Source organism: Rhinolophus sinicus, chromosome 16 (genome assembly GCF_057876585.1).
Source record: "Rhinolophus sinicus isolate RSI-liver-muscle chromosome 16, RSI-T2T, whole genome shotgun sequence".
Classification (NCBI taxonomy): Eukaryota; Metazoa; Chordata; class Mammalia; order Chiroptera; family Rhinolophidae; genus Rhinolophus; species Rhinolophus sinicus.
In genome coordinates this window covers 91,352,545-91,424,353 of record NC_142516.1, presented here as the reverse complement: position 1 = coordinate 91,424,353, position 71,809 = coordinate 91,352,545, and the positions used below count along the sequence as shown (strand labels likewise).

General features: G+C 44.6%; 1 protein-coding gene and 2 long non-coding RNA genes across 4 annotated transcripts; 2 read left to right on the top strand and 1 right to left on the bottom strand.

Annotated features, from left to right (window-relative positions):
- Positions 1–30,823: 30,823 nt before the first annotated feature.
- LOC141571316 (uncharacterized) lies at positions 30,824–36,711 on the top strand. The gene is made up of 3 exons (XR_012496082.2): positions 30,824–31,025; positions 33,939–34,062; positions 35,154–36,711. It is a non-coding gene; the product is annotated as an uncharacterized LOC141571316 (long non-coding RNA).
- A 2,024-nt stretch (positions 36,712–38,735) lies between these two features.
- LOC109449800 (uncharacterized) lies at positions 38,736–43,830 on the top strand. Its single transcript, XR_002137755.3, has 3 exons — positions 38,736–39,020; positions 39,626–39,714; positions 43,574–43,830. It is a non-coding gene; the product is annotated as an uncharacterized LOC109449800 (long non-coding RNA).
- A 21,713-nt stretch (positions 43,831–65,543) lies between these two features.
- On the bottom strand, positions 65,544–71,206 carry HMGB1 (high mobility group box 1). 2 transcript variants are annotated; one of them, XM_074330074.2, is made up of 5 exons: positions 70,915–71,206; positions 68,246–68,409; positions 67,896–68,041; positions 67,193–67,367; positions 65,544–66,173 (listed from the first exon to the last, which is right to left on the bottom strand). In XM_074330074.2, exons 2-5 carry the CDS (start codon positions 68,393–68,395, stop codon positions 65,997–65,999), a joined length of 648 nt encoding a protein of 215 aa, XP_074186175.1. In that variant the 5' UTR covers positions 68,396–68,409; positions 70,915–71,206; the 3' UTR covers positions 65,544–65,996. The 2 variants fall into 2 exon arrangements, with proteins under 2 accessions (XP_074186175.1, XP_019592052.1); XM_019736493.3 differs by lacking the exon at positions 70,915–71,206 and adding an exon at positions 70,393–70,548.
- Positions 71,207–71,809: the final 603 nt, after the last annotated feature.

Sequence of the window (71,809 nt, the reverse complement as noted above, 5' to 3'; positions counted from 1 at the left end):
GAAGACGTGTCGGGAGTGGCCACTCTGCTATGGAATCTGTAAAGCCGTGACAGCAGGAGAAAAGATTCATGGAAACGCTCAGGTTCATAAAACGGTCTGTGTGCTGGCAAGACCGTATTCCTTTCTTATTAATGTGCATGAGGTCAGCCCAGCGGCCCGCTCCTTGCTCGCCTGGCATTTTCTGCACCACATGTCTCCTCCATGGTAATTAGCACTCGCTCCTCTGGTATCTTTCTTTGCTCCTTCTTCCCCCAGAACTTGAGCTGATTCTGCATGACCTTCAGCAGTCTCTTATCCACTTCCTGTTCCAACCAGCCCTCGCTCTTTGCCTTCTGCTCTGGGTTCTGCTTTCTGCTTAGCACGTTTCTTTTGCAGGAGCCTTGGCATTACATGTGTAAGCCTTCTGATGGCTTTAGATGTTTCAAACACTTCAGCTTCCTGTCTCGCTCATTCAGCCCAGTCTCTTTCATGTCCTACGCTCATTAAGTCCCTCCGACAGGCACTTTGCTGACTGTTATGGAGGGATTCAAAGCTATCAAAGAAGAGGTCCCTGCCCTCGCTGATTTTGTAATCTAGGAGAGGGAGAATAATGTCTACACTTATTGGCAGCTATCTGTCAGACAGTTTCTTTCCGTAACCTTAGGCCTCACAATAATCTTTGAAATAGACACTAATGTTATTCTCATTTCACATGTGTGATAACTGAGGCTCAGAGCGTGTAAGTAACTTGCCAAGGTCACACAGCTGGTAAATGGTGACGGTAATTATGATTGGGGGTTCTAGCCCAAGTGATTCCAAAACCTGAGCCCTTACCACTGTGGGACATGGTCAGGAGCCAAATAATAGTATAAGGGGAGAGTGCTGATGCCAGCAATGAGGCAGAATTTAAGAACTGCCTGATTTTAGGAGATGGAGATGAGAACCAAAGGTGCTGCATGAGAACCTCTCTTTGGGAAGTAGTGAGCTCCCTGCCCCTGAGGGTACTCAGGCAGAAATTAGAGTGATCCGTGGTGCTCTGGGCTAGTGCCTGTGCCTGGAAGAGGCCTCGGTAAGTCCTTCCGCCCTTGGTTGGTGATATTTGGCAAGTGGCCTGGGAGCTGAGCAAGGAAGAAAGGCTTGTTGTCGGTGTGAATTGAGCAGAGAAGGTGTTCAGGGTGGATAGAACCCAGGGACCAAATCTCCAGAGTTACACACACAGGGAATGCCTTTCATTTTGATTGGAGTCCTCACATGCCACAGATTTTGCCCACTACTTGGGTCAAGAATATATATATATATATATATATATATATATATATATATATATATAAACGTAGTTGTTATTTGATGGTTAAAGAAGCAATAAATATGATAAAAAGCCAGTGGTTCCCAAACTGCACTCCTGGATACATTCCGTAGCTGGACTCGGGGGTTCTATAGGTAAAATTAAATAACTGCAGTTATTTCCAATTTTCAGGGGTGGTAGAATCCTACGGGTGTCCCAAAGACACCTCAACCTCTATATATTCAGTTAAAATTTATCTCTTAAATTTTTCTTAAACCTTTTGCATTTGCTCCCACTTGTCTGCCAGTGAACACTGATATAATAAAATAAATGAGCATAGCTAAGAAAAATTAGCAGAAAAGCACAGAAATAACCAATTAGGTTCGGTATGATGGCCTGATATTTTCTCACAAACAGTTGGTGGTAATTTTAGATTGTATCCATATATTACAGAGCCATACTTTCCGCCCATAATGCTATGAGATCATTAAATGGAAATAAATATGTCAGTATTTCATGTGTTCTGCAAAGACTACCGTGGCTAGAGGCGCTCTCCATCACCTTCCTCACACACAGCAAGAGTGAGTGACAATGCAGTCATTATTTTACTGCAACGCAGATAAAAGTGTAGAAATTGTAAATGGCGGATTGTACCATTGTTAGGCTGGTGGAGGGTATTCTGAAGTGTGGGTGGAAAATGGTTCCATCCTCTGTCAGTGGGATCGACTTACCAAGCAACCACGTGGCTAATGATACCAGCATTGCTGGGCAGCCAAGAAAGCCCCAGCTCCTCCATATATTACACATGGCCCTACCTCCCCACCTCTATCTCCTACCTTACCTTGCTAATATTTTAATCCCCATCAAGAAAAAACTGTGCACCTCTTGCCTCCCTGTTACCTTTACCGGATCATGCTGCCACCTTCTTCTGCCTTGAAGGCTGACATTGAGCAGGTATCACCAGCCATCTATGATCATACATCTTCCCTCCCAAAGTCAGATGCCCTTCCCAAAGTTCCCGTGATCCCCAGTGCTTACCGCCGGATTACCCTATTGACTTATAGTATCTGTTTCATATTTGTTTCTTCTAATGAATGGGAGCTCCTTGAGGGCAAGCACTGTGTTTTCTACTCTCTTTGAATGGCCAGCCCCTAGAACAGTGCTTGGCCAGGCACAGAGAGAATTACATGGTGAAAATCTAAAGCAAGCTTCCGCCTAAGAATCTCTAGCCTTTTGAGAGGAAATACCAGACTCATGGGCACCCCCAAACCTATACCTGGTGTCTTACACTATGGACATCTTTTTACCATTTAAAGCATCCCCCGTAGTCTCTAAAACAGAGGCCTGGGGGGAGAGAGAACTCACATTGCCTTCACTCACTCAGCCTTGATTATCTCAGTCTCCAAATATGAATGCACCTGAGACCCCCCACCCCACCCAAGCTCTCTCTCCCAAGACTGTAGTCACCTAAGGTTCTCCATCACCCCCCTAGACACACACACGTCAGGTATCTCTTCCCTGCCACATCCCTGCTTCCATGCAACCCCACCAGGTTTTCCCCACGGCCTGAAGTTCCCCATCAGTGGCTTAGCCCAATTTAGCAGCAAATTGGTACCATCTTACCATCCCCACGGTGACTATTGCTTGATGCCCTACCAGATTTCTGGTAGCCCCAACCTCCTGTGGCCTCAGAGAAGGAACTGACCCTTTGAGAAGCAGTTGGCTCCATTGGGCCTTTGAAGGGCCACCATGCCTCTTAATGTAGCATCCAGAGAGGAGAAACATGGCTTCCGGCACAGCAAATCTTCTCTGTACCCCCTTCTGATGTTTACTGGGTATAGGCAGACCTTGGAGATATTGTGGGTTCAGTTGCAGACCATCACAATAAAGTGACTATTACAATAAACTGAGTCACACAAATGTTTTGGTTTCCCACTGCACATAAAAGTTATGTTTACACTATACTGTAGTCTAGTAAGTATGCAACAGCATTATGTCTATAAAAGCAATGTACATACCTCAATTAAAGATACTTTATTGCTAAAAAATGCTAACCATCACCTGAGCCTGTTGGAAAATGGCACTTAAAGACTTGCTCGGGGCAGGGTTGCCACAAACCTCCAATTTGTAAAAAAATGCAGTATCTGTAAAGTGCAATAAAGTGAGGTGTGCCTGTATTTCCGAGAGCATGGCACTCACCAACCATCCTACAAAAGGCAGTTTACTGTCAGGAGTAAGAACATGAGCTCCACAGACAAGCTGGGGTTCAAATCCCAGGTGTGCCACTTAGCAGTTGTGTGACTGGGGCCAGTTACTGTGTATCCCTTTCTGTGTCTCAGCTCGCCGTCTGTAAAGGGGGATGACAGGATGGCAAGGGCACCTCCGTCATAGGACTGCTCTGAGGACTAAGCAACTTAATGAAAGCACCATGCCTGGGAAGCCAGGAGGGTCACACATGTTCTAGCTGTCATTTTTGTGCATTATCTTATCGACTCCTCACAGACACCTCATTTTAAAGATGAGGAAATTGAGGCTTGAGATGTGAAGCAGACAAGGGCCGGGGGTCTCCAATATCCACGTCCTCAACAACAAAGAATGGCCTCAGCCGAGCAGCAAGCATGGCCAGTCACAGCCATAACTGGCTGTGTGGGCCCTGACTCTGAATGCATTGTAGCTGCATTTGTGTTTGGCGAGGCTTAATGATACTCTCAGGAATCCAATACCAGAAGCTGTTTGCTCTCAGGAAGAGCCTTCCCGAGGGTTACACTGGGCAAGATGCTCCGCATCCCCATGTAGCTAGCACTTGTCTTTGGCATAGGAAACGTGCTCCAAGCTAATTCAGAATGAGGAAATGTCTCACACTAAACACCAGTTCTTTTTATTATTTATTTATTTTTTTAACATTTTTTTTTTGTTAGTTTCAGGTGCACAAAACAATGTAATAGTTAGATATTTATCATTTATATCCCTCACACCGTGACAACCCTCCTCCCCCCATCCACCACCCCCTGACATGACACAGACATTACATTTCCACTGTCTATTCCTAATGCTGTACTGTGCTTCTTGTAACCATATATATATACGTATGTATGTATGTGTATAGATATATATATGTATATGTATATATATGTATAATTGTAGTTGACATTCATTATTGTTCAGCTTCAGCTTCAGGTGTACAGAAAAACCAAAGCAAAAACAAAAGCAAACAAATACCCTCAGCGATGAACCCCTGACCGAGCCAGTCCAGTAACAGGAAAGGAGCCGGTGGCAGACCAGGTTGACTTGAGGTTTCCAGCAGGCACCTGCATTACGCCCTGGGACTTTCATGGGCTGTGCTCACACACAGACAGCGGCTGCACAGGGGGCACGGGGCCCTTCAGCTGCCGAAGGTCACCTGGCAGGAAGCACTTGGTACCCTGGTGGTTTCTTGGGCTGTGTGACATAACTGCCAGGTTACACTTCTGTAGTCCCAGCCCCCAGGGACCGGCCGCGCGTAACAGCCCCTGGTTGCTATGATTTAGAAAGGCTAAGCAGTAGCTATTCTACTACAAGGGAACGCTTGGGGAGAAAAAGCTGCCTATAGTTCGGGTTTTGTGGTGACACACAGCATGATAAACAGGAGCGTTTGCCATGGGACGATTCATGACAAGCAGGAGGCTTGATGTTTGGCTTTGAACAATTAGAAGTACATCAGGCTTGTCAAGCATAGCCAGCCAGTGACAAATTACCAGTCGTCTTTCTGTTGTTGTCCCTTTACACCTCTTGTTTTGAAGACAGTGAGCAAACAACTTCCAAACCGCCAGCGGGGAGTCCCCAGCAGCCCACAGAGCCTGAGGTACACCTACCTCTGTCCAGGCTGCTCTTCGTGATCGCAGGTAACTCAGGTAGGATTCGACCTAAAGTGTCCTTTTCCCTTCCTACACGCTGTGGTGTGGATTTGAGGGCTGAGTTCTGACTGTTCGGTGTTCAGGGATGGCTACTTCATTAACGTCCCCTAGATGCCACTGCTGTGTGTATCACCAGTCACAGACATAAGAAGCTGTGGGGGCCATGACTTTGAACGTGTCGTAGCTGCATTTGTTTGGCGAGGCTTAATGATACACTCAAGAATCCAACATTAGAAGCTGTTTGCTTTCAGGAAGAGAACATTACACCAGAAAGACATGTTTAAAGAAAATAATGATGTGGCAGCCATCCAAGCAGACCTGTGCGTTTGTAGCAGAATCGTTACACCTGCGTGACTGGGGCTTCTCTGAGATTTCCGTCTTTGGTGTGAGACAAACACACACACACTCACCTGCAGTAAGCATATATGCTTTGCAGCTTCAAGTCTCAGGGATCAATAATGCAAAACACTTGAATCATCTCAGACTCAATAGAGCCCAGTTCTTCCAACATGAATTCCCTTACCTTTTAAAAGTCATGACAGTAGATTTTAGTTGAGCTGGGTTCTTTGTAACTAAACTGATTAAAATACGTTCATCTGAATTGGACGAAAAATTCTCTTTCACACTGAGGAAACAGCTTCCCTCCAAGTTTACCCAAACCCAAGAAAGATACAATTTGATTGTTTTGGGTTTCATTTATTTTCCTTCAATGCATGGGCCAGAATGGTTCCTGTTCTTTAAGCCAGTCAGTGGAGCAATATCTGGTCAGACCACCTTTCCAACACTTCTTTCTCCTCACGCACTTCTGCCATACAAATGCCGTATGCAATATGTCATAACCTGTGGGTTTTGTGCCTGGCAGGTGGCTAAGCCAGAAGCGGCTTTGACTACTCACCCGACAGCAGCTGTCCCACCCCTCCCTCTCTTCTCCATCAGGCTATGTGGGGTCACAGCACACAGACTACCTTGGACTGCTTCCTAATGGAGGGGACAAGGCAGACTCCTGCCCTTACCCTGCCTTAGTCACAGTCCCCACGAGTGATGGTATAGAATTCTATTAGAAAAGATTACATAAACTCTCATCCCAAAAGTAACCCACAGGAAATCAGAATTTTTAAGACTATCCCATGATTTTTGTTGTTGTATTCAAAGGAAGTGTGGCGGAAAGCAGGACCATCCACCCAGGCACACGAGCCAGAAACCCAGAAGTCACCCAGGTCCTTGCCTCTCGGCTTTATCCCTACCACCAGCCAGTCCGGGGTCCTGCTGAGTGGACCTCTCACCAGCCCTAGCATCCACTCAGGGGCTCCATCCTCTCTCCGGGCCCCTGGGCTGGTGGTCTCTGGGCCTGCAGTCCTGCCCATCCCCCTCCCTCCCGCCACAGCTACAATAATGACAGCTCCAAATAGGAATTCAGCCAGCGCTCTCTCCTCGAGGGGCGCCCCGCCACCTACAAAGCAGAGCCCCAACTCCTTAGCTTCGCACCCAAAGACCTGCGCCCCCCAGTTCCGCCGCCCCTCTGGGCTCAGCACCGCGTGCGCCACTGTGACGCACAGGCCTCCCTGTCACGTGATTAGATGCGTGCCTGTCAGGCTGGGCCCCTTGGCTGTGAGGTCCCTGACGGCACGCGCTGTCTCTCTCAGATCTGAGTCTCTAGCACCTAACATGGGAAAGGCTCACTTACTCAATGGATGTATAACATCAAAAGTAATTTTTAGTCCCTGCCTCATTCCAGAAAGGGATTGAGGTGGTAAATGAGTCCCGTCCACAGGTATAGTCTCTATCCCGCTCAGACCGTCCCTATACTAAGATGAGGACGCGAGCTTCTGAGCGTATCCGGTCAGCAATGAGAACTGTGACCATCTTGAGGGCTCTTCACTAAGTAGTACCGATCAGGACCATATGACACTGTGTGTCAAGCACTTTCTATTAAATCCTCACCAGTCTCTGAGGCAGAGTTTTCTCTTTGTACAGGTGAAGAAACTGAGGCAAGGGAAGGTTGAGAAATGTGGCCAGAGTTACACAACCAGTCAATAGAAAGAAAAGCTGCCAGTCCTGGAGACCTTCGACCTCCCATCCCACGCTGACCCCGCTCGTCATGCCCCTCTCTGTTTAAAGCCTGGCTTCTGACATTGTACACACTGCAAGGATTTTAGAGCAGTTTGCTTATGTCGTGGTCGGCAAAAGCTGTGCGTGACACTTATGGAACTTATAGCCTGAACTCTGATCACACCTGCTCTTCCCCCCGAACCCGCACGTTCAGGCTCACACTCAGGAGACTAAGCCTTGGAAACTGCCTAGGAGAACCTTGACAGCAAATAGTGGTGGAGAACGGGCAGCATGGCTGTTTGCATCTATCGTCTAGAGGTTACCATGGGGACAACTGTTAAGATCTACAAGCCCCAGGGAGAGAGGGCTCCCTGCAAACCCCTTTAACACCTCATCTCCTTTCCAGGAATGGAATCTGTCTCAGAGCCTCTCATGACAGATGTGGCCCACCTGGGTTCCGGTCTCTGGGGATGAGGCTGGGAAGAGAAGGAGCTAGGAGGAGATCAGTCTGAAAGACAGTGGCCTGAATCCCAGGTGAACCAAGTGGGACTAACTCCTAGATGGGAATTGCCTCAGGTGGACTTGTTACTACATTGGCTGGCAGATGGCCACCTTCTCCCTGTGTCCTCCCAGGGTGGTCCTTCTGTACATGTGCATGTCTGTGGCCTCATCTCTTCTTATAAGGATGTCAGTCAGAAGGGATTATGAGCCCTACAAACTTCGTTTTAACTTAATCACCTCTTTAAAGACCCTCTCTTCAAATGCAGTCACATTCTGAGCTACTGGGGGCTAGGACTTCAACATAGGAATTTGAGGGAGCCACAAGTCAGCCCATAACAAACCTTGTTTTCCATTTATATCACAGCACTTACTAGATAGTTAATTAAGACATAGCCTAATTTCTTTAACACATTTTTTGCGGGGAAACGAGTAAACTCGTCATATCGCTTTTTATACCAAAGCGCGGGAGACGAGAATAACACATATTTTGCACCTCTTTTTAAACTAAAACACTGAAAGTTTCATAGAAAAATATCAAATAGATCGAAAGATATGAATATTTTACGGAAAGTCTAATTTTGGCGAGAAAATGTCAAAAAGCCCTGCGTTACGACGCGATTTGGCGGGAAAATGCCCGCTTACAAAGTTTTAAGGTATTCTGGTTATGAGTATTGCGTGATTAACAGAAGAGAGATTTTCTTGAATTAGCAATTCTACTAAACCATACCTGAGCCTGTACCAAAAGCTATACCTGAGCCTCTGAAAAACCCACACGCAGACAGGAGATTAAACAGGCAGAGGGAAATGTGATCTTTGGGGAGGTGGTGGGGGAGGGACAGGCTTGGAGACATAAAGTAAGGCCTGGAAGTTACTCATTCCAGTAACATGCAATCGGAACCTGAGAGAGACACTATCACAAAGGAGCTTTCTCTTTATCCTCGGGTCCTGTCTCTCCAGCACCCTGCTTGGGTGGACCCAAATGAGGTTTGTCTAGTCTGGTCTGTGAGGCCTATTAGTCCCCACTGACGCCCCAACCTCCAAAGGAAAATCATGACTTTACTATTGAAACAAATGGTCAGGTTTCCAGAAACAGCCCCTTCTTTGCTGTGGGGTCAAACTGGCAGCTGCTGCCTGTGAGCCCCGCTTTCTGTTGATTCCAAGGGCAGGAAATTCAAGCCAGAGTGAGGCAGTGGGGAGATCAAGTGTGGTGTGAAGCAGGATGCTTATCGGACAAACACCTGCTGAGTGAGCCCCAAGTGGGAGCCTTTGAAAAGCCCCAAGTGGCTAGTTCACACACTGAATGTAAGTGTCTTTGTTCAGATCATCTAATAAAGCTCAATTTAGAATTTGCATGGGTTTCTAAATTCCGAAGCATTCTTACTGTGTGTTTTGGGAAGGAGCAAGTAAGATGTGTATATTCAGTCTTGCATCCTAGAGTGGAGGTCTAGAATGTGTTGGGTTTTTTATTATTATTGTTATTATTACAGAAATCATAGCCCTTGATGATAAAATAGGACCTGGATATCATCTTGACTTTGCCAGGCCTCAGCTGGGCAACTTTGGGTGAGACCCTTGGACTTGTATGTGGAATTGGGGAGGTTGGGAACAGAACAAAGACCACTATTTTACCCTGGGCGTCAGTGAAAAGGCTTGTAAACTAAGCATGTGGGTGAGAGATAAACATTATCCTTGGGGCTGTTAGATAGGCACCCCTCCCTCATACTATCCCCAAAAGAATCACAGACACTTATCCAAAGATTTATTTAAAAGAAAAGGTAGGGCCGGCCCGGTGGCTCAGGCGGTTAGAGCTCCATGCTCCTAACTCCAAAGGCTGCCGGTTCGATTCCCACATGGGCCAGTAGGCTCTCAACCACAAGGTTGCCAGTTCAATTCCTCGAGTCCCACAAGGGATGGTGGGCTCCGCCCCCTGCAACTAAGATTGAACACGACACCTTGAGCTGAGCTGCTGCTGAGCTTCCAGATGGCTCAGTTGGTTGGAACGCGTCCTCTCAACCACAAGGTTGCCGGTTCGATTCCCGCAAGGGATGGTGGGCTGTGCCCCCTGCAACTAGCAACAGCAACTGGACCTGAAGCTGAGCTGCGCCCTCCATAACTAAGACTGAAAGGACAACAACTTGAAGCTGAACGGCACCATCCACAAATAAGTCCTGGAAGTACACACTGTTCCCCAATAAAGTCCTGTTCCCCTTCCCCAATAAAATCTTAAAAAAAAAAAAAAAAGAAAGAAAGAAAGAAAGAAAGAAAGAAAAGGTAAATTACTTCATTTTGAAATAGGGATATAGAGTCGGAGGACCCATGTGTGTCGCCACCTTGGGAAAGTCATCCTGTCCTCTGTCGGCTTCTCTTTCTTCAAAGGCTGCTGGTTCTTTGATTTCTATCTAAGCCTCACAGAATAAATTATGAGGCAGAAGGGTCTATGTGGTATCTGAGCTAGACTGAAGATCAAGTGGGCAACTAGAGAATTATGATTATTACAGATGATTATTTTATTAATAATTATTATTATGTGGACCATTTATTAAATATCTATGTACCAAGCACTGTTCTAGAACATATATGTATGTATGTGTGTATGTATATATATATATGTTTATTTATATATATATAAAAATTTAATTCTCCCCATCCTAAGAAGTAGATAATAATATTCTCCATTTCACATCAAGAAAATGAGGATCGGGAAAATTCCTTGCCCAGGAACACACAATTCTTAAGCAGTAAAGCTGAAGTTGGACCTAGATTTGTCTGATTTCAAAGCCCATACTTTCTCCATCACCTCTCACTCTTCTGAAAGAAAGCCCTAAAATATATTTTGGACTACATTTGAGTGTTGCTATTTGGCGAGTTATACCTCTTTCGATTGTAAACGCTTTAATGTGAAAAGATTGAGTCTTTTTCTGGCTTTTGCTTAGCAGAATACACAAATTTATATGTTAAAAATGTTACTGAAACGTTTGTATCTGACTTAAGTGTATTACGCCAATATCGAGCTTCTGGTTTTGACAATGTACAGTTGTAATATAAGATTTTATCACTGTGCGGGGCTGAGTGAAGGGCACTTGAGAATTCTGTACTACTTTTACAACTTCTTATAAGCCTTAAACTAGGTCAAAATAAAACTATTTTTTAAATGTTATTTGATATGATAAGCGATACTAGAGCGGTACAAAACAAACAGAATTAGGCAAGTCAAGTCCTACATTCTAAAGCTGCTCTTCAATAACTAGCTGTGTGGCTTTGTACATGTCACTTTGCCTGGCAAAGTCGAGATGATCTCTAGGCCCCATTTTAGCATCAAGAGTTATGATTCCTTTAATTTCCAAAACAACAACAACAAAAACCACCACACGTTAGACCTCCACTCTACGATGCAAGATTGAATATACACATCTCAGTTGCTTCTTCCCAAAACACACTAAAACTACAGTAAAGAGATTTTTTAAAAAGACATACCTCATGAGGACAGGCAGGACAGAAATGAAAACAACAGCACAAAATTATAGAAGCGATGAAGCAGACCTTGAGTCGGCTGTAGGTAAAGCTAAGGATGGACTTATTTTACAGTACAGAATCTTCAAAAAGCTCAGGAACTGACAGAACCAGGTACCTCTGGAAATGAATGTACAAAGTGGATGGCTAAAATAAGGATTGGGTGAAACCCCCCAGAGACACAGATCTCTAGATTCCTTCCCCCACTGTACACCACTGGGAGATTGCTTTCTGTGCATCTAGAGATTTCACTCTCTTAAGAGTGCACAATAGAAGTGTCTGGACTGGGAAGTTGAAAGTACCAAGTGAAAACCAGAAAGATTAGGTGACTACACGCACAATGAACGCTGACTATTTAGACACCCAGCCCTCTTCCCCAACTTGGCTCCCGGAACACTGGCAGGCAGCTCTTAAGCTTCTAGGCAAGAGACTGAAATTCTGCTCTGGAGAATCTGACCAGCCCAAGAGAAATGGCCCAAAGAATCGAAGTTAGGGGATGCTCAAGAAACAGTTCACCCAGCCAGTTCGTTCTACGGGGAAGCTCATTGTCAACAAGCCTGACCCTGAGCTTGGAGCTTCCAGTTAGATTTTTGGTCCTCAACTCTTTATCATGAAGATAGATACAAAACAAGCAAAAGGAAAAAGCAACTTGGAGTCTATGTAGGGAGAAGACAATGTTCCCCCAAATTTAATATCCTCAGAGAGACAACAGAAGATCCATGTAAAAAGAACAGAATGCTATTTAAACAAAGAAGAAGAAAGAAAAAAGAAACATGTGGAGAACAACAACAACAAAATCAGCCCTTGGAAATTAAAAACATGAAAACACAGATGACAAATTAAATAGAGAGGCTGGAAAATAACATTAATAACAAATATCCCAAAAACTAGAGCAAAAAGACAAAGAGATAGATAATGAAAGACAAAAGAAACGTAGAGGATGAGTCCAGGAAGTCTTACATTTAAGGAATAGAAGAAGTCTCCAAGAGAGAATAGATAAGTAGAAAGAAAATCATCAACAAAACTATTCAAGAAGCTTTCCCATAACAGAAAGATATGTTTCACAAATGAACGGGGCCAACAAGTACCCAACACAAATAGACCAGGGAACTGGGAAATGTCTAAACACTGGAGACCACTGGAACCAAGAAAAGATCCTATGAGTTTCCATACAGATAAAAATCGGTCAGTTACAAGGATCAGGAAACATACTGACTTCAGATTTTTAAAAGCAAAAGGACAATGCACAGAGGTTCTAGTTCTGGGTAAGACGGCAACACACCCTCCACCAGGACTTCCCATGGATTGTCATTATAACAGCTGGACAGAGAGATAGAGCAGCTGTTTCAGGACTCTGCAAAATAAATCGTAGCAGGCAGACTGAGGAAGACCAGAATCCAAAGTACCACCAAACCAGCAGTGGGAGTATCATTTTTCCTCTGAAATACCCAGCTTGACTCAAGGAAACATGACAGTGATGGCAGCAATAGTCTGAGGTGCCTGAAAAATGGAATATTGTTCAGCAATAACATGGAGCAAATTCTTGATTCATGCAGTAGAATGGATGACTCTTACACGCATTTTGCTACGTGAAATAAGCCAGATCCAAGTATGGTTCCATTTATTTAACATTTTTGGGAAAGGCCACACTATAGGGACAGAAAACAGATCAGTGATTGCTAGGGAATGGGGTGCAGGAAGGGGCTGACTATAAAGGGGCAGCATAAGGGGATGTTTACAATAGAATCATTCTGTATCATGACTGTGGTGATGGATACACAACTCTATGCATTTGTCAAAACCCATAAACCTATACACCACAAAGAATGAAATTTTCTGTAATAAATTAGAAGAAGCAAACAAACAAACAAACCAGGATGTGGGGGAACCCAAAAAGGAATATAAACTGTAACAAATAAATGTATTACAAATGAATAAGATAACCACACCAAAAGAGGTGAAGAAAAGAACATTGGAACTTTGAAAACACTATTTTAACAAGATACCATAAGAATTAAAACAAAAGAAATTCTACACAGATATTATACCCTAGTTATTAAATTTGTTTCTCAGAGGGGTATGGATTAGCAATTCTCAAGTCACTTTCTGTGCATACGATGGTTGAACAAAACAGTAAACACAGTGTACATGAGAGCCAGGCTTCTGACTGTCAGGACGAGAAGTTACAAACAGGGAAAGGGAGAAGGCAAGCATGAACACTGTAGTGTTGGGTTGGAATCAGAAGTATCAGTATGAAGCCATATTTTTCAAATATGTGTGCAGATTGACAGATAAAGAAATACATGTATGTGTATCTACATGGATCATTATACATACATATATTTCCTAGCTCTGTCTGCTGAGAAGGCCTAGAAGAAATGACACCCCAATCACAGAGAGCACATCTAGTGCCCAAATGTTGGTCTCTAAATACCGTGATCCATAAAAGGGAACCAGGGCTCTTTGGAGAAGTGGTTGAGCCGGCTGGGAAAAGGGAAACATAAGGTGAGACTGCAGGATCTTGTGGTGTCAGAAGGTAAGAAAGTGCTCAAAAGAGGGTGGAGGCACAGGATTGAAAGAACACAGGATCCAACCTGACAGAGCTCCCAATGGCCAAAGCTGGGACAATCTGAAGTACAGCATACATGGCAATATAATTAGATTAGAGCCCATGGGATAAAATAAATACCCATGAGTCCATTCTGATATGAGTAAATAATTAAATACATAAATAAGGGAAGGGCAGCTCTTCCTTACAGAAAAAATCCAACTGAAAAATGTAGAAGAAATTAGGAAAAGTACCAAATCACCATTAACCACCACAGTAATAATTACTGCAGGCAAGATTCACCAATAGATGCTACAATTAGTGGGCAAAAGTTGGAGGAGAAACAAGATATTTGCATAATCTAAATCTCTCCCCCAAGATATTTATTAACTGAAAAAAGGGAAAACAGTAACCTTACAGCAGAGAACACTCAAGTGATCAAGGTCAACATCACCAGTAATAAGAATTACTGACATCGTGAATCTCTTGATATGATACACTGAGAAGGGCACATGCTTTCTGTGGTATCCTTGTTAAAACTCCGTGAGGACTCAACAGGCAAACCCAAGTGGAGGGACATCTGCAAAATAACCGACTGGTATTTTTCAGTAGTGACAAAATCATGGTCAGCAAGGGACGACCGAGGAACTGTCCCAGATTGGAAGAGACTAAGGAGAAATTATAACCCAACACAACTGTGATCTGGGGCAGAAAAAAGGACATTAGAGGAAAATCCGGTAAACTCCAAAGAAATCTGCAGTTTAGTTCATGGTATTGTACCAAAGTTAATTTCTTCGTTTCAAGCATTGTCCTGTGGTTCTATAGGATGTAAACACAAGGGGAAGCTAGGCAAAGAATAGGTGGAAATCCTCCGTACAACTTTCACTTCTCTGTAAGTCTAAAATTATTTCAAAATAAAAACGTTTCCAAAGTACATACTATGCTAAAATAAACCATCTGACATCCCGCGCTGACCCATCATGGCTAACTTCTAAGGCTTGTGCAGGAACAACGTGACTTGCAAATGTAAATCGCACCCGAGTTCCATCTTAATGCACATCGCTGAGCTGGTGCCTGGGCCAGCTGTCTGGCTGGTTCTCCTTGCTCATTTTTCTACATCAGCCAATAGGTTTGGCTCGAATTCCAAGGCTGTGGACTTTGCTGGACTAGAAAAAGGAAGAGGAAAGGGAAGCCAATAGCCACAGGGACGGGAGCTGTTTTCCTACGCTCTTCTAAGCCACTTTCCCCTCCGGCCCTGTGGAGCTCCAAACTTTAAGCGCATCCAAGAGATTACAGGATGATATAGTTGATGTTGGAACCACACCACTGCCTTCAGAGTTTTAAAACTGATCCCCTGTTTATAAATCTGAGCTTCCATGTCACATTTGTGAGGAAACAACTGAGCAGCTGCCAGGCAGTGGCAAGACCGTTCAAGTTCAGAAGCTCCTCCCGCAGAAGCAGGTTGGGTCCTGAACGGCTGTTCTTAGGAACCCTGTTTGTCATCCAGTTGCCTAGGAGGGGTTCACACTTGCAGCTGCAGACTGGCTTCCACCACACAGGAGTGTTTTAAAAGCAAGCATGCGCTCCTCCCCTAAGTGGTAGGGGCTCACTCAGGTACACTTCCCCCTCCACTGAAAATGCATCCAGGGAGATCGTATCTGCAGATATTGTAGGCCTCTGTTGGCAGCTTCACATTCACCGCCCCACACTGCACTTTGAAGTCAGGCAAATTCAAAGGGGCCTTGTGCAGAGAAAATATCCATGGCTTGGGGCAAACATTTCATCACTGTAGCCTCTAAGTCTTCAAAGAAAGTGCTGGCATGCTCCTGAAGGAGGCTAGTAGAGCCTTCGCGGTCTGACGTGGGGCCTCCTGGCCGTGACACCTCAAATCCCTCCCTTGTAGTCGGTTCCTAGATCTGTCTCGTGATGACTGCTGTTGACTAGAGAGCAAGACAGCTTTTATACATGGCACACTGCCCTTTGTCCTTTAGAGCCTCACCTGACATTGAATGACTCGGTCCATACATGAGGGCAATGTTCATTATTTCTTCACTGTTTTCCATTTTCTTTAAATTATATCTTGTCTGTAATTGAATATGTTAGTAAACACTTTCTTGGACATGATGGGGTTTAGAACACCTCATGCTCAGGCTGAGTAAAGAAGGCACACTGTAGGGCCGGCCCGGTGACTCAGGCAGTTAGAGCTCCGTGCTCCTAACTCCAAAGGCTGCCGGTTCGATTCCCACATGGGCCAGTGGGCTCTCAACCACAAGGTTGCCAGTTCGATTCCTCGAATCCCGTAAGGGATAGCGCCCCCTGCAACTAAAGATTGAACATGGTACCTTGAGCTGAGCTGCCACTGAGCTCCCAGATGGCTCAAATAGTTGGAGCGTGTCCTCAGTTGGTTGGAACATGTCCTCCTAACCACAAGGTTGCTGGTTCGACTCCTACAAGGGATGGTGGGCTGCACCCCCTGCAACTAGCAACAACAACTGGATCTGGAGCTGAACAGTACCTTCCACAACTAAGATTGAAAGGACAGCAACTTGACTTGGATAAAAGTCCTGGAAGTACACACTGTGCCCCAGTAAAGTCCTGTTCCCCTTCCCCAATAAAATCTTAAAAAAAAAAAAAAAAAAAAAGAAGGCACACTGTAGACCGAGGTATCTCACCTTAGAAGTGACCCTGCTGGGTCAGTGGTGGAGCTTCGCTGGTAACCACAGACATCTTCAAAGACAGGGCATCTGTAACTTCCCAGAAAGAGCAAGAAGGAGATGCTAAAGGTGATGCTTGGTACACCGTTTCCAGAATCAACCAAGCAGGAGGTTGACGCAATTATCTAGAGAGTATGGGCAACATCTACCTATCTACATAATTTTTAATAAGTATCAAAGATTGGTCTGGAAATGTAGGTATGATTTCACTCCTATCTGGGATAGAAAACAAAAAGCAGCAAACGAACAACCACAACAAACTCACAGATAAAGACAACAGATGGTCACCAGAGGGGAAGGGGGTGGGGGGAGGATGAAAAGGGTGAAGGGGGTAGCATACATGGTGACAGGAGACTAGACTCAGGTGGTGAGCAAGCAATGGAGTACACGGTGTCATATTATAAAGCGGTACATATATTATAAAGTGGAAATTTATATAACGTTGTCCATCAATGTGACCCCAATAAATTTAATTAAAAAAAATGAAATGTAAAAGAAAAAATTTAAATGGATTACATTGGTTAAGCACTAGGTGTCAAGCATGCATTCCCTCATCGAATTCTTAGAACAAGTGTAAGAGATATCTGGGAATGATATTAGATTACATTATCATTTCCATATTACAAATGAGGAAACCAAGACACAGATAAGTAAAGTAACTTGTCCAAAGTCACACAGCTAATTTGGGGCAACACTGGGATTCAAACCTGGTCTCTGACTGCAGAACTCTTAAGCCCCAAGCTAAACGTTTACGTTAACCACTTCCTCTCAGGTTACCTCTGACTGTGGAGAAATAAGTGTGCTTCCACACTCAAAGGCGTCACCATTTTCCTCAATGTTTTCATCCCAGAGGGCTGGCACCATGAGCCCTGTGTCTACCTCAGGACACCACCCACCATGGGTCACCTCCCTGTGACAGCCAAGAGCCCCTCTGTCTCCTGACCCGGAAGCTGATGGTGGAAGTCTGCTGACAGGGCTCACGCAGTGCCTCTCAGCCAGGGGCGATTTTGCCCCCCAAGGACATCTGACAACATCTGAAGATATTTCTGATTATCACAATTTGGGAGTGGGAGAACACTACTGGGTAGCAGCCAGGGATGCTACCCAGTAGTGTTAATAAATATCCTGCAATGCACAGGGCAGATGCCCCAGTCCTCCAGCCCCAGTCCAGCCCAAAATGTCAATGGTGTTGAGGGTGAGATACCCTGGGCTAAAGAAATCACCAATGCTTTAGGGCCCTGTCTGCAGTCTGGCCTGGATGAGGAATCGCTCTTGCAGTCAGGAAACTATCAGAAGGGTTATCTCATCTGGGGGGGTTGGGGGAGGGAGCTTGCACCTACCTAGGTGCTTTCCATCCAGTCAATTAGTACATTTACGGACTGTGAACAGATAGCCCCCTTTCCCACTTACACAGAACATTGGTAAGCCTTTCCAAATTCAAAATACCGTCCTGACAAGCTAAGAGAGTGATTCGACAAGGTGACTCCTTCTGCTGTGTGGCATATATGCAGTGGCATATCTTAGGGACATCAAGGGGTGGCAAGGAGAGAGTGAAGAGTGGCATTGATAAGGTTAAAGGGGCATTGGCAGGTAAGACCAGGAGAGACCATTCCATCAGAGGGGGAGGGGGAACTTCAAGGAACCCTGTGGGCCCCATTCCCTAACTATTTGAGCAGGCAATGAAGTCACACTCAGCTAGCACAGATGTTTAAAAAAAAGGGGGGCCAGCACCGGAAGGACAGTGGGTGCCACTCCAGAAATTTAAACAAGATACATGTTGCATTTACTTCACAGAAAGTATGAGGTCAGAGTTCTGCGTGGAAGGAGCCAGCCTGGGGAGTCTGACAGGCCTGGTTTTGAGTGCAGACTTTCAAAGGCTCTCATCCTGTGACTGTAGGCAGGAAACAGCCTCTCTGAGCCTCGGTTTGTCATCTGCACAACAGGACTAATTATAACAGCCAGCTCGCAGGGGCGTCCTGTGCCGCCAGGGTGTGATGTAGGGAGTACAGCCGTTTTCCTGCCCCTCCTCCGCTCCCCCCTTTGCTGTGAGCTGAGAACAGGAGCCTGGTTTCCCCAAAAGCCTGGGCTCAGAAGGACACGTGCGAGGGCTGAATCACAGCCCAACAAGGGCTCCTTATTAAAGGGAATTTACCCTGACAAATCATCTGATGTGACACGTCCACATAAGCCAGCTTGCCTCAAACAAGTATCTTTGATTCAAGGACCCAGAAAATGACTACTTGAGATATACTTATTATGTCCCGAGGTCACCAGAAGCAGATTTACCAGGAAGCTAATGAGAATGAAATTCCAGGCCTCTCCCTGACAGTCCCCACCCCCACTTTGGAGGGGACTAGAGCCCCAGCAACACATTCATGGCCACTTGCTTTTGTAAACTTGGCCGTAGTAAGATATTACGATCTTTATTGCTTAAGATCGCTGCCTCTTTGGGCGACTTCAGAGTGGCCCTGGGCAATTTTGGGATCCAACCAAGAGGAATCCAAATTAGAGGTACCTTTACTTTGTGTTATGATATATTGATAAATTTATAAACTGTACTTATAGTCAAGTTACTGCTGGCTGTTCTGGAGTAGGGAAAGTTTCCAGGAATATTCCTGCGGCCCACTGTGCCCACTAACCAGCATGGAGATGCGACAGCTCAGGAACAGAGGTCACGTCATGGTAGGAGCTCTTCCTGCAGTTCCCGGCACCGAGTGGAAGCAAGATGGGAAACAGAGCCAGAGCAGACTAGTCCGAAGCTAGTGGGGGAAAATTTTCCGATCATCGAACTTGTACAGTTCTGAGCACATTTAAAATTGATCGCTGGTCAAGATGAAAGTCGTCTCCTTTCAAGAATATGAGACCATCAAAAAACATGCACCCAAAAATGCAGCATCAGACGATTTTAGAGGTGTGTTATGTAAAGAATTTTTTTTCTGAATTTTGTGATGCTTTAATACCTAATTTTGTATATATAACTTTACATTCTCTTCAAAAGGGCCTCCCAATTTATCTAAGCTTCAGGTCCTGCAAAACCCAGATGCATCCCTTTACGTCACATATTTTTATCTTTTTGAAAAGACTGGAATAAGAAAAAGGTAAGGAGGGAGACAAGTAAGCTCCCTAACTAAATTTCCTGAAACATTTATATTTCAGTGATACAGTGAACCGAGAAAATTGGAAATTCTTTACATATTTGTTCTTTCTGAAAAGAGTTAAATGAAATAAGAATATAAGGCTCCAGACTGCACGGGTGGATTTTCTTGGAAGGCTGAGTCCAGATTGCATAGTGTTTTTGGAAAGTACTTTTTGTATAATGTGAAATAAAACACCCAGTTTAAAAAAAAAAAAAAGTCAGTTTCTGCTAAGGCCTTTTATCTGTGTCTATCCTGTCCCTCCAGCAAAGATTCTAAACTCTATTCATTCCCACTATTGTCACTGCTACACTAAAATCAAATAAACTCAGCTTGATAATTACAGTTTTTGAAAGCACAGAGCAACACCATACAAGTTGGAGAAAGTGAAAGAACTTTTTTCTAAATTCAAACGACTGAACAAAGAAATATTCAGGCAGGCAGAGTCCTGGCAGTTTCTGTTCTTAACCACAGAAGGACTTAAAGTTGCTGAATGCTGGATGTCGGATTTCATTTTCATGAAAATGCCAGAAAGGCCCACAGGCTCACTGTGTCTTATGCACCCCTCACTCTAACCCAAGCGCCATCCACGCAGAAGTATGAATTTCATAAGAAGGAGAAGATTTGGGTTTCTGCTAATTTCTGAGTTGGGTCTTCCACTTCTCAAGCACCAGTGCCCAGTGCCAAGCGGCCTGCCCCTCCCTCTGTTCAAAGCCCAGGATGCTACCGCCCAGGTCCCCTCCAGATTTGCAAAAAGGGGCTCCCCTCTAGAAAGTCTGCAGCAGAATAAGCCGGAGAATGGATGCCGGCTTTTTTCCTTTCCTGGGAAAGCACTCAGCAAGATTAAGACACCCCACCCACCCGTATACCTTCTACTGCAGTCCTGGCTGTTTTATAAAAATAGAGCTCGTGTCTTTAAAACCTGCATTTTCTCCAGGGAGTCAGCATTAGTTAATGACTGCCAGCCGGTTTCTGTGTCTCGTCTGGGCACCACGTGACAGGGACACGTGACTCAGAGCTGCTGTGGTTGTTCCCTGTATCTGAATAAAAAGATCAAGCTTATTATTGCACTAAAAGCCTGTGCAGCTCGGCGGTGCAACGTGATTCAGGGTGGGTCACACCACGCGCTGCAGCCTGCCACCTCCCCCCCACCCGCGCCCAGGAACAGAAAACAAACACAGCTTCATGGTTTTGCAAGTGAGAGTCCATTTTCCCCTTGGAAAATGTACATGAGCCCAGAAAAAGAAGCGACTCAATTTCTCCTAGCTGTGTTAGCTCTCTTCCTGGGAGAAAGCAGGATGATGCACAGACATGAAGAAGGAAAGAGTAAATAAACCCAACCTCCTTTCCCGCCGAAGGTTCAGGATTGATCAGACTCTTTCTCCCTCCCTGGAAAGTCTTCCAAATGTGCTCTTTCCTACTTATAAAAAAAGTAAAATAAAAAGGACATTTTCAAATTTAAATTTTAAATGGCATGTTCAGTTTGTGGTATTTTTTTCCCCCTAAGATTTCTAAAACATTAACAGTTAAATTTTGATTCAGCAAATCCTGCAAAGGAGAGAGCAGAAGGATTAATCGCTTTATAGGTGGAAAGAGCTGGCTATCCCTTTGCAGGTTGGGGTGTATGTGTGGGATGTATGCAAATATGTGCAGATTTGCCTCAAAAGCCACACACACACACACACACACACACACACACACACACACACACACACACACGGTGACAGCCTGACTATTAACATTTTAATACAGTCTTTCCCCCCCTCACCCAGACCCCCCCTTCTGAAGAAGCCTGGCAATATTTTGTTTTCCCCTGTCTCTAAGGATAGTCTTCAGCAATGGCTCAGTTCCTGGAGAAAGACAAGGGAGAAAGGCGCTTGTTATCTCAGCCCAAGGCCTCCTCTGAACAGAGCTGCAAAGGGCTTCTCCATAGCAGTGGCTTTCCCAGCAGCGCCTGTCCTCTAGAACATGGGGGAGGGGGAGTGGAGGGGAGGAGCCATTTTCCAGCGCAGGCCAATTTCAGCTAGGGATTCAGGCATTCCACCAGTCCCAACTGAGCGCCTCCTGCCTGGCGCTATTCCAGCTGCTGAGGAAGCAGATGTGCACAAGGGACCAAGGGACAGACCCCTGCCCCCACCTTCAGAGCCTTACTCCAGTGAGAGCAAGTCATCTCCAAGAGGCCATGCCCAGGAGGCCGGGCCTGGACAGGGGACTGGGATGGGGGCACAACTCGTGAGACTCCCTTCTGCATCATGGCCACTGCTCAGATGACAGGAGCCCTCCCCTACTGGCCCCCAAGGCCTAAGGAATTTGCCAGCTGATGCTTTGGAAACAAGAGGTAAATCTTTGCTGGCAGATACAGGTGGGATCTTGTTTCTCAGAGACCTCCTAGTCAGCACTGAAGAGTCCGCACACCCCTATTTCTGACCTTGCACGGGCAAGAATCTTTGTGCAGATGGCTCGTGGCTACAAAATCAGCAGAGCCCTGCGGAAGTGATCTCTCTGTGAGCTGTGACCACGACAGAGTCCCAGCCAGAGCACCGGCGCCCTCCACTTCTCCACAGCCCTCCTTCAGAGGACACCTGAGCAACTCTGGCCAGAGATGCCCCGAAGGCCAGGCCTGTCCGGAGTGCCAGAGGGGCGGCCTTCCAACTTGTTTCCTCAATGAGAGACAGGTATGGGGCCTTCTGTACTTTGACAGGGCCTGCTCTGGATCAGAAAGCAAAAGTGTGTTCTGAAACTGGCAGAGCTGCTGGCAGCCTGAAGAAGAACTGGCCAGGTGTCGGGAAGGGAGAGGCTGAGGGAAAAGATGCAGCCGTCACATTCACAAATCTTCATTGGATTTTGATGGACGTTTGGTAGACACTCCTCTCTAGAACTGTATGCCACACCAAAGGAAAAGGGAGATGGCAAGCTTAGGCAAAAGTTGGAAATGGAGGCATAACGGTCTGGTGGCTGAGGATGGTCCTTTATACAAGGACCTCAGAGAAGTCTTTGATATTCATGTCTGATAAGCAGGACAGATGTGAGAACTAAGCCACGCCAAAGTGGCCTCCAGCCATCCCTGACCTGTGCATCGGACAGCTCATGCTGGAGGAAGGGTGGGCACAGACCCTGGCCCTGAGAACTCAGGGTATTTTGAACCAGATTTCTTCTCCCAGCCTATCTCAACAACTTCCCATGTTCCCTGCTTTTCCTGAGAGGAGCAGTAATTGCCATCTTCCTTCTGTAGATGGGGACCAAAGGCAGAAACTTGGTAATAACCCCCAGCATCAGCAAGTCCTTGGACAATTAAAGAAGAAGATTCATGTCTCCTCCAGGCTGACGGCTTGCTGAGACCTGCACTACCCAAAGTGGCGGAATGGTGCAGCCGCTATGGAAAACAATATGGCGGTTCCTCAAAAACTTAAACACAAAATTACCATATGATCCAGCAATTCCACTTCTGGGAATATACCCACAAGCTCTGAAAGCATGGACTCAAACAGATATTTGTACACCCATGTTCATAGCAGTATTAGTCACAGTAGCCAAAAGGTGGAAGCAACCCAAGTGTCCTTAGATGAACAGATAAACAAAGTGTGGTCTATACATAGAATGGAACATTACTCAGCCTTAAAAAGGAAGGGAAAAAATGTTTTTTCAATACAGAGCTTTTATGGGGTCTTTAAAATAGGTCCTAAGAATCATCCAGCATTTTGCCATTTCTGTAGCTGGATAACTTAGATATTATTCATTAGCCCACAGCACTGCTCCTTTTTCATAAACATAAATACCATCCAAAATTTTTCTGATAATCCTGTTTTTAACAGTTATGGCTTGCTGAATCAAGGCAGTTGAATTTGGTTCAAGTCCACTGGTGTTTCCTTCAAGAATTAACTCATCTTTCTGGGCCTGAGATACTGAACAAGCAACGCCCGGCCTTGTTTGAACCCTGCAGATGTATTTTCCACCCACAAAATCTCAGATTTCAACAAGAAACCCATTCTCCTGGACAGTGACGCTAATGGGGAAGTGGGCACACACAGACCTCCTCCTGTGATGGAAGCCCTGGCCAGCACCCTTGACCATGACTAGAGATAGTGCCAGGAGTGTCCCTTTTGTCAACGCAGAGTCTCTTCTTTTTCTGTCCAAAGAGACTGAGTTCTACACTGATGAGATTGAAGTCCCTCCACAGGGTTCCTCTGGGGCGCTTCACAATAACTGTGCGTCCCTTCAGAGTGAGGATGACATTTTCTGGAACGTCGACACTCTGACTGATGAGAACGCTCTTCGTGCTCACAGTAGATACAGCAAAAAGAGAGGAAGGAAACTCTGACACATGCTACAACGATGAACCTTGAGGATGTTGTGCCAAGTATAATAAGCCAGTCACAAAAGGACAAGGGCTGTACAATTCTACTTATATGCGGTATCCAGAGTCAAATTCATAGAAATAGAAAGTAAAATGGTGGTTGCCAAGGGTGGGGGTGGAGGGCAAATGGGGAATTCACATTTAATGGGACAGAGTTTCAGTCTGGAGAGGTGAAAACGTTCTGGAGATGAATGGTGGTGATTCACAACAAAGTGAATGCATCTAATGCCACTGACCTGTAGGCTTAAAAATATTAAAATGGTAAATTTTATGTGATGTATATTTTACCACAATGGAAAACATTTATTAAGTGTCAAAGGATCACATGAACATTTTGGGGTTTTCAGGTAACCTCAAACACTCTTTGCCCTGGAAGTCGTGTCCTGTAGCAGCAGGATCCCTGGGAATTACCCACCAATCCTATCCTTTTTGATGTCCAAGGAGACGAAATTCTAAAGTGGCCACACGGGCTGTGACGCCTTCTCTCGGCCTTTAGCCTTGATTCTGCAATGCCTGCAGCCCCAAGAAGTAAGAACTCGGTCTTCATCAGGCCATGCTCACCCCCACTAGCCCTTCCAGCCTTCTAATCTGATTTGCTAGAAAGAGAAATGGTAGCATGTAAGAAGGGAGATAAAGCATCAAATTGCACCTGCCCAACCTGTTTCCACTGCCTCCCATGGAAAAGGCTATAGATTTGGTATCAGTTGTTGTGCCACACTTGTAAGTTTTCTCTCACCTGTTGAAAGACTTTGTAGAGGTCATGGGAAACACCTGTGGAGTGTTAGCACAGGAGCTGGGCTTCCAGGAGGATGAGGGAAGCAGATCCCAGGAAACACGAGAGAAGAGATCATAGGCAGCGAGTTGAAAATGTTCTCTGTCTTGGTTCACAACTTAACAATAGAATAGTGCATGTTACCAGAAACCATAAAGAATAATTTATACTTACAAGGGCTTGTACTTAATTCTAAGTAAACAGGGAGTGAGAAGGGCTGCCCTCATGCTGAGCACAGTGGGCTTGGGGGATCCCGGTGGAGCTCAGGTTGCCCGATAATGCCTGACCGGTGCCTCTAAGACTGTGATGGCATTTAAAGTATTTGCGTTTGATTAGGGCCCAGAAGGTGATGAGTAAAGCATGAAGGGGGTATCTCAGTCAGAGGTTTGGGTCAGGAAAAGCTTCTCACTGGAAGATGATTGGATATTGAAGGCAAAATATAATTCGAGTGATAAAGAAAGGAAGGCATGCCAGGGGGAGGGAGCCACATGGATGAACCGCCTCCCACCTTAAATTATGACATTGATTTCCTTCTGTCTCTTGCAGGGTTAGGCTGCCCGAGTCAGTCATCCTGGGACCACAGCACCCATCCTAGTCTTGTTTCTAAGTCTCAAAGTTGCAGCCTTGAGGAAGTAGGAAACCAGTCCTTGGAATTCTGAAATGTGGCCTCAACTTGCCTTGTCCCTCACCTGGAGTGAAGGGAAGCAGGCCACCTGGTGTAGCTGCAGGGTGGGAAGCGGAAGGTGCTAGAGCTAGACAGAAGGGGTGGGAACCAAGTTCAAAGGGCCTCCGAGACCATGCCAATACATTGCCGCATGTCTCATAAGCATATAAACTTTTTGTACTTTATCAGCTTGTTCCAATTCCAACTTGATGCAGAAGGGCCATATTGAAGCCATAATAGTGCTGAATTTGCCAATCATTCTTAGCCTTCTCCACTGTGAGTGAGTGGGGAGGCAGTGGGGAGACATACTAATACTAAACCCCTGAAGAAATGATAGATGGCTGCACTTTACCTCATTAGGTGTCATCCAAATTAATGGCTTCTTGCTCTCCTGTACTCTTAAAATTTACAGTTGGCTTCTTATGTACCTGAGGTTGAACTCCCAGATGGGGAGGTGATATATCTCAAGCCATGTTCAAGGGAGGAACTCATTTCTCGAGTCTCAATTCCAAGATAAATATGCCCTTCCTACCATGCCCTTAGCTTCCAAAAACACAGTCATGAGTAGAATGCTTCGTGCAATGCAAGGCCAGAGGTGTAATTAAGCTTCAAAACGGTGTCACCTGCATCGTGATCAGGAAAAGTGTAGAGAAAGAAAAGCACTGCGAAAAGAAATCCTAAAACACCCCACTGCCTAAATTTGTCTTGGGGAGCAGGAAAATAAACAAGTGGTCTCTCGGGCACCAAGTTTGTTCACATCAGCCTTCTGCTAACATGACACTGGAAAGAGAGTGTGAGAGCTTGTGTTTCACCATTTCTAAAGCTAATTTTTATGAAGAGACACCTTCCAAGATTCTAGTTACCATCATGCCCCCTGAATAAAAGAGGTAATAATTGCAAACTATATAATTATCACATGCTAATATTATTTGTGTTTTTTAGATCATGTTTGTTGGGCAACAGCAAGGGTGGTAGAGACAGATGGCTTGTTTCAAACTGCAGTGGAGTCTTTCTGCTCCGTGACCTTGGATAAAGTAACCTCTCTGAGCCTCCGTTTCCTCAGCTGTAAAACAGAGGCGACAAGTAGCACTCACCTTAAGAAGTTGTAGAAAGGCTTAAATGAGTGAAACTTGGACTCAGACTGACATATACTAAACAGCCAATAAACATTACTCTTATTATGGTGTGATTTTTCCCAACCAGGACGCAGGGTCTCAGGCTCTGTCCGGGACACACCACTTTGATTTGCAAAGACAAACTCTGCCCTGTGGCCAAAATTTCTGCCTCTCACCAAAATTTCTGCCTCTCTGCCACTCTTGGCTAATACCTTCAAAATGTAATTCAGGGCCTAGGTAAGAGGGTGTGGATGAGTCAGCTCGTAAAAAATCAAATTAAAATCAGTGGTATTTTGCCCATATATGAAGGCAGCACTTATACTATGAAATAATATGGATTTTTAAGGAACAATCTTGCCAGGACATTATCCATTCCAAACCTACTTAAATAAACGCATGTCAAGCAGAGAAGTAACATATATCACCATTAACAATACCAAAAGTAACACTGCCAAAATTCCAGGTTACTAAGTATGAGGCTGATACTATCTTTCTAAAGACAGAAATCCTAGGGGAAAATGAACAACAACAAAAAAAGTTTAAAAAAAAAAAGAAAGAAAGAAAGAAAAGAAAAACTTTCAAAGGTAAAAAAAAAGAAGAAGAAAAAGAAAACCTGCTGGTTTTATACCTGTCTGTAGCTGTCCAGGCTTATTTTACGCTAAATACTTTTAAATAAATAAATAAAGCCAAATCAGGTTTCACAAGCTAATCTATGTGGCTTATAGAAAGGTAACCATTTGGTTTGTCCATCCGTGGGCAGCCAGAGTTCTGATTTTAAATTTTGCCAGCCTGAATTATTATAATCTTTAAAAATGTGAGGAAACAGAGAGGCAAAGCCTTGCCCTGAACTTTTTCTAGGCTGTCTTGTTTGCTTGAGGAAGACTCTATTTAATACCTTCAGAATTTGCTCTTGCCTTGAAGCAATAGACAAGTATGTGCCACTCTGTTCTAAATATGGGAACAGTGTGTACAAATGGAAGGTTGGAGCTTTGCTTTGAGGCTGGGTGTTGCCAGTGCAGCCTCTCCCAAACGCTGAGAGCAGGCGCCCGGTCTGCAGAGCCAGCGCTCCCTGCTTTTAACAGCTAACATATTAATTCTGGGCAGCCTCCAGTTAGACTGAAGGTCACGAATCTGATCTTGACCTTCCTACTAATGGGAATCCCGGGGGAATCCTGAGAGTGGCCAAATGAGTGCTGAAATATTACTAATAATTAATAATGACAACAATGTCCCGAGTTTCTCATTTTAGTGCTTTTTATTCCCCCAAAGGTTTCAAATCACTTCAAGACCAATCCTTTTACCCACTGCTGACCTGTAACCAACTCAGGCACAGAGTATCGCCCTGTTGTCAAGAATACAGCCACGCTGAGCCTGTTTAAGCACGAACTGGAGAAAGATAACCACTGAAAATTAAAGTGTAAATTTTAGGTAGGCAGGTTATAATTATCCACTTGAAATCAAGCCAAGAAATGAAATTTAATACCCTTCTTTTGTGAAAAGCAACCAGGCAACTCTCCTGACTGTAAACAGCCTTCACATTTCCACCTCCTCTAACTCACGGTTTCTCAACATCGGCACTGTTGACATTTGGGGCTGGATAATTTTCTGTTGTGGGGCAGAGGGGCTGTCCTGTGCACTAAAGGATGTTTAGCAGCATCCCTGGCCTCTACCTACTAGATGCCAGTAGCACACGTATACACACACACACACACACACACACACACAGTTATGACAAGTGAAAATGTCTCCAGACATTGCCAAATGTTTCCTGGGGTCAAAATTGCCCTTAGTTGAGAATCACCGCTCTAACTCAATACATTTACAAGGCAGGTTAGAAGCTACTGAGTTACCAGAACCTTCCATTCCTCCAGGTTGCTTGAAGGGTTCCTCGCGAAATACGGGCACTTGTCTGTCTATGGGCTTTTAAAATTTAGAGAAACTTTGATTATGAAATAGGTCTTCAATCATAACTTCCATTGTGAAACTTAGATTATGAAACAGGGACCTGAAATCAGTTCTCCTCCTGCCCCCCCCCCACCCACCCCCACCCCAAGAAAATCAAAGAAATAGCACAAACTAGACTATCAACTGTTACCCTCCCCTAGGGATGAGGATGGGTTTCTGGCATGACAGCCACACACAGTGGCTGTCATCGGTGATAACAGGACAGCCTTGTGACAGCTTCAACATCCATGGTGTCCACCCACCTTCACACTTCCTGGGGTCAGAGTTCCTCCCCAACTGGAATCCACAGCCACTGTCAGACCCCACAGCGGAGTCTGGCATCTAATTTCCTGCAGGCACTATGAAAACCCCAGCCCTCTCACCAACCACAACTGTGGCCTGAGCTTCTCACCCTCCCCATAGCACCCACAAAACCCTCGGGGACCTCAGCACCATGAGCTCGTTCTCACTGCGTGCTCCACAGCCTTTCCACACCTCCAGTGTGGCTCTCAAACTTTTTTCACCAAAACTCACCATATTTTGCATCATGCACTACCTTGCTGTTCCAGGATCCTCTCCGGGTTCCCACATGGCATTTAAGCTATTTCTCCTTAGTCTCCTGAATCTGTGACAGTTCCTCAGACTTTTCTTGACACTTTTGAAGAGTATTGATCAGTTATTTTGTCAAATGTCCCTCCAATTCGATCTGTCTGCTGTTTTTTTCATGATTACACTGATTTTGTACATTTTTGGCAAGAATGTCACAGAAATGACATTGTATCCCCCTCCCCCAAAAAAATATCTTAAACAGAAATTTCATGAAACTGTATCTTTGCTGTGTGAGAGACAGTGACATTTTCTGTTATTATTTTAAATGCTGGTTTCACAACCACATTGCTTCACAGCCCTCTAATGGGTCAGAAAACAGTGCCCAAGGCCAGCCGATGTCTGAGGCCTTCTCTTCCCGCCCTCTGGCTCTCTCTTGATCTCTTTCTCGTCTTCTGCCTCAGTGGCACCATGCTGACTGTTTTCCTTCCTCCTCTGGGACCAGCTCTTCCAGGTAAGCTTCTGGACTTTATGTCCTCTTGTCTTCTGCCTGATCGTATCCCACAACACTTATTTCCTCAGTGAGCTGACCCACTCCTTTTATTTCCACCCCACACAGGTGACCCCATCCCTGCTCACCCACCTGTTTCAGTGTCTGACTTGCAGCTGCTTTGAGGATTTCCATGTGGGTGTCCTGACATCGCACTAAACTCAACAGGACCCAATGACATTTATTTAGCACTCTCTCCCTCACAAAATGGATACCCTTCCCCTCATCCTATACCTGTCAGCGGGACACCCTTATTCCCCTTCATTCATACACGTGGAGCCCAGCTCTCACCGCCCTGCACCTGGAATGCCACCCCGCTGGCTCCTCTATTCATCATTTACTAATCCAGGGGTTCTCAAATTTGGAGAACATCAGAACCACCTGGGGGGCTTGTTAAAGACTGATCCTAAGGCGTGCCCCCAAAACCTGTGATTCAGTCTGTCTAGGGTGGGGGTCCCAAAATTTGCACTTCTAACAAGTTCCCCGGTGAAGCTGGTGGTGCTTTGAGAACCACAGTTCTAACCATCCCACAAATGAATCCCAGGCTCATCGTGCACTTCCTGGACTATAGGGAACCAGCAGTGGTTCCCTGTGGGCCACAGTGGCACCATTCCACACACCAGACCTGGGCCGCAGCATCTGACCTGAAGCCACTGTTTTCCCAGAGTAGAGTCTCCTGTCCGCCCCCTGTCCTTCCAAGGATTCAAACCTCCCCCACTGAAGGGATTAGCTCCAGGCCAGCAGCCCGAAGACTCTTCACTTGTCCAGCCTTTGTGGAGTTCCCTCCTGGGGATCACAACTGGGGGCTAGTCCTGCCTGTGCAACTAAACTGCTGCTGGGTCCCAGGCTCATTGTCAGTCGTTCTCACTCTGTTCTCACTGCACTTTGCTGGCTTCTTTCATTGTGACTTCTAGTCCATCCAGTTTTCACCTTGCACACCTTCTCATGCGTGTGCAGGTACACGCGCGCGCGCACACACACACGCGGGTTTAGGGGCCCTGTCTCAAGCGGGGTGTGGGTAAGAGTTAGCCTGAGAGCAAGCTGGCTGCCTTACGTGAACTTGAATCTAACTTGACCCTCTGAGTGCAGAGGATATTTCTTGTGTTCTCTTGGCCCAGCAGCTCAGGGAACAGCAGGTGCGGGGGTGCTGGTTTGCTGAACTTTTGGAGAAGGGCCAAGACAGGGGACGTTTGGGCTCCCCTATACCTAAACCTATGTCTGTTTTACCATCTTTCACAGAGCGTCCAAAGACGAGAGATCACGTTGTGTCCTCGGAAGTGGAATGAAGAACTGGCTTGCAAAGGAGAACATCGCACGCTTCGGGCCCCTCCCAGGCCTCTCCCACCCCTGGGCCTGGCCTGCCTGTCTCAAGTGCCCGCGGGGACCCGCACTGCCGCCTTCCACCGGCAGGTGTCTCTTTCCTGGCGCCTGAGCCGACGGTGGAGTCACCAAATGGAGGCACCGGGAGTAGGAGCGGTGTGGGGAGTACGGCGTTGGGGGGAGGGGGAGGTTGGGCGGAGGGGGAGGGTGGGGGGAGGGGAAGCCTCTGCAGGGCACGGTCTGTGGTCCTCACCTTTGAGATACTTGCTGGCTGCGCAGGCTCGGGGGTGGGGAGCGTGAGGAGTCACCTCGTCATGTCACGTGGAGAGGAAATGCCTGCCTGCAGCCGAATCTGCCTGCCGGCTCTTGTTTCTGGGGCTGTCATCATCTGACAAGGGACGCCGGGTCCCCTCCAAAGCCTAGGCATGGTCAGTGCAGGACCATGCCCCTGAGGAGTTTTGTCCCGTGTTTCTCCTCATCTCCCCAGAAAGTGGTGGGAAAAAGGCCTGCTGCCCTAACAGTTTTCCCTTTAGGGAAATCCAGTTTCCTAACGTCTTGTGTTGAAAGAGGCCCATTCATTGGGCAATGACAGCAGCCTGCTAGGCACAAGTCAGGCCAGCAGCCATCACTTTATTATTTTATTTAACAAATGTTTATCGGTCATCTATAGGGTGCCAGGCACTGTATGGGAGATTCAGGCTAGCAAGGACTCAGACCCTGCCCTCACCCCCAGAACACCCAAGAACTAAGGCTTCAGGGGACCGGAAGCACTTTAGTGCCCGTTCCTTGAAAATCCAAGAGAACCTGGAGGAAGAAAACCCCACTCTCATACCGACGCATTTGATCTGTGCCCTTGGTTGGAAGAGAGTGAATGTAGTCTTGCTTTCTTTGGAACGTTTCACTTCATTTTATAATAATGGTCTAGAACTGGAGCTGTGCTAGGCACTGGGGATACAGTGGCAAACAAGATGTGTCCCTTTCCTTAAGAAGCTGGCAGCCCAGTGGCGTTGGTAGGTCAGTAAAGCATAAACAAGAAATTGCAACAGGATTGCTCCCACCCTGGTTCATTAATTGTCTCGATACCACTGATTTACTCTGTCGGGCACAAGAGGAACCAGGTGAGAGGGCCACTGTGGGTCAGACCCCAAAGCCAGTCCCATAGGAAAGCTACCATCTAGTGCTGACACCCAGGGAAGGACATCAGTTGTCCTGTGTCCCAGGACAAAGTCGTAGGAGCCTCCCAAGTTCTGATCTTGGGTCTGTTCCAGCTTCACTGATCCCATTTCCCTACAAGTTCATCGCCTAGGAAGGTCCTACAAACTAATATCAAACCACCATATATTCTCCTGCCTTACTCATGAAACTAGATTCTAGAATTGGGCTGTTGTGGAAGAGAGAGAAGGTTCACTCTTTATACAGCTTTTATATAGCTCAGTTTCTGTTAGTGTTGTTTTCATGTGCTGAAATTATGTCTGGGCCTTTTTGTTGGCTTTTTGAAATAAGTCTTCAAAATTCAGAATCCCAGGGAAGATTTTCTGCTTATTAGGTTACCAAAACACTAGCCATGGAGTTCCAACCTCTGACGTATCTAGGCAGCAAAAATCTCATCACATAGTCTAAGAAAAAGTCACAGATTCCCAGGAAACACTTTCAGGCTGTATCTCTGCTCCTGGCATGCTTCATGACTGTGGGAGTAAGTCTGCACTGGAGATATAGCTAGAAGACACCTGGAGTCCCTCCACACTGATATTTTGTCCCTTTTCCCCTGAGTGAGAAACACAGAACCCTCTACAACCACTCTGTTTTTTTGTATGTTTTAATTTATAAAATACACAGACCTCTGTGTTCAGTGTTCTCTGAGCTCTGTGTTAATACTCAACCTTCAATGCTATTTAAAAAACAAAAAACAACAAAAAAAACACCTTTTGCCTCATTAAAAAAAGCATACTAGAGTCTTGTTTACTCTTTTGTCTATCTGTCCATGCCAGGGTAATTCCTGACTACCCAAATTGACTATAATGAGACAGATAATTCATCTCATTTCTCAGCTGCTGAGGCTAAAATCATTCTCCCTGGAACAGATGCCATGTCTTATCTAGAAAGTTACTCAGAAAGCAACATTTATGATTACTTATAAGGGTGGTAAGCACACTGGACATGGAACAAGAAAAATTAGGTACATTTCGATCCTTCTTAGGATGCTCTCAGAGAATGACACACATTTCCTATGAAATCAAAGTCTTCCTCCTTTAAATCTCACGTGTTCCTGGCCACGTTTCAGAAAATGGGCATCATCTCTACAAATTGAATCTCATTATCACATTCAAAACATTGAAAATATGTTCACATAGAAAAGCCATTGCAGTGGACAAAATTTTAAAATTTCCTGTTTAAACAGGAAAGAGGTGGCCCAACCTGTGATAATCTCATAACATTTTGGAACAGAAAAAAGTCTTCAGTACTCTCTAATTCAAATTCCGAACAACATCCATCAGGTCACACCCCTCGCCTCGTGGCCCACCCTTTCGCAGTCAGAAATGTCACTTCACACAGAGCCTGAGATTCCCAAAGCTCTTTCTCAATCACCCCCTCTTGTGTGAACCTGGCTGTGTGGGGAAAGCATGTTCCACGAAGTAGCTGCTCTAGTGTCTGCTGTAGCTCTCAGTGGCTTTCCTGTCGTACTTTGCAGTATGGCCTCGTTTTATGGGGAGGGAAAGCTGGAGTCCATCACAGATTGCTCATTGAGGCCCTAAGGTGTGTCAGGAGCAAGGGATGCTAATCTCTTCAGTAGAAGAGATGTAACCGTGGTAGTTGAAGGAGCATGGAGAAGAAGGGAAAGCTGGTGGCAGAGCCAAAGGTGAAGCCGAGATGCGAGCTGGAGGAGTCCTGCCTGGGCTGCTAGTAGCATCTGTCCTGAAACATGACTTTCTCCATCTAGTTCCCTTGAACTCAGGTTGGTTACCTGCAGCCAGAGGGTCTTGAGTAAGGCAAAGGCAAAACTAGAAGCACCTGTGAGCTTTCTTCTAGAACTGGTCCCTTAAAGGATCTCCGACACTACAGGTCCTGAATCCGCGGGACGATTCTGAAGCTTTCCAGCGGGCCCGAACAGCTTCCCGTCCACGGCCAACTAGATGATAACATGGCACGTCCTCCAGCTTTCCCTCCCCAGAGGGCCAACGTTCAGGTGAGTGGAGTGAGCACTGACTCTGTAGGTTGGTATGTGCGGAGGGCGCACACCCAGGGCTTTGAAAGACAGATCCCCAGGTGCCACGGAGGAAGCTGGCAGTTAAGCCTCCAGTCCCCTGCCTATTCTCCACTCTGCTCAATCAGCATTCCCAGGACACTGACCCTTAAGGACCGAAGGGGCCCCCACTTTCAAAAGTGCCAATGTTTAGCAGCTGGAAACAATAAATGTAGATGGAGGTGAAGACGCTGGAGGACTGATTTCTCGTTAGTTGTTTCTGGAAGTTGAAAGATGCTACAGATGAGTGAGACAGCAAGGAGGTAGTGGCATAGCCCCCGGAGGCTTTGTGATGGTCAGGTTGACAACACACCTCCCTGGCCTCCGTTTGTACAGCTGCAGAACTAGACGGTCTCTCGTATCCCTTTCATCTTCAACTTTCTAAGCTGGGAAGATTTACACAGATCTTCATCTGATTTTATGACTTGTAGTTCATCTCTGGCGACAGAGCCAGCGGCAGCATGCATATGCTGAAGTTAAGTGGCTCTGTGTGGGATGATTTAAGAGATGCTGAGAGGCCTGCGTCCGTCCCTCACTGTCCTGCACAGCAAAGGCCTGAGGCCACCTTGCCCCAGACCCAGACCCAGACCCAGACCCAGACCCAGACCCAGACCCAGACCCAGACCCAGACCCAGACCCAGACCCAGACCCAGACCCAGACTCAGACTCAGACCCAGACCCAGGCAGTGTTTGTAGAGGGGCTCAATCAGAAGGCCAACACCCACATTTCCATTGTGTCTCACGGAGCCCATTAGCCTGGACTTGCCTCTGGGTTCCCTGAGAGTGACTCTAGGAATGGTACCCAGCACAGGCACAGCTGCCAGGAAAGGTCTGGGCAGGCCCATGGTGGTGGCAGATGGGGCCGGCAGTAGAGAATGTGGGGTAGCCTGCAAGCAGGCAACAGCTCCAAGGCCGGGTGAGGGACCCGCTCTGAGGCCCTGCACGTGCACAGGGAGGCGGGTGGGTTGTCAGCTTCAGGCACAGAGATGGGCTGTGCTTCATTTTGACCTGCCTGATTTCCTTCTCCTCTTTAGGGTGCCCTGCAGGAGAGAGGAGACCAACCAGCTCCCGGGCTCCCTCCTCCTTACAAGGAAAGCCTGACATTAGGCTTCAGAAAGAGGCGGACTTCCTGAGCGGCAGCCTGGGCTTCAGCTTCTACCATGGGGCTATTGTGACAACAAGACTAGGGAAAGTTGGGCACGATGGGAAACATGGCCCAGTTGTGTGGTGGAGCAGCAGCCTGGAACGCCTGGCCTGCCTCTGTGGCCATGCCCACAGCTGGCCAGGGGGCCGTGTTCCTTCTCCACTGGGTTGTCCGCCAAGGGGGCCACAGGCCTGCTACCTCACTCACCCCAAAAAACAAGGCTGGGGTGTCAGGTTGTCGTAAGCCCCTTTGGGTGGCTTCAGCCCTTCACCTGTAAAAATAGAGAAAGGAGAACAGGGAGGATAATTCCCTAGTGTTCCTGTGGGGGGTTATTTAGCAATATGTTAGCTGTACGAGATTTAGAAATAAATTAACTGTCAGACAGCACCCTGAGACATTCTTCCACAGCACAGCGTCTTACACACCAGTTCTGCTCTGTATGTGAACATGCGTGGAACGCTGCACTTCCAGGCTTCCCACTGCCTTTCTTAGAAGGCTGGCCTTGTCAAATGTGTCTCATTTTGGGGTGAGAATTAGGGTGTGTTCTGGTGACTTATGAGTGTGTAGATGTTAAGTAGTAGTGAAAAATAACACCTAAAGTAAAAAACTCCTTAGTGGTATCGTGACACCTTCTGAAAAAGAAACTATCGGAAAAGCTTGACAGTGCAAGGCATGCTTCATATTTGCTGGGGACAAACAGAAAAGGACATCACAAATGTCCCATCACCATCATCACCAGGCCACCCATCTCCTTAGTCTCCAGAGTGAACACCTTGTATAATACCACAGGGACCAAGGATCCCAGTTTTTTTCCAGGGTGTTCTTCAGAGTCCCCCAGAGATTTCTGGGTGTGTTGCAAGGGTCCCATTAAACCTTCAAGTTTAACTGGTCTTGTGGGTCTCCCCCTTGTCATGTTTCCTTTGTAGAAGAATGGGAATTTGGGGACTTTTAAAAATCCTATTGAACAGTCCAGTAATTTTGCACAGGGCTACCAGCCGAGGGCCCCAGGTATTCTCTAAGGAACCAACCACAGGAGACTTGGGTTAACTAGACACAACTGCTCTTTGAGTTCCTACCATGGAGAAGGTCTAGGAATTCAGAGACACCTGCTAATGAAAGGCCCAGTAACATTCTGAGAGGTAAAGATGCGCTGATTATGTCCACTGTGACATGCAAGTCTGGGAGAACTCTGAGCATTTACTGGCTACCCTGCTCACTCTACTGCCTGCAAACCTACCTGTCTGTCCTCCAAATGGGGTTATCAGTCCCATTTGTGCTGAAGCTGAATCATTTTGTCTTCCACCAGCAAATACTAAGTCATTATAATGTAGGTTTTGGAGTCAAGCAGATGTAGGTTTGAGTCCTGGGTCTGCCACTAAGAACTGTGAGGTCACCACCAAGTCACTTAGCCTACCCATGCCTCAGTGTCCACATATGTAAAATGGGAATAAAAGTCTCACCTGATTGTTACAAGGATTAAATGCAATCCATTTGGCAGAGTTCTTACCACAGTGCTAATGAGTTAGCTGTTGTTTTTATCATGTGCCTATGGTGTACTGGGCCTGTCCTCTAGGAAAGCAGGCGCTATGTTCTGCACAAGCCGTCATCACACCCTGCAAACAGGCCCTGGCTGTGGTGCTGGGTCTACTGAGTCTGAAGATGAAAGTGGAAAACAAGACAGTGTGGCCATCATTTCTGACAGCAGAAATGCCACACACTTTCCTTCCCGGGGAGTGTTGTTGAGGCCCCCCTATCTTTACACCTGGCCCCTGGCTGGTACCCAAATAGGAAATTCTGCTCTCAAAGCCCCTCTCGTGGTCCCCCAGCCCAGCAGCACTACTGCTTCTCCTATTCTCTGCCTCCCCCTGGCCTTGTCCCCTCTCAATCCTTTTTGCACCCTCCTTTTCCTCTCTAAAATAAAAGGGATTGCTGCCCTTCACGTTGCTGTGCTAAATTTCAAGAGCAGAATCGTGTTAAACCGAGAAGAAAACCGGAGAGCATTGGCTCCTAGGCCAGGCGGGAGCCACCGCCCTAGTGTAAGGCCAGCTTCCCAGGCGCAGACTGGAGGGGAGCCGAGCAGCCGGGCTCCAGCACAGCGGCAAACTTTCTCCTCTGAATTCTTGACGAAGGCCTTGCAACCACATTCTGCCCAAATCTGTGTACAGCAGCAGGGGAGAGGGGGTGGGAGAAGGGGAGAGGGGGTGGGAGAAGGGGAGAGAGGTGGAAGAAAGGAGGGGAGGGGAGGCGGGGAGATGGGGGAGGCGGGGAGGAGAAGGGGGGCAGTTGGGGCGGGTGTAGGTGGACAAAGGAGGGGGTGGGGCAGAAGATGGGAGGGAGAGGAGGTGGGGGGAGGAAAGAAGTGGGAGGAGGTGGGGGAAGGGCGGGGAGGGGAAATGAGGAAGAGGAAGCAGGGGGAGAAGTGAGGGAAGGAGGCAGGAGGGGCAAGGAAGGGAGGGGTTTGGGGGAGGGACAGAGGTGGGGGCAGGAGGAAATGGGAGGGTGAGGAGGAAGGAGAAACGTGAGGGAAGGAGGAGGTGGGTGCCTGAGGAGAGAAGTAGTGAGAGAAGGAAGGGAGAAAGTGGGGACAGGGAGGGGCCAAGGTGGGGAAAGGAGGAAGTGGGGTCAAGAGGATATGGGAGGGACAGGAAGTGGAGGAGAAGTGAGGGAAGGGGGTGGGAAAAAATGGGGGAAGGAGTGGGGAAAGGAGAAGGAGGAAGTGAGAGACTAGGGGAAGGATAGAAGTGGGGGAAGGGAGGAAAGAGTTGGGGGAGGGGCAGAGCTAGGAAACGGAGGAAGTGGGGGCAGAAGATGGGATGAAGAGGAAGTGGGGCAGAACTGAGGGAAGGAAGAGGTGGGAGGCTAGGGGAAGAGAGAAGTGGGGGGAGAAGTGGGGGAAGGGAGGGAGGAAGTGGGGCAGGGAGGGGCAAAGGTGGGGGAAGGAGGAAGTGGGGGCAAGAGGAGATTGGAGGGAGAGGAGGTGGGGAGGAGTGGGGGCAGGGAGGGAGGAGGTGGGAGATGAGGATAGAAGTGGGGGAAGGGCGGGAAGAAGTGGGGGAGGGGAAAGGTAAGAAGAGGAAGTGGGGGCAGAAGAAGATGGGAGGGTGAGGAAGTGAGGGAAGGGAGGGAGGCGGTGGGGGAGGGGAAAGGAGGAAGTGGAAGCAGGAAGTGGGTAAAAGTAGGGGGAGGGCTCAGAGCCCCAGGAGGCCCTGGTGCCCACTGGGAACCCTGCTCCTGGGCAGAGAAGCAGCCTTGGATAACATGGGCATGATAAGCAAACTCTTTAGTTTCTCTAAAGCCCAGGAGCAGGCAGGCAGGCGGGTTTGGTTAGCGCCCGGAGCGTTCCTGAAACAACCAAACAACAAAAAACAAAAAAACCCACAAATGAAGCCTCAGCCCCGCGGCCTCAGCCCCGCCCACCGCCTCAGCCCGGCGTCGCCCCCCGCCCCGCCCGCCCCACCCGGCGCTGGGTGGCGGAGGTGGCAGCCCGCGGACGGGGCGGGCGCCCTTGGGGAGCGCGGGGTTCGTCCCTGTGGCTGTGGCAGCGCAACTCCCGGAACTTGGCTCCGTCACAGTTCGGGGAGTGAGGAGGCTTCTCAAAAATCCACCCGACTTCTTTGATGCTGTGCTTGCCCTACTGTGGAAAACTCCAATGAAAAACAAATAGCCATGAAAATAAGTGAGATTGGAACCTGCCAGCCTCACTTCCTGGAGACTTTTGGTTGGGGCTTGAAACTAGGAGTCTTGGCAGGCCATCCTTGTAAGTGCCTTTATAATCCGTTCTCACTGATACTTGTGCGTCTGTACTGTGCTCAGCGTCGTCAGACTGGTGATATTGTGACATTGTAGGAACTTGATTTGATTTCTGCTTTGGTCGGTTAGCATGCCTCCCTTGATAACATGAAATAAACACATACACGTTGGAAAAAGGTACAAAGGGAGAGGGCTCTTTTGAACCCTGCCATAAAATAGATGTGAAAATATTTGCTAAAGCGATGCCAATACTGAAAGAAGGGAGTATTATTTAGATTGTGGAAATGTTAAAAACAACTACAAATACTCACTGGCTAGTTCATAGTCAAACTACATAAATTGACATAAAATCATTGAATAATAGCAGGGACAAAAACCCCATTAGTTCTAAACTTACTGTTTCAGGATATATATTATCATATCATTCAGTAAATCACACATTATCAGGTGTTATTGTGTGTGAGAGAATTTCTGCTCAGAAACAGAGCAGCCTTAACGCTTCAGTACCAAGAAATCCCACTTAGAAAATTTCCAAATGCAATTATAAAGCAGTATGGGGTGTTTACTATGAAGTTCTTCCCTCAGAGAATTCACTCCATTTTCTTTTAAAAGGAGCTGAAAGGCCAGGGAATCATAAATTTCAAATTGGCCAATGCCAACTGAAGATCACTCCGAAAGCAGAATGAGGCAACCCTACAATGGTAAGTTAATAGAACGGCCCAATTCAATTTACAAAAACTTGGCCTTCAGGCCTCGTCTGATATACCTGTATAAAATCAAAAGACAGCTTGATGCGTGTTTTATGAAATTAAACAGGCTATACCTTCATGTAAGCAGGACACACAGTCGGTCAGCATCATTGCTCTAAACAATATTCTAGTCACTCTATGTAGCTTAACTCCCTGGGGTCGCGAACTCCAGACCAGAGGTTGCAGGCGGGAGCCCCATCCACCTGTCCCTGTTTTCCAGACCTGTTGGATTGGCCTTTGAGGTGTGTTTTAAACTTAAGAATTGGTTATCTATATTTAAAACTCAGGGTGTTTCACATGGGAAGCTGGATTTTTGACTTTTCTTCGAAATATGAGACCTGGCTACCAGGAGGGACAGTAGGCCTGTGCAGAGCTGACAGAGCCTGTTAGATGTGACAGTCTGCACCTCCCCTGATGTCCTCCTGTCCCAACCCCTGTACACCTGAGTTTTCTAGTTCTGCCCCAGACAAACCACTTCCCCCAAGTGCTCGGCCTTTTTTATTAGGATTGTTAAAGTGACAGGTGGTTTAGACTCTCTAGGTCTAGGCCTAAGCATGTATAATTAACACGTCAAATCTTGATTTCCAGAAATTCATCTTGACAGATTCAACCAATCCGAAACTGGCTTTATGTACCTTTACTCAAGTGGGGCGCTGTGGAATGTCCCTGTTTTGGAGCAGGTGGCCTCAGGACTTAAACCTGGCTCAGAGTCCCCCTAGGTACTTGTGCGATGTTAGGCAAGTTAGTTACTGTCGTGGAGCTTGTTTCCTTAAAAAGAAGGATAGATACAGTAAAACTATCTCCTTAGATTATTATTAAATTATTATAAGTGAAAGCATCTTCAACAATACCTGGCCTACAGTAACCACCCAAAGTATTAGCTTCCTTGCCCATGGGTTGAAAGAAAATTCTTAATAGATCTTTTTACTTGTCTACAAAACCCTTCTTTAGTAGAATCCAGACTCTGGTATGCAGGAGACTTACCTGGATACTTGCTTAAAAATGCTAGTTTCTGGGTACCTCACCTGGGATTTTGATTCAGGAAATCCCAAATGGTTCCCTGGGGTTTGACATCTTACCATTTAATTCCCATGTCATACTGCAGCCTTGAACTTCCATGTTATACGTGGACACTTGGCTTAGCGCTGCTTAGGTGCTCATTTGATAGTTGTGGAATTTTATTTCCCTTGACAAATCTGTCCTCTGAAACTTAGTTTCTGTTCCTTCACTCATCAGATATTTATGGAACAATTTCTTTGAGCCAAACACTGTTCCAAAAGCTGGGGGTATGGCAGTGACCAAGTTAAAATTCCTGCCCATGGGGAGCTGCTCTTCCAGTGGGGGAAGAAAGGCAATATAAACAATCTATCTCAAATTCTTGTGTTTTGGATTGTTATCTGTACCCTGACATTTGCTGCAGTCTTGTTTGCTCTGACTCCTGCCTCAGCTCCCTGCCAGGTGGACTTCTGTCCCAACCCTAGTCTACACAACCCTTGGTCAGCTGCCATTTTGTCTGTGGCTGGAGAGCTTTCCAGTTAGTCAGTTGTGTTTTGAATCAAAGAGTCTGCATCTCCTTAAGGCTTTACAGGGTCAACTATTCATTGCCAAAAGTCATAAGCTTCTACAGTGGGCTAACTTTTAAAAATGCAACTTGTGTATTCTCTTCTTACAGAATGCTAGGGAGAAGCCTTGATAGAAGCCAAGTGACTCCGCTGTCTCTTTTGTTTTGTTCTGTTATAATATTGCTTTTCTTTTTAAGCGTCTTAGCTATTATACGAAATATAAAAATAACTCTGACTACTTTGCATTCATATTCTGTAAGTTATTTTGAGGAGTACTTTTAAGTTAGCAGTAAAAGATAATCTTACCTTTAAATATGTGCTTTTTGGGGTATGGTTTGAAGCATTCTTATTGAATGCTTTGCAATTTTCTGGGTCTAATACTTGTTCTAGAGAAATACAAGTCCAATTTATAATAAAAATGAGAGGAAATGTCAGTATTTCAAATATTGCAAATATTCTACAAAGTGAGTTACATCTGAAAATTCAGGTAAAGACATGTAATTGAATTTCTTCTCTAAAGAGGCAACTTTTTGTGAAAATGCCTCAAAATGTATTATTTTCATCTCTTTGCATAAGTATATTTATATATTTGGCCTCTATGTATTATCATCTTGGGCTCTCAGTTGCATACATTTTATCATTTCCCAAGTCCATATGACTTCCTGTTCACAAAAATGAACTGGGTTAATAGAAATTCTTTGGGAAACAAATTGAAAAAACAAGGATTTCACTTTGGTACTATGATGCAGTTTGTGTAAGATGAGTAATTTGATTTGGACATTATCAGTCTTTAATCAGGCAACTGGTGACTATGTAGATAGAATTAAATTGTGTTGGACCATGGGTGGTCACTCTAATGAGTGGGCAAGTGGCAGTGCTTAGCACAAGTTCCAATTGCCACCTCAGAACTGAACTAGAGAGTGTGTATATAAGCAGCCATTGAAAGTGGCCATTAATAGGTAGAACTACCCATCAGGTTTTTAAAAACATAAGATCTGGCTACTCTGCTATGATAAGAATTCAGACTGATGATGTTAACACACAGTCCAACCCGAACCCAAGATTACTTAGAGAACCTCAAGAAAAGAAATTACGTGCTCCATTCCTTTCTATTTCTTTTGGGGGGGACGGCGGTTGAGATGGGAGGTGGCATAAGGGTGGAAATTTTGAACCTGGACCTGTGCAAAGCCACAGTCATGATTGTAAGACATCAGCTTCTGTTTTCATTGATGCCTCCTGCACTGAACTGACTTTTAGGGATTGAAATACCTGGACTGCACCCCATCACTTGCGTGTCTTTACTTTAGACTAAAGGTGGAGACAACAGAAGGGGCGCTGCAAGGGGCTCAGATGGCATCATTCAAGGGAACGGAACAAATGCAGATTTCATAGACAAAAAGAGTAGCTTTTCCAGCTCTAGTTTTTGCTGCATCTTTTATCATGCCTAGGCTTTCCTTCTCCTTGGTGGCATTTCCACACACACCTCCCCAGTCAGATCTTTATCAAGCACGCCAGGACTCGTGCACTTCCCTTTAGTAACTGGTGACACGATTCCTCCTATAGCAAGATGCATATAGATTTGCTCACTCTTGTGCTTTCATGATTTTTTTAAACCCCTTCTTCCGCCACCCGCTCCCCCCCCCCCCCGCCCCCAGTTCAAGCCGTTGTTTCTCAGTCTAGTTGTGTAGGACACAGCTCCCTGGCCCATGCTGGTATTATGAGCCTTGCGCTTCCCCGGCTGAGACAGTCGGTCGCCAGTCGTTGGTCGGCAGCTCACAGCAGCTCACACCGGCTGCCGGCCACTCACGCTGGCCACTGGCCACTCATGGTAGCACACAGTAGCCCACGGCAGCACACAGCAGCCCCGCGGCAGCTCACACCAACCTCCAGCTCCTCATGGCAGCCCAGCTCCAGGGAGAGCTGTTGTTCATAATCTTAGCTGTAGAGGGCACAGCTCACTGGTCCATGTGGGAATCGAACCCGTGACCTCTGCGTTAGGAGTGCGCGCACCAACTACCTGAGCCACTGGGCCAGCCCCCTCATGATATTATTTTAGATACTGAGCCATTAAAGGTTGTGTTTAAGCATGTTTTCTGAATAAGAACTTTAAGGGATCAAAAAACTTAAGCCCATGCTTTTTAATAACAAACCAGTGTCTTTAATTTTTCACATCAAAAATCTATAGAAACCATTATCAGCCTACTTTCATTTACTTTCAACTTACAAAGAATGTTTTTCTTCTTCTTCAGGTCCCTGTGCACATCCAATGGGACCAGCTCTTGTGATGGTCATCATTTAGAGGAAATCATATGTCTCAGTGAGCAACAGCACACCGCCATGTGGCGAAGAGTTCTAGGGGTTTCTTCTTCAGACATGGTTTTCCTGAAAGATGTGTTTTCATTTCATTACTGTATGTATGATGTGGGTAAGAGTTTTCTGGTCAATTTATTAAATTTTTGACTAGCTTAGAATTTAATTTGCTCAATAAAGTGGCCAAAGAAACCCATAGATGACTCCATTTACTAATACATATGCAGTAACTGACACATGCTGACTGGGGAAGGTGAGCCAGTCCTCCTGTTAGTCTGGGGGAATATGTGCGTTGTTTTGTTTTTTGTTTTGGAGGGTGAGGGCCAGCTGGTGTGGGCAGATTTCCAAACTACCCAAGAGAGCGTAGCCAGGAAGCTCACAACGGCTCAGAGCAGATTCACAGAGATGGCTGGAGACGGAGCTAGAAACAGGTAGTTAGGAGAACTAGAACTATTTAACCTGCAAAGGGTAAAGGAGGGGCGAGATCAGTTTATTGATTCCAGGAAAATATGAGTTTCAACCACAGCTGAACATAAAAAGGGAAAAGTTAATTTAAATCAATAATTGCTGTGAGTTGATTAGTAACCCTTAATTCTCTAACATTTTGTCTACAGTATAATTATCTAGATAAAGACTGAAAAAGTGGCAACCAGATATTCGGAAAGTCAGCTTTCACTCAAAAAAGAAAAGTTTAAAGATGTCAAGTGGGCTTGGATGTTGATCTTGACACTCTCATGCTTTTCTCTCACAGTGGCCCTGTCGGGGTGGGGAGGGGCCTGAGGGCATCGACCTGCCAACTTCAAAAACTTGAGGTATCTTTCAAATAGACTTTGCTACCTTAATAATAACCAACTATAGACTTATCATGAGAGAACTTGTCTGCAAAGTTTTTGAATGTATTTTTATTTTTACTTGGTTGACATGGGGCGGTGAATAAAATCTAAGTGATTCCCCCTCTTAAGCTAGACATTAGCCATTTAGAAACACAGCCTAAGAGACTTCTAAAATGACTAAATATCACCTGCTGTTTCAATAGCCAACCTTCAAACTGAGTAAGAAACCGCCCAGGCAGGTCGTCTCCAGTCACCGTGCGATCGTGGACGTGTCACTAACCTCTCTCCAGGCTTAAGTGAAGTTAATGTTCTTCTTAATACCAACTCACGGTGGTGCCTTAAGGATGGAAAAGAATGATTGTGGCAAAATCCACTGCAGATTTTTTAAATGCCATAGGAAAAATCAGGTAAATACACCTCTTTTGTGAAACGTTGCCGCTGTGTGAAGGAGGCATGGCACAGTCTTCTTGGCTCAGGGCAAAACTGCCTGTCTTTCTATAATTCAAAACCAAAGATGAGACGACACTGGGGGAGGTTTTAAGAAAGGAAGCAGAGTGTCCTCTTTAGCCCTGTCCTGTTCTTTCCTGATGACTCTGGAAGAGAAAATGTGGTCACCGTAACGATGGTTTATAGCTGGTGCTTACATAAAGGGACCTCAGTGCTCACATCTCAAAAACACGTCTTCAGATGCAATTTCAGCCTCTGTAAAAATTGAGCAGGACTGAGCTTTCTTCAAGGATGCTTTGGCTACCGGTGCAATCATAGGCTTTGGGAAGCTGCCCTGGCTGTGTCTTGTCCATTCTCAACTGTTGCTCCTTCTTTGAAATATCCATATTCATGCCCTGCGCGGTCTCTTGGCAGCACTGACACACACTGTGCTGGAATGCCTTGCCCTAGTAGTGGGCCGCAGGCACGAAATAGCTTTACAACACATGGCTGTGTGAAGAGCCGGCTTTTCAGCAGCCTGCACTTGAAGCATCTCCCACCACTTAATGGACACATTTAATCAGAAGTCAAGCTGGCTGGGATTCTAATGAGGCAAGGCCTTCATTAAGGAGGACATTGTCTAAAATATCAGCAAGCAAACTTAAGTGTTAATCTTTCTTGATGGGGAACACCATACTACATGTAACCCCACTAAAGCAAGAAACTTGGAAATGGGCTTCGCCACAGGTGTTCCCAAAAGAGGTGAGGTGCCACAGGCAGCTGGCCCGCCGGCCCCGGGGGTGAGCAAACCACAGAGGCCGGCATCTCTGAACAGCATAGCCTTCTGTACGAAGTAGTGGTGTACAGGGGTACACTTCCAAGTCACCCACTGAAGTTCAAAAAATGCCCTTCAGATGTGGAAACATGCTCGGTGTGGCTACCAGAACTGGATGGGAAAGTTTGAAAGGGTGTTTGGTTTTCTGTTTGGCTGATTGGTTGGTTTTCTAGTCACCGAAGTAGCCCCCAGACCATCACGTTTGGGAGACAGTTTTGGAAAGTACAGATGCCCACCCCCAAATCAAGTTGCTCGTCTATTCCTGTGGAAAGTTCAGGGAACCAGGAATTCTGTTTGCGTCTTCTTCCAACAAACTTCATTGAGCACTTACGATGTGCCAGGCCTGCACTTGGTACTGGAGAGACAACATATAGGAGACCTGCCTTCGGGTTTGCAGCCCCTAGTACATTTTAGGTTCTGCAGGTGTGGTTTTAGGCTGATACGCCCAACTGGACTGCCCGTCCCAAACAGCAGAACGTAAGGATCAAGGACAAGTGACCTCTGGAACTCGTCGGTAACCCATTCTCACTAAAAATGCTGTGTCTAGACACAAGAAAGAGATTTCCATGACCTGTTTCAAAGACTTCCTTTAAAACTACACTTGGAAAGCCAAAGTAAAACAATGCCCTGTTTTATTCTAAAATGAGGTGAGGTTCCTGTGTTTCTGGAAATCTACAACCACAGAGTAGAAAGGTGAGGTTAAGGAGACAGTGTTGGGGGCCCTCCAATTTTCTTACAGTCATAATCCCTCTTCTCTGTATTTGAGAGGCTTACAAGGCTGTCACCCACGAGCGGCCAAGGAGGCAAAGCCAACTGTAATGGCTTCACACAGGCTCGGTGTCATCAGATAGACTTGTTTTTATCGAGGGGGCAAGAAAGCGTTACAGATAAGGAGACTGGACAGCCTGGAAGTGGTGGCGAAAATCCAGTCTTGGAATGACCCCTCTGATTCTTACTGTGTGCTCTGGCCAGTCAGATGACGTCTGAGCCCTCTTAATTCTCACCTTCTGTTATTCTGTGTTAAAAGTGGCACCATGCAGTATGTTTTGCAATTTTAATTTATTAATTAGGTGTTTCATCAATGGCCAAAGTTGCTTCAATGCTAAATTCAGAATAATTATGGCGAGACTTCTAGGTTAATAATTAACTAAAATAGATGAGCCATTTCACACCTCTGCTAGTGCTGTCCTCTCTACGTCTCTTCAGAAAAAATAAACAGTGAACAGCAATGAATTAATTCACAGGCAAAGATTATTTTTGGCAATTAGAAAAGTTGGACACTTTTCTGTACATACCCATTATATATGCAAATGTGTATTTACATTTATAAATATGTATATACATGCTACCATTTGTCATTAAATATGAATATTCCAAAAAGTAAAATTATAATAACTAACATTTGTAATATTTATTGAGCAACTACTTTGTGCCAAGCACTGTTGAGGCCTTTATTTACATTGTCAGTAATTTCTTTTCATTAATTTCTTCTATTTCCAGTCTTAACACCTACCATTGATTTCTCAAAATATGGAGGTTTACAAAGTTTGTTTCAAACATTTTGTCTGGCAGGCATAACTGTCAGAGTGTAGAGAAACAATATTTCATAAAAAGGACTCCCAATTTGTCTGAACTTTTGGTAAAGGTCCCCCTGGAAATGCATGTATTTCACCATGTTTATGTTTGGGGTAGGGATCTGCCTCCAAAACACTCCTCTTTTGAAGGGTGAGAGAGACAGAGAAACTCTTGGCCTTTATGGAGAGTTAGAGATATTCTCATTTGTAGTGAAATCAGAAAAATAATTTCAATTTTCCTGGCAATGAGGGTTCTATCTGGTAAGTTGCTATGATATTTGAAAATTTTCCTGGCAATGAGGGTTCTATCTGGTAAGTTGCTATGATATTTGAATGACAAGTTCTGGAAACAGCTTCTAGAATTTTTTACATAACAGACCGTTCAGGTGTGACTCCTTCTTTCTGGACCATACCAAAGCCCACACTAGCACTGTACTGGAATTTCAGAGGTCACTATTTTTTATATTTTTTGCCCATGCAGCACTCTCCAAAGTAGTGATGAAACATTCAGTAGTATAAGGGATGTGTTTCATATTATAATTCTAATTCTACATGTTTTCTCAAAATGTACAAATATAAAATGTGCTCTGTTCTACTCATATGCTTGCATGTGGAAAACTGAAATAAAAATTATTGACTTTGGCTACAACTAATGTCATTCTCTTGCTTAGTGGCTTTTGAATATCCTTCTGCCAAACCAAACATGCAGCTTCTCAAGATACCAGAATCTGTATCTAATAGAATAATGAGTTTCTCACTCCCAGCGTCCCTTCTCTCTTTTTTAATGACTCCATTCTTAAATAAGAAATGGAAAATAGTATCAACTTCCCAATAGAACCAGTAATATTGGTTGCTGTTTTGTAAGTAATTTAGGAAAGCGACTAAAGCATAAAGAAGCTAAATTATTTATTACTGTATTCTCCTCTATAGGATATCACTATAATCTTCAACATGAATGCCTTTCTTACAAGGGTGAGCTAAAGTCAGTGGGTTAAACTGATAAACAATTATGACATGTTTTCAGGTGAATAGTTGATTTCGATTTTATCATCTCACCAAAATAGTGCCTTGCTTAATTCATGCATTATCTGAATATTTAAGTGTGTGTCTATGTATTCCTAAATGTTGTCAGACCGTCTTTAATACCCTAATGACTCTCCTTTAGGGTCATAAGCTGTTTGATTTAGTTCTCCTAAGTCAAGTGCAAGCTTACCATTCACCAATTCAGTGACTGATGTGGCCTGGGCAAGATGGCCAGGATGAAGCAATGAAAACCAATCTTCAGGACCCACCCTCACCAGAGCTGGTCATTTAGGCAATTTACAGGTTACCTCAAAAATGGATTTGGGGGAACCCAAAATTAGTAGAGAAGTGTCCGATGTGAATGTCATCTGAAAGTTTGTGCAGCCAAAGTCAGAAGAGACACTAATTTTAATGTTTCTCTCCAGCCAAACATTAAAGAGTTCAGGCAGAGATCATTAAGCAAATGAAAGTCAAAAAGCACTGGGAACTACCTCCTTGCCTGGCTCAGTTATCATGTATGGAGTTCCACATAAAACACGCACAGACAGCCCTGGTCTCTCTCCTGCTCACCCAGAGAACGTCTCTATTCACGGAGCATGAAAATACCTGAAGTTTTTCAAGCTGAAACTTGAAATCATCTTCCTACGTGAGCATCACCGCTTTGCAGTTTTTCTGTAATTAGTGATGCTACCATCCTCCTCCTGATTCCTGTGGAGTTATTTTGAACCCTGTCCCTTACTGTCCATTTTGACTGCCACATTCTGACCCAGCCGCCTAGGTCCAATTGCCCTGGACACCAGTAGGTCACCTGCCTAAATCACTATTTGTATCGCTGTCCACCTCCCGCTTGAGAACCGACAGTGGCTTCTGCCTGCTTTAACAGTTGTGTCCTCCTTAGGACCACCCGCTGTCTCCAAAGGCTGAGCGCCTCTTCTATTCCTGAGCTAACCTAATTTTTGTCCCCTCCAGTGCTTGCCTTATTCCTGAGCCTGAGCTTACCATTTGCTATTTCCACCCCCTCAGTTTGCATTTCATCCCCAGGGAGTGCTCAAGCCACACCCACTATACCTTTTGCATTTGAGGATTTGAGCTTTGTAGGCCCCTCCTCTTTGGGGCATCTTTGCGATGGGGCACGGGGTCTTGAGGGGCCTTTCGCTGCCTCCCCTTGAAGAGCAAGTGCTCAGAAAGAACCCAGGGAGAGGATGAGGGCACCCATGAATGAATGCTGGCATGGCAAAGTGGTAAAGGGTTGTTTGCTTTCACTGCAGAAAAATCTAATCACGTGTTTTCAACACACAATAAAGAAAGTGCAATACTGAAGCAAATGAATGCCTTTAGTTTATGTAGAGTGCAATTGGAATTACTTTTAAATGGTATTTGGAAAGCAAAGAAGTGGTTGAGAAGACAACATAGAAATGAATGTGAATAATAGCTCCCCACAGACAGGGAAGGGGATATAAATTTGTGATGGGAGATGTCCTACGGCTGCCTTCACACACCCACACACTATGTGATTTGGGGTAGGATTAGAGAAGTCAAATTCCATACCCCCAAAATATTAGAAAGCAGTAAACATCGCTACGGAATAGGTTGATCCAAAAGGCAGCTCCCAACTACCCACTGACCCTATGCCAACTGAAGTAACCTCCAGAAAGAATTCTCTTTCTAAAATGCCTTATTTATGCAAAAGATTCTTCATTAATCTACATTAGGGTTTGGCAAACTTTCCATGGGCCAGATCCAGCCCACCTCTGGTTCTGGTAACTAGTTTTCTTGGAACACAGCCACACCCATTCATTTTTGTGTTGTCAATGGCAGCTTCCCACTACAAAGACAGAGCTGAGTAGTCATGACAGAGACCCAATGACCCACAAAATCAAACATGGTCCGTCAGAGGAAAAGTCGGTTGAACCTTGACCTAAGTGATCTAAGGATTAGTAATTTGGCTATAAGTGCCATCATACTTTGTACATTGGGGGTATAATATGGTCGGGTACATTATCTTCTAAAATAAGTGAGGAATCCAGGCCTCTCCTGTGCCCTTCCCATCAGGGGAGACCTAGGGTCTGGACTCTGGCTGCCTGGCTAAGGGAGCTGTGGCCTCTGGTTACCAAGTAGAGTAACCCACTTGCCTTGGTTCTCCAGGGACTGTCAGGGTTTTAAAACTGAGTCCCAAGTTCCCGGAGATCCCTTAGTCCCAGGCAGACCAGGATGATTGGTCATCCTGACATGCTGTGAATAGCTTACGAGGTCTGGGACAGACTGGCTTGAGTTCACATCCCACCTTTGTGACTTCATGCTGTGCAGCCTTGAGCAGGTCACTTAATCTCTCTGAAACTCAGTTACCCTATCTATGAATTGGGACTGGTTCTATCTTGAGGGGTTGTTGTAAGGATGAAAGGAGATTATGCACAGAAAAAGCCTAGCACCTAATAGGCATGTACTAAATACTGGTTCACTTCCTACCATTTTGACCACTGTGAGATATTTTTTTAACCCAATTTTTAGCTAAAACTCCTTTTTTTTTTTTTTAAAGGTTTGATTTTGTTATTTCCATGTTTTTCGTGTTTTTTTTTTTTTTTTTTTTTTTTTTAAATTTTATTTATTTTAAGTGTGTTTTGCCAGGACCTATCAGCTGCAAGTCAAGTAGTTGTTTCAATCTAGTTGTGGAGGGTGCAGCTCACAGTGGCCCATGTGGGGATCGAACTGGCAACCTTGCTGTTAAGAGCACTGCACTCTAACCAACTGAGCTAACCAGCTTTTCCCTAAAGTTCCTTTTTTAATTAAACTATCAGAAGGGAAAACTGAAAATACCTTTCTTATGCCTGCCATTTCCTAATGATGTCATTTCTTCACCTGTTACACATAAATATCCTAATAAATGACTTGTTCTAGTGTGGGGGGAGTAGCTCACCTAAAATTGCCCGATTTTCAACTTTATAACTGTTTTGTTTTAAACATAGACACTTGGAGACAAGTGATTGTTTATCCAACTATGGATACATCCCAAAAAGGTTAGCTCCACCCAGCTAGCGAAAGGGGCCCGTGATGCCCCAGGTTCAAGGCCAGTTGCAGAACTCCTGGGGTTCAGGCACGGTTTTGAACCCAGCATTTCATGCCTTTAACGGAAAATGTTGACAGGAAGTTGATAGAGGCTGTGAGTGCCACCTGACTCATCATTCATCTGACAGATCAGTATGGCTAAAGCACTAAGTGGACCAACACATTCATTCATTTTTTAAAGAGGTTAATAATACACAGACAGTGTTGCACAAATCCAGTAGCTACTACACGCCTCCAAAGGTCCCCAGGACACGATCAAAGGGATGAGACAACATTCATCTCACTGCGACAATAAGCATTTGAACATCCAGTTGGCTGGCAAATGTGCGGGATGGAATGAAGCGATGTGGACTCCTGTAGTCATTTCTATTCTACATTAGACTTAAAATCCTAATTGGTGCCCCACAAACTCAATTTCCTTTAGGCGGTAGCTATAGAGGCTTGAGGAGTCAAATTTTTTACCTAAATGAATTGGTCAAATCAATCCAAAACTATATCAGCATTTTTATTTAATATCCAGGTTAGCAAATGTATAGAATAGAATTAAACAACGTGAACTTCAGTGGTAATGTATCATCTAAAAGTTTCCAAATAACCACAGAGTCATAGTTGATTCCCAACAAATTCAATTTACTTGAAGCTGTGGCCATATGATTATAATGAATTAAACCTTTTACTGAATTAATTGGTCAAATCAGTCAAAACACAAATTCAGTGAAAAAATACGTCCAACTGATTGGCTGATTTGAATGGCTAATGCAGCAGAATGAGTCAGCTGAGCTTGGAATACATACTGCTTTAATTTGATTTAAACTATAGACATCTGTGTGCCTTTTGGATTCGATCAACACCAAAAACCACTGGTTTCCAAGCTTGGCTGTTAGTTAGAATCACCTGGGGAGCTTTCAAAACCTCCAAAGCCCGATCGTTTAAATCACAATCTCTGGGGTGAGACCCAGGTGACACCAGTTTCAGACAAGCTTGGGAACCACTGACATCAAGTTCAAATAATTAGGAATGAAGCCACTATACTTACTTCCACAACTTGGGTGGAAACTCAAGTTGGAAGAGAAAAGGAGGCTTTGTAATAATATAATAGTAATTATTATAAGCTAATTATGTCTTATTATATATTTTGTTCTTGTCACTTGAAAAGTAATGGCTATTTATTGAGTTCTAACCAAGTGACAACATTGTGCCAGCATTTTACGTGGATTAAATGATTAAATTCTCACACATGCCAGTGAAGCTTTGTGGACTCGGTATGATTATTGTGCCCCATTTTACAGATGGGGAAACTGAGGCTGAGGAGGGTAAATGCTTGCCCGAGGACACCCAACCAGCAAGTGGTCAAGGACGAGCTGCCACAAAGCATGTGACCGCCCAGCCTGTGCTTGAATTGTTTTGAAAACCAGAGACTTCGGGGGCTAGGGGGTGGGAGATGAGGGTAAGGGGGATCAAATATATGGTGATGGAAGGAGAACTGACTCTGGGTGGTGAACACACAATGGGATTTATAGATGATGTAATACAGAATTGTACACCTGAAATCTATGTAATTTTACTAATAATTGTCACCCCAATAAAAAAAAAAAAAAAAAGGAAAACCAGAGACTTAAAGCTCAGAACTGCTTTAGCCTTTGCTTATCACTATCTTACTTCTTTGGGGCACAGGTTTATGTTACTTTTCTTTGTTTCTGGATGCCAAGGCCTCTCCAAACAGAGCACAAAAGGAATTTCTGATACCATTTCTCTCTTAGGGTAGGTTGTGGTCATCAGAAAGGAAACCTGAGGCAAAATCCCCACCTGGAAGAAACAACGTATTTGCTAAAGCATGTTGAAAATGTAGTTGAAAGAATCAGAATATAACAGATAAAGTAAAATAAAGATTTACTGCAAATCTTTATTTTGTAAAATCTTCAGTGTTGACCTGTCAACATGTACGGGTTTGTTTAAAAAGTTGGGTTTGGGATTTTTTTTAAGGTAGGCCCCTGAAGTAACATGTGTTAAATACCAGCTGAATTCTTAACATTTAGATTCTAAATATTAACATTTTTGGTTGCACAGTGAAAAACAAAACAAAAAGAAAGGTGAAAATACAAGGTAAATTCACAGTCATCTGTAGCAGTTTCCTATACTCTCATTTCTGAATTGTGTCTTGTCTCTCCTTCGCACATAAAAGCTGAGAGGGGTGCTAAACCTGCCCGCAGACTCTCCCCCAGGACCAAGGCCAATGACTGACTGTCAGAGCAGGATCTGGGCGCCTCTCAGCAGGTGTGTTTTTATCCAGCCCACTTACTCCAGGAGAGTGGTTTTTCTCCTGTGGAGGTGTCACTCACACCTGAACCCCACCAGGCCATTGCCCATTCGAGACCGGACTTACGGCCCCCCTGCCAGGCCACACTGGCCTTGAAAGGAACCAGAACTCCCCTCCAGCCTCGGGCTGGGCCCCAGAGGAAGCAAATCCATGTCTTCGTGGAAGAGTAAGTCCAGAAGTGTCCAGCATCTGCCCCAAAGCTCAGTGCTGCAGGGGGGCCTCCTGTCTGCCGGCAGAGCCACACACCCCTGCACAGGGACACTCACCTCTGAGAAAGGTGAAGCCCCCGGATGCCGTTTCCCCAGTGTCCCCTCTCCCACTCGCCTTGGGGGAGAACTGGCTGGGGACGTGCGTGGCCACCTCCAGCTCTGCAGTGTGTGTGGCAGAAGTGGGGGCTTTAATTTCCTTTTCGGCTTCCTTCTTTAAAGACAAGTTTCCCATGGTGCTTTATAAATAATACTTACATTCTCGAGGGTAGGAATGTGGCCAAGGAAAATGTGAGTCTTGGAACAAGCAGAAAGCTTAGGAGGAAAGTATTTTAAGGAGATAAAGGGAAAGGACTGAACAAATCCTGAGGGAAAGGCCGTGCACCAAGAACAGACAGGCTGGATCCGACCCTGGATCCCTGTGAGCTGCTGGGCTCAGACAGTCATGTGTCCGCCCACCCCCTCACCTTGTGCAAATGAGGTCATTACTGGTGTGAAGTGAACCCTGAGGCTGCCTTGAAGGTAAGTAGAAAACACTAAGGACCCACGTTCTCCTCTTCTTTGCCTGCCCTCCGTCATCACATGTGCACACATAAGAGAATCAAAGCCAGAATTTGCACTAGTGAGTTGGCCGAAATCACCAAGGGTTCTACTAGGCTGCTCACAGGGCCAGGGGAGGCCCGTGGCAGCCCGGCTCCCGCGGTGACAGCAGGTGGCACGCTTCCCGGGCAGCCACCTCCATCTGCAGCTGTTGTGCTATTTGCAGCTCTGCACATCCTGAGAGCTGGATACAGAGGCCTCTCCTTGGAGGGTGTAAGACACACTTGCAGCGAGAGGGGGATAAGAGGGAAAACCCGGAGAACACTCTGGGCCTTCCTGGTTCAGGGAAAGGCCTAGGGAAGTTGGAACAGAGGCCTGCAGGGTTCTAAGGAACTTCTGCTCAGGCTGCCCCACTGGGCCACTGAACGTTAGCCATCTACCACTCGTCCCAGCCAACTGAAGTAGAGTAAGCAAGCACAAGTACTAATAAAGTTCAATAACTTCCTGTTATCTCCTCAGAGATAAGCTTCCGGGCTGCCTCAGTAGCCCACCTCCATCATTGACCCTCCATCACATTACCCTGTTTTATTTCCTCGTGGTCCTTAGCAGCATCTGGAACCATCTTTCTTATGTGTTTATTTACTTGTTCACTGCTTGTCTTCTCCATGAAACTGTCAGCTCCTAGAAATGTCATGAGGGGGGTGCTTGGTCTGTGGTGTGTATCAGTGGGTCTCAGTGCCAAGCACAGTGCCGGACTCATTTGTAAATGAATGGATGAATCCCAGCTGAGCAGGCTGCCTACTAAGCAGTCAGGGAGCTGGATTTTTCAGCTTCACGTTGGGAGGAGGTATTGCCATCAACCTGTGGGAAAAAACTGGATTTATTTGGGGATCAGGAAATTCATTCTCCGTAGGCCTGTATACTTTCCAACCCATAGTGCAGGATCTGGTGAAAAAATGTCAGTGGTCTTCCCAGTTTCTCTATGTGATGTATGCCACTTATCACTATTTAATATAGTAGCTTCATGTAATTTAAATAAGGTTAAATTATAGGGTATCCAGAAAGTTACAATAATATAATCTTAAGCACAATCACCTAAAACTTGGTTAAAATAAATTTGAGAAAGATTCAGTTCAGTTCAATTCAATAAATTGGATTTAGTGACAGATCCAATGTAATCTGTTGTATTTAATAAGAATTCAGCCCATAAAGGAAGATTTAATGACATTAATGAAATTATCTTTATGTATTAATGGGACTGAAGGAGTTTTAACTCTAAAAACAAATGTTCTCTAAGCCTAAGTATTTTATACTCAAGAAGAAAATCAGCTGAAAAGAAAAGGCTTGTCAAAAGTGACAGTTATTTCCGATAATGATATCCACATCTGGAGATATTGTGAAAATTATGATATTCGCTAGACATATCAGTGTCCATTCTTCCCAAGATCTCAGCGTTCATAAATTATTTCTCTATAATTATAATGAAATGTCCCCCTCCCCTTTTATTTTTTTGCTACCAGTATCCCAAATCCCTCCAGGCAATTGGGTGGTAGGGTATGTCAACTTAAATTTCTAGAAATGACTTGTATTCTATTCAGTATTGGAACCAACATGTTAGAATTTGTAGTTTGCCGCAGAGTAGAAAATGAATTCACTCCTGAAGAGCTTATTTACAAGCAGCTACACAGGTGATCCAGCCGTCAAAAGACAGGAGCGGTCCCAGCCCTCCTGGAACTGACAGCCCTACTAGAAAAATCTTACCACATCATTTGAAAGCAGTTGCAAACAATCATGTAATTTGAACTGCATTTTGACTCCCTCCCTCTTCCTTCATAGAAAGTAGAAAATAGAAATCTTATGCAAGAGGACTTGGCTGGAAGGTAAAGTGACTGGAGATGGGGAACGGGGACTCCAACAGCACGCCTATAAATTTTTGGAGACTAGACATGAATAGAGGGGGGTGGGGCCTGCCACAGCCCCATGAGAGGGACAGGGGATGCGCACAGACCCCAGAGGTGACAGATTCTGACCAGCTCCCTCAGAGGTCACAGGTGCCCTGTTTCACTGGAGATTTGGATCAGGAGAGGGAGGATCTGGCCTGATCAGCAGAACCTACCTGGAAAGGAGAGGCTGAGCTTAGCCTCATCACAGAATTTATAGATCAGGCGACGTACTTGTTACTTGAGGGTTCTTTCATACCTTGGACTCTCAAAGAAAAGACATTAGTATGTTTGCCCTGTTTTGATCATTTTTACACATTAGAAGTCATGCTAACCAGTTTAAGGTAGTGAGGGGACACTTACAAACAATAAGATCATACACTGAATGATACAATATCATACACTTGTAGCAATGACATTTTGATGAATACAATTTCTTTAAAAATCCTTTCATAAAAAATTGAAAGATTTCTTCGTACTGGCCGTAAACTTAGATTTCAACTGTAATTTTGATCAGCTTTATCATGAATATAGTTTGCTAGTTTATTTCTTAAAAATCTTCCTCAGACTTTCTCCTCTTAATGCTCTAAAATCCTGCCAGATGCAAGTTGTTTTGTTTTTAGTTAAAACGTGTCCTGGGAAAGAATGTAGAGTCAATTATAAGATGACTATGATCTGACACTTTCGATTACTTACCTGCCTTCCTCCCTGGAATTAAAGACTTTATGGAGACCCACGTTCCTGAGTACTTGGGAGGAAGAATAACAGTTTTAGGAATTTGTTAGTATTTCTGAAAATTAGCAGAAGTTACTCCTTGCAAGTCCATTGCAATGAAATCGCACCATATCTACCATGTCTCCCTGAAAATAAGACACAACCGGAAAATAAGCCCTAGCATGATTTTTCAGGATGACATCCCCTGAACATAAGTCCTAATGCATCTTTTGGAGCAAACCTTAATATAAGAGCCGGTCTTATTTTTGGGGAAACGCGGTAGTAGCAGTTTACCTATCTCTAGAAAAAAATGGTTCCAGATTTCCTTTCCCTAGAATGTGGCTCCAAAGGGGCTGATCCATTTCTAAGGAGGTACTTTGATTGGGTGCTCAGGTCCTGCCAATCAAGGAAATAACAGTTAAAAATCTTCCCCAGACGTGGCCCTTCATACCCTGCTATGTGGGACCTCCTGCTGAAGCTGAGGGCCAGTTACACTGCTGACCATTCTCGCCACCACCCCGACCCCAGCGATGTCCACAAACTTCCCCAAACGAGACTGAAACGTCACCAAACTCCTATATAATATCATAGGCTACTGGACAAGTCTACACATTCGTCACACACTTTACTCTTGGTCTACAGATTTAAATAAAAAGAAGGAAAGTCACATATTAAAGTCTGACGTAAGCATTTATTCATCCTTTTTATCATCTTATTTGATAATGGAGGCATGAAAGCTGCTAAAGATATATTCTGAGCTTAATTTCTGTTTGCATCAGTGGCTTCTTAATACTTTTCCCATTAAAAAAAGACATATTTATAATATAACAACCTGGAAATGTTTTTATGATATTTTTAAAGTGAAGTTTTAAACATTATTATTAATAATAGCCTACTAAGACTGCTTCATCATAAAGGTGAGAAAAAAAATTAGATTGGGCCTAAAAATGAAGGGATAGCCAAAAATAAATAAATAAATAAATAAATAAATAAATAAATAAATAAGTGCATCTCTGTTGGATTTTTTCCAGGTCAGTTGATTCTTAACCACAATTCTTTAAAAGCTCTCAAGACCATAACACGTAGTTTTCCAAAATTTTAAGTATTATATTTATGATGTAAATATAACAGGTATCTATTATATATAATAGAGATATAATAGAATCTTATTATACAATAACATATCTCTAATTTTAAAAAGTATAATCAACATTATTTTTAATGGTCCATTATTATCTGAGAAACTCGATGTATATAAATTCATGACATAAAGTTATGCAATACTGATCTCTAAAATTTTGGTTCTTTAAAAAAAACATAAAATTTACACAGCTTTTCAGTTTTGATCTAAATAGTGTAAAATCCAAAACTCGTCAATGGATGAAATACATTCCTATGGTGTTGACTAGAAGATAAGTTTCTATAACTAATCCAATTTCATGTCGACCTGTTGGCCACCATTAAACAAGACATTTACTCTGCAGAACTTTTGCTATATTTCTTGGTCTTACATCATATATGAAAATACAGTTAACCTTATTTTAAGAAAAAAATTCTGATACAAACAACTAATTGATAAGTTTGGGAAATTATGTAACTCTTATTAAGAACAGTGATACAGTAAAATGAGAAGCAAGACAGCTCTAATGCTTTTGCAAACTTTTCAAAGTTTTTTACCCATTCCTGTTCATCTACATATTGCAGGACTAGTCTTTTGTAGTCCTGCAATTACTTGACTATAGAAGCTCTTTCTGTTAATCTTCAACCTGAAAAGTAGTAAAATAACAGAAGTATAAAAGGGAATGACATTTCAACCCAATGGCTCCAGGTTTTTCAGGGTTTTCTTATCTTGCTTTTGAAGGTTTACCCCTTTCACGATTTCCCCCACTCTTGTAGGCTTGAATCTTTATCAAATCTTAAAAACCGTGACCCTACTTTGTATCCCTTATATGTAAAATTGTCTGAATAGCCTCCTAAAAAGTTATGACATTTGGGTGAAAGCTTTCTGAAGGCAGCTTTAGTAGAACTCACCAAATTCAACGATTTCACTTTGAGGAATATGTTTATAACCTAACAAAGTAATCATGGGCACAAGAGTATGGGCAGAAGGAAAGGACAGTTATCGTATCCTTATTCATAATAACAAATCAGAACCTCTGCAAATGTCTGAGGATTGGGAATGGCATTTTACAGTCAATGGAATACCATGCAGCCATTAAAAAGGATGCAGAGCAGAATATGAATATGATGACAAATTTTTAAGATTGTTAAGCAGAAAAAGTAATTTACAAATAGAATGTTTGTAACTATATTGCCGTTTTGTAAAACAAAAATATATATCCAACAACCCAGTTTAAAAATGGGAAAAGAACTTGAACTATTAATAAATATTTCTCCAAAGAAGATACACAAACGGCCCACAAACACATGAAATGATGCTCCACTCACTAGTCCTTAGGGAAATGCAAATCAAAGCCACAGTGAGACCTACTAGGTTGGCTATTATTTTTCATTTAAAGAAAGAAAAGTAAGAAGTGTTGGCGAGGTTGTGGAGAAATTAAAACGCTTATCATTGCTGTGGGAATGTAAAACGGTATGGCTGCTGTGAGTTTGGTGGTCACTCAAAAAGTTAAGCACAGAATTACCACATGACCTAGCAATTCTACTCCTACATATGTACCCCAAAGAATTGAAAATGGGGATTCAAATACGTGTACATGCGTGTTCACAGCAGCACTAGTCACAGGAACTAAGAGGGGGCAACAGGCCAAGTGGCCATCAGGATGAGTGGGTAAATGAAATGTATATACACAATGGTTCAGCCCTAACATGGAATGAAGTGCTGACACCTACTACAGTGCAGATGAACCTTGAAAATATTATGCTAAGTGAAGAAAGCCAACCAGGAAAGGTCACATCGGGTGATTGCATTTATATGAAATCTCTAGAAGAGGTAAATCCATGGAGATGAGGCAGATTGGCTGTGGCCAAGGGCTAAGGGAGAGGGGGGATTTGTTGGTTTGGAATCGCCCTTTGGGCTGATGAAAATGAAGCTAGAGAGGTGGTGGTTCCTCAACACTGTGAATGTACTAAGTGCCATGGAATTGTACCCTTTAAAATGGTTAATTTTGTATGTGAATCTCACCTCAGCTTTAGCAATTTTATATATGATATTAAATATATACTTTATATGCTGAGGATGCAAAAAATGTATATATGTGACTTATATTCATCTTTTGTTATCGGTATATATTGACTATTACAATTTTAATACAGTTTTTTTCCTTTCTTAAAATGTGTGTACATTATTTTTTTGGCATCCTGTGCATTTATATATAGATATAGATATAGATATAGATATAGATATAGATATAGATATAGATATAGATATAGATATAGATATAGATATAAAGATATATAGATATATAGATATATAGATATAAAACTAGAAGGGCACACAATATTTCTTAAAAATCCTGACTAGAATTATAGAATTTTCGTTTCTTGCTTGCTTGCTTTCAATACATGCAAATTTCATTCATAGTAAGGGCAAACAGCTTTTCCAAAGTTATTGCAGAATCTAATGCATTGCAAGCCTTCCTTCTACTTCTGGAAATTCACACTGCAATTCTAAGGACGCGTAAGCAGCACACATTCTGGTGTTTTCCAGCTCTTTAGAGTTAGGTTGCTTGTAACTTACCATGTAATTGGCAGTTTTTGTTTTGTTTTGTCCAGAAGTGTTTCAAGCCCAAGTAAATAGGAGGAGGAAGGCCAGAGAGGAATTGCAGTGATGGCAGAGTGTGCTGCCCTGCTCGCGTTTCAACAGCTGTAGTCATGTCAGGAGAACCCAGGCATGAAAGTGAGGGGCAGGCAGAAAGCCTTCCAGTCCCTTGCTACCTTCCTTAAAAAGAAGAGGGAAAACACTTCTTTTGCACCTACTGAGAGCCTGGCTCAATTGTTTGGACACTGCCTTTGGTCCTTGTGCAGACCCGAGTCTCTGTGGGCCTCTGCCCTCTACTCTAAAAATGCACCGGCTGGACCGCCAGAGCCCTGGGACGCTTTGATGGTATATATACCTCATTGTGTTGGTGGCCCTAAAGCAGGGCGACTCTCAGCCTCCCTGCTCTGAAGCCCAAGTGTGCCTCACCCAGACGCTATGCCAGGCCTACTCCAGATGCACAGCAAGACCTCAGCTTCCCTGAAATTCAGGGTGGGCAGTGGGTGGCTGCTGCCCTGTCCTTGCTGAGTCGTCTCCAACCTGGCCCTTCACATCTTCCTGGGCATCGCGCTGGCACCTGAGGATGTGGTAACTCAGCTTCCTGTTGTTCTTCTGGAGTGCTTTCTCACACCCGAGATACTCACTATGTTTCAGGACTTTTTATTCTCTCACTTGGGTATGTTCACAGCACTTTATAGGATGATCTCTAATGAAAGCCCAATGAACGAAAATAGGGATAGGCTGTAACGGGAGAGCCTCTGTAACTAAGGAACTGAGTTTAATTCCATTTCAAAGCTTATGAATGCGATTGTGCTTGTAAATGCATTGGGGTGAGTCCTGTGCCCTAAACTACCGCCTCCAGCAAGAGGAAAGGCAGTGGTCCGTCCACTTTATTCCATTTAAGGCAGGTCCTCAGTATCCGTTCCACTTTTCCAAGTAACCTATCATCTTCTAAAGCCCAGAATCCAGCCCACACAGTCCTCGACTACAATTTGTAGCCAAACTCGCTTTTCCAAAACTGTTGGCTGCAGCTTCTGTAAAGATTGACACACAATCTCTGCTAGAAAAAGCCCTCCCCTGATAAAACTACCATGTGCTTCCATTTAGGGTGGAGGAAGCCAAAATGGGAAGGAAATTCCTCATTTTCACAGTGGATTACTTAAATAGTTATTTCAATAAGTTTTTAGAGAAAATAATTTGTTCAGTAGTTTAAATAGTCAATAGCCAACCCAAGGGTCTTTCAGTTAATTCTGCCTTCTTGTGTTTGAGTTGCTCTGAATAAATGACAATATTTCAGTACTTTCTCATCTTTTAAAAATGGAGTTATTTCATAGAGCCAAATAACCAGTAAAAATCATGATTTATCATAAAAATCATTGTTAAAATTTTTCACAGTTAAGTATAGCTTTGGTGGGGGCAGTTCGTCAATATTTGCCAAAGTTGTAAATCCATGAACCCTTTGACTCAGCAATTCTACTTTAAAGTAACTGAAGACCTACACGTTCCAAGGAGAAACCTCGAGTTCATGCAGTATTGTTAGAAATAGCAAAAAATAGGAAACATGAATGACCATCAGTAAAGGAATGTATTATGGGGCATACCGTGGAATGTAACTTAAATGTCTGAATTGTGACTAAAGAGAAAAAAATAAGTACATTATAAAAATTTACAAGGACCTGTGGTCCCTTCACTGATTTTCTGACCATTACTGGCTTTCAGTTGCCGCATACCCCACCCTCGCCTGCCATTCCTCATGCCATCACTTACAGGTCTACCCATAATTCCTCACATTATTCCGGATCTATATTACTTCCTTTTACAGAGGGTGACCAGTAAATTCATCTATATGGAAGGTTCCAACCAATGGACATGCCTAAAAGTGATTACACCGCCTCCTGGTAGATATATTTCAGATGGAAACCCACTGGAAAATGGGTGTTATATATTCTGGAGTGTGGCATGTTAAATTATGTTCGTCATTCTGTGTTGTGGCATGTATCTGTGCCATGGTGTATTGTTAAACCGCAGCAGCCCTAGAACAGAGCAACACTTTGCCTTATTACTCCAGAGAACACCTTGGCTCAGTCCCAGGGAATTTCCCAAGTTATGGCAAGTGCTATTTAGCACTACTGTTCCCATCTTTGCTTAGAAGGGGACAAAAGAAAACGAACCAGCTTGCGTCTTTTGTTGCATAGGTATCCAAATTGTTTTCTGGCTTTTATGTAATTTTGAAAAGATTTCAAGAGTCATCGGAAAGCGACAAAACACAAAATACAAAAAACATTTTAAGTAACTTACCCAATCCATTATTAGTAAAACAGCCTTATTAGCCAACGGTTCACACTGAAGCAATTCCAAGATTTATGATATATCTAATTTGTGCAAATCTGCAGTGATACTATCATATGGCTGGTACTAAAAAAGAGCTATTTCAGGCCCTTTCAGAAGACGTGTTGTACCAAGCCAACCTAGATTTGAACTTTTGTCATAAATTATATGCCAAAGGAGTTGGCCATCACTTTCATTCAAAAAATTGCTGTTTTGTCTCTCCAGTGTAGTTTTCAATATAGCTAGATACTACTCTGTCTGAGCAGTATTTACAATTGCCTAGGCAGTGAGGGAAATATTTGTCAACTGTCACACGGGCACTTTTCATCTCTATCATTTAATTCCTACCCATGGTGCATAGGACACACAAAATTTCTTTTCCACTCTAAAAACATCAAGAAATATGGCAAATATCAACACCTTGATGGAAGCTCATGAGGACAATTACAACTAACCAGCAAGTTCCCAATCTTTATATAGGAGTTAGGAAATTGGATTTTAGTTGTTTTAATGTTTTTTGACTTTAAAAATGCAAAAAATGTTAACACTAAAATGTACAGTTTAATCTTTTCTTGGTAAGAATATCTCTATACCCCAAGTGCTGTAACTATTTCTAAACATTTACTACCTACTATACATTAACTTACAAAAAAAAAATCACTTGCAGTTTTACACTCAATTATCTAAATTGCCTCCCACCTTCATTTACTTGTTTTGGACATCCAAGTTCCAGTGGTCACTATTGAAAAACTGAACAGAAGTGTTTTTGCCTTTTTTCCTGTTAAGCCAGCAATTAGCCCAAAGAAGCCTTGTTTCCACTCTCAGCATCTTAAAAAAGTTATGACACACCCACTAACTACAAAGTTTGAGGCAGAACTCACTTTTAAACAAATCAGACTTGCTAGTAACTGACAGTGCTAGTTGCACAGCTTTTAGCAGAAACTTGTGTGTAAATCACTTACTTGTTCTTGACTGAAAATTTGATAAATTTGGACACAACTTCAGTCTGTTGAGGGCCTCTCATTTGGCTTAGAAAACTAAGTTTTTACATGGATCAACACTATTCCTGATTTTTACTTAACATGTGCCTTGCTTTAAAACACCTTGTTTAACCCATCATTCTGAGTTTTTCCTTATTTAGTGTCCTCGGAGAACACTAGGAATGTTTGACAGAAATCTGTTTTTATCAGCCCATTAACCTATTTATAAGCATTGAGTATTTTTAAAGGGAAAAACTTCGTTATCCTTAACACTTATTTAAATGGTGTTGCTAAATTAAAATAGTATATAACAGAATCTGAAAATCTTAAGTGAAAGCCATTTAACTAATATTTAAAACCTCTGCAATTATTAGTTTATTAGTATCATCCAGGACTCAGATGTTCAGTATTCCTCCTGAAATTACATAAACAAATGCAAATGGAAAGAATCCAAGCCAAAATTATATAACAAAACAGCACTCCATCACAAAAGCGTGTAAAATTACAAGAACGCTATTTTAAAACACTGGCACTTTAAGAGAACGATCATCTCAAAAACCACAAATTGCCAAATTGTTCCCTAAACGGCTAAGCAGATAAACATATGACCCTAATGAATGAGTCGAGTTTTGTAAAGTAAACTCAAGTTCAGATAAATTGGACAATTCATACTGAGATACAAAGTTTAAGTGTCTTCTTCCCTCATCGCTTTGATTTATAAAGGGGCAAACAATGTAGGAAAATATACTGGATTTTAAATGTTGCATACCATTTTAAAAGTTGGCCCAATTAATTAAAAATATCTTTAATGGAGTCTCACGTTTCCAAAGCCATCCATATGTAGATAAACAGAAGACATTTACAGCCAGCATTTTTTTTTTTTTAATCAGAGCCTTTGCCAGGACTAACGTCAACAAAAAATTTAATACGGCAGTCTTGTATTTTAAGCTCACGCTTTTGGGGATACATTCTCAGGTCTTCTTTAACGTGGGAACTGCAAATATAACTGCCATTACATGGTAATGGGAGTTAAAAAATGTAGAGTCCTCATGTAAAGATTAGAACATACTTTATTTGTCCTTCAAGGACAGACTTCCAAAATGTTTGATTCTAATAATCCCATGCTGTGAGTAGACTGGTTCCTCTTTACTTGTAAATGTAACTGGGCTATGTGAAATTTGGTATCAACTGATCAAAACTTTAGAGTTCAGTTATGGATGAAAACTGTCTCAATTCAACTCTTCCTACTCTCATCATGAGTATGCAGGGTGTGTAGACAAAAGCTTTTTATCAGCTAACTATACGAAAAGATAAACACTGTAATAAATCACGTGATCCAAAATGGGCAAAAGCAAAAGACTAGCTTCCCCTCAAGAAGAAAAATTTCAGACCTATGAAAAGGACAACAATACTAATAAAAAAAATTGTATTTACTTAGAAGCATTCAGAATGTCAACAAAACAGCTGCAATTTTTTTTGCAATTACAGAGTGGTATTCAGTTAACAGAACAACAATTATTTTGTATAAGCTGCATCAGAGACAACTGAAGATGAAAAAACTACCATCCCCATATATAACTAATTTGTGCTGTGCACCAACAAGGACCGGCTTTAAATTTCCATGCCAATTTACAACCCCCATACTGTACCAGGCAAGGTTAGTGGCTATTGAAAATACCACCAGGACAGGGCTATCTAAAGACACATTCGGTAGTGTGTTAACTATACAAAAAAAGACACTGTACAGTTTAAAAACAAATCTTACACAGCCTTACATTTCAATTTTTTTCTTTAAAAGGAGTGAGTTGTGTACAGGGGGGTTAAATGCTTTATAGACAAGAAAAAAAAACTGCGCTAGAACCAACTTATTCATCATCATCATCTTCTTCTTCATCTTCATCTTCTTCATCTTCTTCCTCCTCCTCATCCTCTTCATCTTCCTCGTCCTCCTCCTCTTCCTTCTTTTTCTTGCTCTTTTCAGCCTTGACAACTCCCTTTTTTGCTGCATCAGGCTTTCCTTTAGCTCGGTATGCAGCAATATCCTTCCAAAATAAAGACAGGAGCAATTGGTAGGAAAGACAAAACAGTGAATTTAAGTAAGGGGAGAAATAAAAGTTAACAAAGCAAAACTTCATGAAAAATCAAGATGCCAGCTATGCTAAAATACCACCTATCTACAGACTCCCTCCAGCTACACAAATAACCAGGACTTTGAGAAACGCATTATAAAAATAGTGAGATGATTATAATTAATAATCTATAGCTCATGGGATGGCATGGTCTAATATTTGTGACGTTATCCCTCACTGCAGTGAAATTATGTACCACATCCTAACTTTAGTTTATTGAAACTACATGTAGAGACTTTGATTAAAGGGTAGACACTGCCACCTTCTGAATGCAAAAAAGCATTCTACAGGTTTATATTGTCAGACACTAATCCATAGTAAGAAATTGTCTTTAAAAAAAAAAAGGTAATTTGCCAGTAAGCATGCAATTAGGTTAAGAAACATGTAGAAATGGACACATTTTCCCAAAATGACTAAGCTAAAATTTAACTTTAATATTTCAATTCTAAGTATAGGATTAAAGCATTTTCTTCATATCAATTTATTACACAGACATCAACTTTCTAACTTAAAATCTGAGAGTGTTTTTTTGGTTACCTAAGGAAGACAATATAAATGTTTCAGGGTATGTTTATGAAAAACAATCTATATTACTTTGTCCAGCCTATTTTTATTGTGTGCCTAACTATTTAAAATAACTAATCATTCATAGACTTGGAGATATTGAGGAGTAACACACTCAACTTAAATGTATGGCCTTTGCCCAAGTCAAATTATACAGTAAAAACAAAAAAAAATTACCAATGTATTTGACTTTCTGTATTCTTTGAAAGATGCAAAAGGACGAATGTAGCTATTATACTAAAAACTGCATTATACTTCAGACTCTAAGAAATCCGCAAAATAGAAAATTAAAACGAGGTACCAAGTACAATTACCTAACAGGTGGCATGCCTATTCATCATTATACCAAGCAAATCCATACTCCTCACCTTTTCGTATTTTTCCTTCAGCTTAGCAGCCTTCTTCTCATAAGGCTGCTTGTCATCTGCAGCAGTGTTATTCCACATCTCTCCCAGCTTCTTTGCAACATCACCAATGGATAGGCCGGGATGCTCTCCTTTGATTTTTGGGCGATACTCAGAACAAAACAAGAAAAAGGCCGAACTACAAAGAGAAATTCCATTTTAGAAATTTATGTTTACTATCAAATGTGCATAGTATTGCTACATAAAAGCGGTTTCCAATTTCTACCATGCATAAGACAGGGAGCAAATGTCATGCTAACTATCCTTCATAACCAAAGCTTAATTTACAATTATTTAACTTACGACACTACCACCAGTAGTTCAACGTACACTACTGATTAATGTTAGAGCGCCATAAAGACATTCTGGAAATGACTCTTAAGTATTTCAGATAGATATTTCTTGAGAAATAGGAAAGTTACATTTAGGAGATATATTGGACAAAAGAGGCAAGTGTCAAATTCAAATGCGCTAGCTTCAAATGCTCTCTGGCTAAAACTTACATCCAACAGGAAGTTTACTTACAATACTTAAATCTACCAATGTGAGCCACTATTAGCTAAGAAACTTTGATTATACACTCCTAACCCACAAGGTGACTTACTGAATTGCTGCCTAATTCTACTGCAAAAACACTTCTTAAACAGAAAAATGGCAAGATACTTACGGAGGCCTCTTGGGTGCATTGGGATCCTTGAACTTCTTTTTTGTTTCCCCTTTAGGAGGGATATAAGTTTTCATTTCTCTTTCATAACGGGCCTTGTCAGCCTTTGCCATGTCTTCAAATTTTCCTTTTTCTTTAGCAGACATGGTCTACAAAAGAATTATTTTTTAAGTAGGTAACAAAATTATAATAAATTGTACTCAAAAGTATTAAAATGAATAAAACCAGCGTCCTTAGCTATTTAGTAGCCTGTTCTAACATCACCACTCACATTATGCAAATGGCACCTAGGCTTTTAAAAACCCTAACTTGGACTTGACTTTTATTATCTCATTATGTTTTAAGCGTCTTACCTTCCACCTCTCTGAGCACTTCTTAGAAAACTCTGAGAAGTTGACTGAAGCATCTGGGTGCTTCTTCTTGTGCTCCTCCCGGCAGGTTTGCACAAAGAATGCATATGATGACATTTTGCCTCTCGGCTTCTTAGGATCTCCTTTGCCCATGTTTAATTATTTTTCTAAAAACAGAGAAAAAAATTTTGATGTTAGCAATGAAACTATGACATTTAAGAGCACCTGAACTTCTTGGAGAGTGTATGAAAACTAAGGTACTAGTTATCTAACACAGAAATTGTCATCGCCACCCCCTCCCAATACTAAACCCCAAAATGGTAGTAATAGCCAATTCCTAGAAAAGGCTAGGCCAAGCAATAACAACACACACACACAGTCCTTTCGTGGTCTCAAAAACGTGTACTACAATGGTACACTCGTACAGTATTCGTTATTCATGTGCCTGTTTGGAACACCTAGTACCTAACCGGTCATTTATTTTTCAAATGTACAAAACCCTTTTAAAATCAACAAAACCAAAGGTCAGAAAACTGCTGCCGACTTGTGGATTTGCACGACGTAAAGAATAGGTAAGAGCCTAAGTGAGAAGTAAACCCTTCCAAATAATGGGCCTAAACCACCAAAGTTTCCCTGGTTACTTTAATATTCGCTTGACATAAAACTTTGCTGGGAGGAAGGAGGGATAGGAAGCGGCAGCGTTCGGACCCAGGCTGGGGGGTGGCAGTGCTATTTGTGCGGCTGCCACCGCGAGGCAGCTGCGTTTCCTATCGGTTTGGCCCCGAGATGTATTTCAGTTCTGACTAAACACGTCCGGTCTGAAGTTTCTCCGAGTAAACAAGGATGAGGGACAAAAGCCACTCCTGCTCGTTACTCGGGTTGGCCCCCCACCCCAACACCGGAGTATTTTTTTAATCCGTGAAAGTTGGGGAGCCGCACTGGGCGGGATCCAAGCGTCGGGGCTCCGCGCACCTTCCCGCCACTTGGACCCCCGCCCCCAGAAGTTCGGGGGCGGCGGGCGCCGCGGGGCGGGTGGCCGAGGCGGCGCGGGCCCAGGGCCGCCACGTGCGCCCGCCAGCCCGGCTCGCCGCCCCCATTTTGTCGGGCTCGCGGAGGGAGAAGCCCCGCTCGAAATGGGGGCTGGCTCCGCCCGCGGCCGCCGGCCGGGCGCGCACGGAATGGCCGCTGCGCGTCTTCCCCGCCTGCGCCGCCGCGAGGGCGAGCGCGAACATGGCTCCTTCCCTTTGTGTGTGTATGTGTGTGTGTGTGTATATGTGTGTGTGTGAGTGTGAGGGAGTGTGAGTGTGCGAGCGCGGGCGGGGTGCGCGGCGCGCTCTGGCGCACGCTCGGCCATTACGGCCGGGGGGAGGGGCGGGGGGCGCGCGGCCGGACCCTCCCCCTCCCCCGCTCCCCTCCTCCCGCAGCCCCCGGCCGCCGCGCCCGTCTCCCTCCGCGGTCCGCGCGCCCGCCGCCCCCGCACGGGGAACGCGGGGCTGGGAGCGAAGGGAGGAAAAAAAAAGTTGCCTCGGAACTGCGCGCCCAGCTCCCCCGCCCGCCCGCCCGCCGCCTTGTTTTCTCTCCAGCCGGCAGCGCCGGGGCGAGTCAGCCATGTTCCAGCGGGCGCAGGGCGCCGCTCCCCCCGCCGCCGCCGCGCCGCCGCCCGGGCGCAGGCCGCCGGGCCCACCGCGCCGCCCCGGCCCGGCCCCGCCGCACGCAGCGCCGCCCGCCCGCCCGCGCTCCCGCCGGCGCCCGGCTCTCTGCGGCGGCCGATGCAGCCGGTGGAGGCGCCGCCGCCCGCCCTCCCGCTGCCCCCCGCGCATGCCGGCCGCCCGAACGCTCGGCCCGGGGGCCGAAAACACGCTAAAATTTTTTTTAATAAAAATTTTTTTTTTGCGCCAGTCAGCTTGGACGCCGCCGGTGGGAGGCGGCGGGGCGCGGGTCTCCGGCACCTCAGCGGCAGGGTCCGGGGTCCGGTGCGGGGCAGGGCTCGGCGCCCGGGAGGCTCGCTCCGTGCGCAGTTCCCCCCCGTTCCCCCTCATCCGCCTTTGTGTGGATCCCGACCCGCCGCTCCCGGCCGCGGGATCCAGCCGCCGCGCGGGCCGGGCGCTGCCGGAGGCGCCCTCCCCGCCGCGGCGCTGCCCGGGACTCACCCTCAGCGAGCACAGAGTCGCCCAGTACCCGTCCGACTCGCACTTGCCCCGGCGCTGTCTCTATGGAGCTCAATGTACTGCAATGGCTGTGAGAGCGGGAGCCAGACGCAGCCTCCTCACTCTCCGCTCTGTAACATTACTCTCCAGCCAGCGCGCCTGCTATTGGCTACCGCCAACTCACGGAGCCTGTTCATTGGTCCGCTCCCTCCCATTGTCCTGACCAGAGCCCGTCGGCTATTGGCTGTCTCCGGGGACACGTCATCAAGGATTGAAACAGCGCGCAAATCTGAATGTCTGTGGATGCCGGGCAAAGAGGCTGAGGCGGGAGAGGCAGAGGCAGAGGCAGCAGCTGCTACGGGAAAGCGAGCTCTATGGTGTGTGTGCATGTGTCTAACCCAAGCCGGCCCCACGCCGGAGCGGCCGCCGGAGCGGTACGGGCCTGACTTTTCCACAAGGGTCTCCAGCTCCTCGGACAAAACAGACACCCACAGGCCTCCCCCCCCCTTCCTACCCCAAACTCACCTCCAAAGCCGTTGAGATAAGAGGCCCCAGAATTTTTACAGACCTTCAAAAATGACGGCGACAGGCTGAGGTCGCGTCCCCTGAAAACTGGGGTTCCTGCTAGTGCAGAGGGGCGGAGGCAGCCAAGATTCGGGCCCCTCAACAGCATATGCTTGCATTACACTAGGTCTCTGCAAAGGCAGGACTTTTCCTATAAGAAAGTGACATGATCCAGTCGGCCGGTTTTAAAATGACCCTTTTTCTGGGCTCATAAGCCGTAACGTCAGGCTTGCTGAGCAGCTGAAATCTTGACTCACTGCACAGGCATTCAGTTTCACCCTTTTTGTTGGTTTGATCGAGTTTCACAGCATGTCTAGAACTTTTTATTTAAATACAAAGCACTGTCTTAACTTCCTGGAAATCAAATAATTATTCCATGTAATTAAAGCACGGCTATTTCTTTTTGATATGGGGTACTCCGGCAGGAAATGTTTGTGAGGGCCTGCTAGAATTAGCAAATTCATTAGAGACCACATTTTTAACTGTTTGGCTATTTTATTTGACTTGGTGTGGATTACTGTTATAATCAAACGAATCCTTGTGGTGCTATCTTCCCCTCCCATCACACCACTTAGTGCATCCATGTACCTGCTCTAGGATTACGGGAGCTGTAGGTATATGGTTACCTGGAGGATTAGATGCAGGCACGGAGTGTGTATGCCCAAATCCGCAGGCTGTGCTTTCTCTAACTCACCAAGCTGCCTGGTAGTAACAGACATACTTATGTCTGTAAAGAAAATGTGTCAGTTCTGAAGACTACACACAAACATCAGTCCTTTATGGAACTGTTATCTAGTCCTTCTTAACCTAAGCAGACCACACCCCTGTTCAGTTATAACAGACTTCCCCTTTTTCA

Coding starts and splice junctions, on each gene's coding strand:
- HMGB1 (XM_074330074.2), bottom strand. CDS start 68,395: ATGGGCAAAGGAGATCCTAAGAAGCCGAGAGGCAAAATGTCATCATAT. Junction 67,368..67,895: donor AATGCACCCAAGAGGCCTCC/GTAAGTATCTTG, acceptor TTCTCTTTGTAG/TTCGGCCTTTTTCTTGTTTT. Junction 66,174..67,192: donor TGAAGGAAAAATACGAAAAG/GTGAGGAGTATG, acceptor TTATTTTGGAAG/GATATTGCTGCATACCGAGC.